Raw genomic sequence first — 71601 nt, 5'->3', positions numbered from 1 at the left:
TAAGAAATAAATAATAATAATATCTAACTGACTGTTTATCTATCTATCTTTCGTCAGTGATCAGATCTCAATCAAACTAAAATATCCCAGTATACTGTCTAGCTGTCTATCTATCTATCTCAATCAAAACTCACTCTTTCAATAGCAATCTCTACAGATTTTACCCATGATTTTCTCCCCAATTTAGCCTCTTTACACCCAGGAGCGCCACAGCAGATGTGAGCTACCACCCCCTGGAGGACAAAGGCCAGCCCTGCAGGTGTCTGCTTGAGCTCGTTTGGCCAGTAGGGGCCGCTGTAGCACGGTGAGTTGACTCTGTAGATTTAGTCTCCCTAGCACTATCTGAAAGCCTGGCTCGTGCAAACAGAGATTTCTCTAGCCCAGATACAATGAAAATCCATGTTTTGCTGGAACATCTTTCCAAACTGTGCATGGGAGAGCTGTGTAGTGAATGGAAATGCAGGACAGGTACTGGAATAAACGAGAAAATAATAGAATGTTATTGACTTACTTCATCTTCTTACATGCAAATTCCAGAGCGTCGTCATCTTTGGAACTAGAACTAGAAATGAGTCAGACCGAAAGGTTAAAAACATTGAAATGAAAAGACGTGATTACACAGATTCACAAATTCAGCTTTAAGGAGTCTTTACAGAAGCAGACCTCATAGTTTATTGTGTTCAGGAGCTGCTCTTCAGTTCTAGCCACACTGCCATAGTACTTTATTGTGAATCTTGGCTATGACTACAGCTCCCAACATGCCTCTGCCCCTGCAGCAATGGTGAGGGATGCTGGGAACTGTAGGTCTTTAACTCAGAGCCTTGCTGTGATCACAATACAAATCCTTTAAACACATCAATGCAGCTGCCTGCCGTAGACATGTGCAACACAGCCAGTGTCTTTATAGAAGAGCTAGCGCCCCCTAGTGATCTGAGACTTGAGATTGCTGCCAATACACTAGCTGTGCACTAGATGGTACTGGTGCTTACTAATTTCAAAAGGATGTAGCCTGCTTTACACCTGTCAATAGCAGGCAACTAAAACTGAAGAGCAGCTCCTGAACTCGAAACAACACAGACTTAGCAATTTAAAAAACTGTATTTGAGTCACTGCAATAGACTCAGAATGATTGCAAGCATCTTAAAAAAAACGGACAGCAAATATCTTGCACACCCTCTAGTGGTCATTTCTAAAACCACATCCCCACTTAAGAAATTAATTCAGGTTTTAACGTCCTTTTAGCTCCCTCTAGTGGTAGAAAGGAGACAATACTTTAGTAAGCCTGGTTAATAATGCTGTGAGCAGGAATCGTAATAGAGAATGAGAGCGGACACACACAATAGGACATTGAACAGTGGAGTCCAATATCTCTATCAAACATTGATTATAGTGTATTTACAAACACTACACAGAAACACACAATAGGACATTAAACAGAGTGGAGACCAATATCTCTATCAAACATTGATTAAAATGTATTCACAAACACTGACACACACAGAGACACTAACACATACACACAGGCTGACACACACACAGACACATACACACATACACAGACATACACACACATTGATGCAGCAGAAAGAACAGCAACAGAGACTGATGCAGATACTAAACAGTCAAATCTTGATATTAAGGCCAGTCAATGGACCAACAAAATGCAGCCTTATTCGAGTGGTGACCTTACTGCTGATGGGCCACAGTTGAAACATTCGTCAAATATTCATTTAATTTTCTTCTATGAAAACCGCTCTAGTTTAATATTGTATTTTCTAAATCAAATCGCTCTGTGTCCAAGTGTTCAGATGGTGTGGTTGTTTCCCAGCACGCCAATGGTCAATGCCTGTGGCCAAACACCCCTTTATAAGACAGACGGACGGACAGGCGGTCAGACGTACCTCAGGAGGACAGGGTAACGTCTCAGGATGAACAGAACGAGAAAGACCACCAAGCAGATGAGTATTAGAATCCCAAACAGAGAGCCGACGATGACACCTGCAAATAAATATGAAGTTACTGTCTGTCTGACTATCTATATATCTATCAATCAGTCTGTCTACCTATCTGTCTGTATCTATCTGTCTATCTATCTACCTATATATCTGTCTGTCTATCTATATATCTATGTATCTATCAATATATCTACCTATCTGTCTGTCTGTATCTATCTGTCTATCAGCCAATCGCTCAGTCAGTCTGTTAGTGATCATCTATCTATCTGTCTATCAATCAATCTACCTACCTATCTGTTTGTCTGTATTTATTTATCTGTCTAAATACCTATCAATCAATCTACCTATCTGTCTGTCAATCTATGTGTCTGTCTATTAGCTAATCTTTCAGTCTGTATCAGATCTCAATCAAACGGAAATATCCCACTACTAACACCAGTATACTATCAATCTATCTGTCTATATCTGTCTAGTTATCTTTTTCATCTATATATTTATCTTTCAATCAGTCTGTCAGGGAAAGGGGGGTCGACTGACACTTCTATTAGTTTAGCGAGGCGGCAGACAGTAGTCTTGCACTATAAGAGCAGTGAAAGGGGTTGATTAGCAGTCTTACCCGTCGTGTCAGTTTGGCACTGAATGGAAATGGCTTTGAAGCTCCTCTTCTCTCCAGACACGGTCGTCACCGCGAGGGTGTAATACCGAGCCGGGCTCAGCCCGTCGATTCTCGTCTCACACTGGACCGACCCGCACTCCTCTACCTTCTTTATGTCTCCGTTGGACACGTCCACTTCTATCTCCGTCCAGCGTCCAGCAGGGTTACCCCAGTCCAGGGACAGACTGTAACCCCCAGACACTGCAGAGCACTGGAGAGAGCTCACCTGAGCAGGAACTGGGGATAGACAAGGAGAGGGCCTAAAGGACTGAGCTACATTCATACTGAGAACTCCAGTATCCCAGCATGCCTCACTGTCTACCATCTCGGTCTAGTCTAACTCTCTCTCTATCGGGTTACTAGTCTTGTTGTTGATGCTGAATCACTGGGATCCTTTAAGAAACCACAAGGGACGTATCTAGATAGAAAAAGTGCATCGCTAACAAGGGGAGCAGAATTACTTCCCCTTTAAGAGGGGACTTGATAAAGAGAATTGTGGGATACTTGACCGAAGTCTTTAAAATCTTAAAAGGAGTTGACAGTTAACCCGAACCAATACTCTAGGCACAGAAAACAGGACCAGAGACACACAGTGAGGAAATTAAGTGATGATAAATTTATAACAGAGAGAAGGAGACATATTTGTTCCTAGGGGGAACGAACATTTGTTCCTGGGGGAGAGCATATATCGGGGGGGGGGGACGACATATATTCTCTGACACCAGAATAGACTAGTTGTTTTGTACATTATTTTTTCACATACAATGTAATGCATTACCACATGTTGTTACCTGTCTGAAAAATTTTACAGGAAAATGTAATCAGATTACAGTAATCGGATTACATGCAATGCGCTTCTTCCCAGTAGAAGTTTCTCTTTTATGCGGGGGTCACTCACCTGTTTGAAAGTTTCTTTTCTCTTCAGTGCTGTTTTTCCGGATGCTGGCTTCAGTTTTGAAGCTCCTCAAGCTGATGTTATAGAACTCTCCGGGAGTGAGGTTGGTCAGTTTGTATTGCCTCACATCCTGATTGACTGAGTTCATTGTCGTCGAGCTGTTTGTATCTGAGTAGAAGATCTGGAAGCCAGAAAATCCCCCACTTGCTGGATCTCCCCATTTCAGTACAGCCTCAGTCTCGCTCTCAGCAGAAACCAACAGGAGTGTCGGTGGGAGAGGATCTAAAACCAAACAGAGGAAAATCGTGTAAAGATGAGGGAACAAGAAGTCACTGCAGGGCTTCGAACTTGGTTTGAGGAGGGTTACCAAGGGTTACCAAGAGCTACCAAGAGTCACCAAGGGTTACCAAGAGTCACCAAGGGTTACCTAGCCACGTTGTTGAGATGGAATCACTTACATCATTCAAGACCCAACTTGGTAATACTAAAACAAACTCACGTTCAAAGTCGTCAAAAAGACTTTAGTAGAAACGTTTGTCAATGGATTTTTAGAATTTCTATATTCAACACTATTAGAACATAAGAAAGTTTACAAACGAGAGGAGGCCATTTGGCCCATCTTGCTCGTTTGGTTGTTAGTAGCTTATTGATCCCAGAATCTCATCAAGCAGCTTCTTGAAGGACACCAGCGTGTCGGCTTCAACAACATTACAGGGAGATGGCCTCCTAACTATTAGTACCGCTCTATTTTCCACAATGGCTCTCCTTACCTGTGAGAATGGGCTGTGACTCTCCCACACTCTGTGCGTCTCCGATCTGGGATCGCACGCTTACATTATACAGGGATCCTGGAATCAGGGCATTCAGAGAAGCAGAGGTCTCGTTGATAACCTTCGATCCACTCAGAAGATTACTGCTGGACCAGCTGAGCAGGTATGTGTAGTTCCGATAGTTCACATCACTGCTGGGTGCTGTCCAGCTCACATGAGCTGTCGTTGTGCCCTCGCTTGAAATCAGGTTCAATGGAGCATTGGGGTCTGTATTGGAGGCAGTCAACCTCACATTACACTTGTATTACATTTTAAACACATTCCATATAAAATAAATGTTAAAATAACAACAAAATCATAAAATGTCCCCTTCTTGTCCTGGACAGAGCAATCTTCAGCAGAAATATATTTCCAATCTTTTTTTTTTAATTCATGTATTTGTTGTATAATAACTCTAGAGAATGTGACAACACAATTTTTTCTGCTTTAATACATAGTATATTATATTTGGAAATATCTGTGGCATGTAAGACTTGCCCTGTCAAAGCGCTCTCTGATTTTATACATTAGCTGTAGTCTTAACTAAAAGGAACAGGTTTTTGCTAAATAAACGTTGCAGTTAAAAGTTACTGAAAAATGTAATCGGATTACAGTTACAAATTACAAATAAATGTAATCAGATTACAGTTACAAGTTAATGAAAAATGTAATTATATTACAATGTAATCAGATGACAGTAATCAGTAGTTAGTAGTTTCTGTAGGTATCCCATACACTTACTTGTGTAGTTTGAAAGACATGTAGAGGTGCTGCTAGTGTTCTCTGGGGTCACAGATTCTATGCACACAGTGTATTCCTCCCCTGGTTGTAATTCATTAGCAGTGTAGCTGTTGTTCTGGGTTGAATTGGGGGCAGCATTCATAAGAGTTACATTGTAGTAATATTGAGCAACTCTTGTGTTGTTTGGCACAGTCCAGTGGTAGTTGATCTCATTGGTGGATTTGCTCGTTACTGTAATATCACTGACGGGGGACGGGTCTAGAAAGAAAAAAGAATTATGACATTAAAAAATGATGTTGTGTTTTATTACACTTTGCTGTGCTTTTAATATGGGACACTTGTATAAGGGTTAGTTTGCCCTGTTTTTAATATGCTTTACCAGACCTCTCTGTGCTTTACAATGCTTCCTTATGCTTTACCAGACCTCTCTGTGCTTTACAATGCTTCCCTATGCTTTACCAGACCTCTCTGTGCTTTACAATGCTTCCTTATGCTTTACCAGACCTCTCTGTGCTTTACAATGCTTCCCTATGCTTTACCAGACCTCTCTGTGCTTTACAATGCTTCCCTATGCTTTACCAGACCTCTCTGTGCTTTACAATGCTTCCCTATGCTTTACCAGACCTCTCTGTGCTTTACAATGCTTCCCTATGCTTTACCAGACCTCTCTGTGCTTTACAATGCTTCCCTATGCTTTACCAGACCTCTCTGTGCTTTACAATGCTTCCCTATGCTTTACCAGACCTCTCTGTGCTTTACAATGCTTCCCTATGCTTTACCAGACCTCTCTGTGCTTTACAATGCTTCCCTATGCTTTACCAGACCTCTCTGTGCTTTACAATGCTTCCCTATGCTTTACCAGACCTCTCTGTGCTTTACAATGCTTCCCTATGCTTTACCAGACCTCTCTGTGCTTTACAATGCTTCCCTATGCTTTACCACACCTCTCTGTGCTTTACAATGCTTCCCTGTGCTTTACCAGACCTCTCTGTGCTTTACAATGCTTCCCTATGCTTTACCAGACGTCTCTGCACTTTACAATGCTTCCCTATGCTTTACCAGACCTCTCTGTGCTTTACAATGCTTCCCTATGCTTTACCAGACCTCTCTGTGCTTTACAATGCTTCCCTGTGCTTTACCACACCTCTCTGTGCTTTACAATGCTTCCCTATGCTTTACCAGACCTCTCTGTGCTTTACAATGCTTCCCTATGCTTTACCAGACCTCTCTGTGCTTTACAATGCTTCCCTATGCTTTACCACACCTCTCTGTGCTTTACAATGCTTCCATATGCTTTACCAGACCTCTCTGTGCTTTACAATGCTTCCCTATGCTTTACCACACCTCTCTGTGCTTTACAATGCTTCCCTATACTTTACCAGACCTCTCTGTGCTTTACAATGCTTCCCTATGCTTTACCAGACCTCTCTGTGCTTTACAATGCTTCCCTATGCTTTACCAGACCTCTCTGTGCTTTACAATGCTTCCCTATGCTTTACCACACCTCTCTGTGCTTTACAATGCTTCCCTATGCTTTACCAGACCTCTCTGTGCTTTACAATGCTTCCCTATGCTTTACCAGACCTCTCTGTGCTTTACAATGCTTCCCTATGCTTTATTATTTCTTATCAATGCTTGTTTCAGTCACCGTCCATTTCTGAGCCGTACTGAAAACGAACCACAGAAAAAAACCTTCTCATTAGCTTTATTATTATGAATGACCATCTTTGAAATCTCTGATCTCGCATTAGCTTTATTAACAAGATCACTGGCCCCTCCCTTTAAAGGAGCGCTGACCATCTTTAAAATCCATTCTCTCATCTCTCATTGTCACCAAACCCATTTCAATGTAACTCACATGTTATCCCTGTTGAAGACCCTGGGCTGGACTCTTTTCCATTGCTTTCTGTCTTCACTGTCACTTCATATACAGTCCCAGGAGTGAGATCAGTAAGGATCACAAAGGTTTGGTTTTCAGATATCTTCTTGGGTTCAGCATTCGTTTGGTTGTATGAGACGATGAATCCAGTGTTACAGCCAGAAGGAAGTTTCCAACTAACATGTAACTCCGTGGTGCTATTGGGAAGGACTGTAAGATCGGATACAGGCGAAGGAACTGAAAAATAAAGCACATGCAATTAGAAATGCCAGAAGAAAATTAATAAATTCAAGGACAAACAACTAAAAGTGTCTTCAGTGTGAATTCAATGACTAACGACTAGAAGTCTTTCTCAGTGTCTTCAGTGTGAATTCAATGACTAACGACTAGAAGTCTTTCTCAGGGTCTTCAGTGTGAATTCAATGACTGACGACTAGAAGTCTTTCTCAGTGTCTTCAGTGTGAATTCAATGACTGACGACTAGAAGTCTTTCTCAGTGTCTTCAGTGTGAATTCAATGACTAACGACTAGAAGTCTTTCTCAGTGTCTTCAGTGTGAATTCAATGACTGACGACTAGAAGTCTTTCTCAGTGTCTTCAGTGTGAATTCAATGACTAACGACTAGAAGTCTTTCTCAGGGTCTTCAGTGTGAATTCAATGACTAACGACTAGAAGTCTTTCTCAGCGTCTTCAGTGTGAATTCAATGACTAACGACTAGAAGTCTTTGATAAGGACACACATTCCTTATTCAGGTCTGATACATGGATGTTGTCAGTGTAATCTTCTGTAACAAAGTCTGTGTCCTGTAGTCTCTTCTAGTTAATAATTCTTAATCTGTGTCTATTAAATACATGGATTACACTGTGTAACAATTTTTTTTTTTTTTTTTGGTTCCTGGGTAGTAAGTGTTATTTCCTAATTGCTTATGCCTCAAAAGTATAGAAAATGGCTATTATTCCCCACAAACTTTGCTTTTGTGACCAGGACAGTGATATTTTGAAATGTACCTATTTCCAATGAGAAAACGGGCGAATTTGTGTCTTTTCGTTCACATAAAGTCAGAAAAAAAATATGAATCCAATTTAACATGTATTTATACTAAAGTAATACAAAAATGACTACAAAAGATTTAGAAGCGAGTAGTTTTTCGAGATTTACGATTATACTGTAAATCACTTTCACGAATCAGCCCCCAAATGTAGTCTCCCATCATGTTCTCGTTATACTGTCCTTCATTGACAGCTCATCCACGAGCCTCAAAGCCGTGCTGCTCCATAATGGTAACAAGTACCCGTCTCTTCCCCTGGCTCACTCGGTGCACCTCAAAGAGGATTACAACAGCATCAAGACCTTGCTGGACGCCTTGAAGTATGATGAGTACGGCTGGGACCCCCGGAAGGTGCTGTTGCCACCACTGCACATCAAATTGGGCCTTATGAAACAATTTGTCAGAACTCTAGATAAGGAGTCGGCAGCCTTCAAGTACCTTCAAGACTTCTTCCCTAAGCTGTCTGAGGCAAAGGTCAAAGCCGGTGTCTTCGTCGGACCACAGATAAAGAAGATCCTGGAGTGCAATGAATTCCCCAAGAAGCTCACTAGTAAGGAGAAAGCGGCTTGGAACAGCTTTGTCGCAGTGGTTCAGGGCTTCCTGGGCAATCACAAGGCCAAAAACTATGTGGAGCTGGTTCAGACTCTGGTGAAGAACTACAGCACAATGGGCTGTAGGATGTCCCTCAAAGTCCATATCCTTGATGCTCATCTTGATAAATTCAAGGAGAACATGGGAGCGTACTCGGAGGAGCAAGGCGAGCGCTTCCACCAGGATATACTGGACTTTGAATGCCGCTACCAAGGACAGTATAACGAGAACATGATGGGAGACTACATTTGGGGGCTGATTCATGAACGTGATTTACACTATAATCGTAAATCTCGAAAAACTACTCACTTCTAAATCTTTTGTAGTCATTTATGTATTACTTTAGTATAAATACATGTTAATTTGGATTCATATGTTGTTTTTTTCTGACTTTATGTGAACGAAAAGACACAAATTCGCCCGTTTTCTCATTGGAAATAGGTAAATTTCAAAATATCACTGTCCTGGTCACAAAAGCAAAGTTTGTGGGGAATAATAGCCATTTTCTATACTTTTGAGACATAAGCAATTAGGAAATAACACTTACTACCCAGGAACAAAAATTGTGTTACATAGTGTTATGAGTCTGTTTATCTAAAAATATCAGGAGAGAGAGAGAGTGAGAGAAAGAAAGAAAGAAAGAAAGAAAGAAAGAAAGAAAGAAAGAAAGAAAGAGAGGATAGAGAGAGAGAAAGAATTAGCACTAAAAACATTGTCACCAAACCCATTTCAATGTAACTCACATGTTATCCCAGTTGAAGACACTGGACTGGACTCTTTTCCATTGCTTTCTGTCTTCACTGTCACTTCATATATAGTCCCGGGAGTGAGATCAGTAAGGATCGCAAAGGTTTGGTTTTCAGTTATGTTCTTGGGTTCAGCATTCGTTTGGTTGTATGAGACGATGAATCCAGTGTTACAGCCAGTAGGAACAGTCCAATTAACATGTAACTCTGTGGTGCTTTTGGGAAGGACTGTAAGATCGGATACAGGCAAAGGAACTGAAAAATAAAACACATGCAATTAGAAATGCCAGAAGAAAATTAATAAATTCAAGGACAAACAACTAAAAGTGTCTTCAGTGTGAATTCAATGACTAACGACTAGAAGTCTTTGATAAGGATGCACATTCCTTATTCAGGTCTGATACATGGATGTTGTCAGTGTAATCTTCTGTAGCAAAGTCTGTGTCCTGTAATCTCTCGTAGTTAATAATTCTTAATGTGTGTCTATTAAATACATGGATTATGAGTCTGTTTATCTAAAAATATCAGGAGAGAGAGCGAGAGAGAGAATGAAAGAAAGAAAGAAAGAAAGAAAGAAAGAAAGAAAGAAAGAGAGGATAGAGAGAAAGAAGGAAAGAAAGAAACAAAGAAAGAGAGATAGAGAAGGAAAGAAGGAAAGAAAGAAAGAGAGAGGATAGAGAGAGAAGGAAAGAAAGAAAGACAGAAAGAAAGAAAGAAAGAAAGAACGAGAGAGAGAGACAGAGAGAGAGAAGATACGAAGCTGTAATGGAGAATGAATTGTTGTAGAATGATGTCACCACAGGGTAAATATAAAAAGTCTTATTCAGAGCTCTTTTGTTAGCCCAGAGGAAGAAGAGAAGACAGCTACACTCTGTGTCCGTGAGACTGGTAATTATGCACATTACTGTATTATTCAGACTGGATGCTGATATCGAAGTTTGATAAAGCATTAGTATTAATCTGATTCACTGGTTGTATTGAGCGAATCACTCTGGGTTGAAACTAAGACTCCCACCAGTGAGCCAGTTAACAGCAGATTTATTTTATATAGCGCCTTTCATAGTGGACCACCATCACAAAGCGCTTTGCAAGACAGTGAGGAACAACAACATATTGAATATGATACTTACTCAGAGATTGTGAAATACTGCATAGCTTATACTGGTCCTTCCAAACTGATATTTCATAGCTGCATCCTGGTGTTAAGTTTCTGATAACGGCTATACGATTTTCAATTGTAGCGGTGTGTGCTTCACCCTGCCTAGCTGCTGTTACGTTGTTAAATTCAGAAGTGACGTTCACCTCTATACTTGTCTCGTTCACTCTCCATTGTAGGGTGGTGCAATCTATTGGGGCAGCTGAGAAAGAAACATTGAAACAAAAGATTCTGTTAGTCTGTTCCACCATGAAACCAGTAAAGCTGATCTCGATTCCAATACTGGCCCTGGAGGAAATGAATACACAGTTTTGCATGTCAGTGTCTTTCTGGATGATTCCAGTGAAGACCAACCATCCCGGCTTAAAGGACTGAGCTACAGTCATGCTGAGACCTCCAGTGTCCCAGCATGCCCTCTATACCCTCCGAATTGTAGTGGATTGGAACACACCATTCATTTCAATAGGGATTGTAGAGGGGAGCACACCATTCATTTCAATAGGGATTGTAGAGGATTGGAGCACACCATTCATTTCAATAGGGATTGTAGAGGACTGGAGCACACCATTCATTTCAATAGGGATTGTAGAGGATTGGAGCACACCATTCATTTCAATAGGGATTGTAGAGGATTGGAGCACACCATTCATTTCAATAGGGATTGTAGAGGATTGGAGCACACCATTCATTTCAATAGGGATTGTAGAGGATTGGAGCACACCATTCATTTTAATAGGGATTGTAGAGGACTGGAGCACACCATTCATTTCAATAGGGATTGTAGAGGATTGGAGCACACCATTCATTTCAATAGGGATTGTAGAGGGGAGCACACTATTCATTTCAATAGGGATTGTAGAGGGTTGGATCACACCATTCATTTCAATAGGGATTGTAGAGGGGAGCACACCATTCATTTCAATAGGGATTGTAGAGGGGAGCACACCATTCATTTCAATAGGGATTGTAGAGGATTGGAGCACACCATTCATTTCAATAGGGATTGTAGAGGATTGGAGCACACCATTCATTTCAATAGGGATTGTAGAGGGGAGCACACCATTCATTTCAATAGGGATTGTAGAGGGAAGCACACCATTCATTTCAATAGGGATTGTAGAGGGGAGCACACCATTCATTTCAATAGGGATTGTAGAGGGGAGCACACCATTCATTTCAATAGGGATTGTAGAGGGGAGCACCCCATTCATTTCAATAGGGATTGTAGAGGGGAGCACACCATTCATTTCAATAGGGATTGTAGAGGATTGGAGCACACCATTCATTTCAATAGGGATTGTAGAGGGGAGCACACCATTCATTTCAATAGGGATTGTAGAGGGGAGCACACCATTCATTTCAATAGGGATTGTAGAGGGGAGCACACCATTCATTTCAATAGGGATTGTAGAGGATTGGAGCACACCATTCATTTCAATAGGGATTGTAGAGGGGAGCACACCATTCATTTCAATAGGGATTGTAGTGGATTGGAGCACACCATTCATTTCAATAGGGATTGTAGAGGGGAGCACACCATTCATTTCAATAGGGATTGTAGAGGATTGGAGCACACCATTCATTTCAATAGGGATTGTAGAGGGGAGCACACCATTCATTTCAATAGGGATTGTAGTGGATTGGAGCACACCATTCATTTCAATAGGGATTGTAGAGGGGAGCACACCATTCATTTCAATAGGGATTGTAGAGGATTGGAGCACACCATTCATTTCAATAGGGATTGTAGAGGGGTAGCACACCATTCATTTCAATAGGGATTGTAGAGGATTGGAGCACACCATTCATTTCAATAGGGATTGTAGAGGGTTGGAGCACACTATTCATTTCAATAGGGATTTGGTCAGGATCCAGACACTGAATTATGCAGAATGCTGGTTTGTAGAGGGGCTGGATTAGACAGGCTGTGCTTTGAGTTCAGGAGCTGCTCTTCAGTTCTATCTGCCTGCCATAGACTCATGTAGGCTCATCTTTATATCAGTGATAGCGCCATCTAGTGCACAGCTAGTGTATTGCCCGCAATACCAAGTGTCAGATCACTAGGTGGCACTGTCTCTTGTATAAAGACACTCTGGTGTGTTACACATGTCTATGGCAGGCAGCTAGCACCGAGGGCAGCTCTTGAACTCCTGTGATTTCTGTGCGTTTCTCAGTCAAAGAAAAAATATATATATAAAATAAAATATATAAAACTATTCAATTATCACAAACAACAAAAACGGTTCATAAAGAAAAAGAAGACATACTTTTGTTGTGGAATGTATAATTTTAGTTTATTTTATTAAACTGCGCGCCCCAAAACAATCCTTACTGTGTGTTATAAAATAGAATACTTACGAGTGGGGACTGGGGTCGTTGTAGTCGTGTGTGTAGTTGTGCTCTCTGTTGTAGTCGTGTGTGTAGTTGTGCTCTCTGTTGTAGTCGTGTGTGTAGTTGTGCTCTCTGTTGTAGTCATGTGTGTAGTTGTGTTATCTGCTGGAGGCGTTTGCTGATCCTAAAACAAAACATAACATTACCTGTTAAAGGAGCGCTGACCATCTTTAAAATCCATTCTCACACCTCTTATTAGCTTTATTAACAGGATCACTGGCCCCTCCCTTTAAAGGAGCGCTGACCATCTTTAAAATCCATTCTCTCACCTCTTATTAGCTTTATTAACAGGATCGCTGGCCCCTCCCTTTAAAGGAGCGCTGACCATCTTTAAAATCCATTCTCTCACCTCTTATTAGCTTTATTAACAGGATCGCTGACCCCTCCCTTTAAAGGAGCGCTGACCATCTTTAAAATCCATTCTCTCACCTCTTATTAGCTTTATTAACAGGATCACTGGCCCCTCCCTTTAAAGGAATGCTGACCTCTGTCTGTCTCTCTCTCTCTGTCTCTCTCTCTCTCTCTCTCTCTCTATCTCTCTCTCTCTCTCTCTCTCTCTCTCTATATATATATATATATATATATATATATATATATATATATATATATTCCAGTTCCCCTTTTCTTATCAATGCGGAACTAGATTACACATTCCATACGTTTGCTTCTATGAAAGTGTGTCATAAAAAACTCAAGCAAACATTCATATTTCAACCACTGTACGCAGACCCTTACACAATAAAAAGCACCTCATCACACTGCAGTTGTAATTCTATTTTGTCATGTTTGAAATTCAGCCGGCCGGTCTAGTGGAGGGGATGCAGTGCAGGCGGTCGCCCGCACGCCTGTCACACTGCACACATTACAACACATATCTGGAGAACAGATTCTCCCTTTGGCATGAAACTTGGTATTAACAAGATTTAGCACCAGCTGTTGAGAAGATGGGGATAAAGGGGATGGGGGGGGGGGGGTACAGGGGGTGTCTGTCTGTCTGAACATCCGTCCGTCTGTCTGTCACATTTTTGCATATATCTGCAGCTTAGCAATCTGTGATTAAACTCTTCCTCGCCATTTCTTGTCTCACGCTGTTGATCCACGTCACGCTCATCCACTCTGTCCCCTCACACTGACTGCTCTGATTGGGAATGTGCTGCCATGGCGACGGGCGGGGGGGGGGGGGGGTGGATTATGTTTATTAATGAAACGTCTTTTCAATAGTCATAAGAATTTGTACTTTCATTGGCTATACAGCTCTCAAACGTGCAGTTTGGAGAGAAACACATAGTTACATCCAAACATTTTTCTTTCAAAACGTCCGGTACTGCACTAGGTTCAAGAAATCTCCGTTTCCACGACTTTCAATAAACACCTCGGTCAGCAGTGTCTTCTGTCTGAAAGCGTGTCAGTCAACAGGGGAAGCAGCAGCTGATTGGTTCTTTGAAGGAGGTGAGAGGGTCACGTTATTATTATTATTATTAGTTTATTTAGCAGACGCCTTTACCCAAGGCGACTTACAGAGACTAGGGTGTGTGAACTATGCATCAGCTGCAGAGTCACTTACAACTACGTCTCACCCGAAAGACGGAGCACAAGGAGGTGAAGTGACTTGCTCAGGGTCACACAATGAGTCAGTGGCTGAGGTGGGATTTGAACCGGGGACCTCCTGGTTACAAGGCCGGTTTCTTTAACCACTGAACCACACTGCCTCCTTCACCCTCCAAGTTCACCCTCCTGGATGACCTCGGACAGCGTTTCCCAACAGGTGTGCCGCTGAATTATTTTTGAAAAAATACATGCGAGAAAAACACCATAGTTGTTATATATTTTGCTGCTGTGTTCACCGATTTCAGGGCAGCATTTCGGAGTTCCATTCTGGGTCAGAGAGTGACAGGCTGGGCTCTCGGAGTTGGAGTTTGTCATTTGAAGTTGCTCACGTCCAAAGCCATGAAGAAGAAGAAGAAGAAGAAGATGATGATGATGAAGATGAAGAAGATGAAGATGATGATGAAGATGAAGATGATGAAGATGATGAAGAAGATGAAGATGAAGATGAAGATGAAGATGAAGATGAAGAAGATGAAGAAGATGAAGAAGATGAAGAAGATGAAGAAGAAGAATGTTCTTATGTTAATTGTGAGGGTCTGGAACCAACTCCCCAGTAATGTTGTTGAAGCTGACACCCTGGGATCCCTCAAGAAGTTGCTTGATGAGATTCTGGGATCAATAAGCTACTAACAACCAAACGAGCAAGATGGGCTGAATGGCCTCCTCTCGTTTGTAAACTTTCTTATGTTCTTATGTTCTTAAGAAGGGCCTGTAAGATGAAGAGGATAAACTCCAAATGAATTCTACTACATTCAAAATGTGCTTTGAAGCAGGATTTAAATAGCTCAGATAAAGAATACATGTCAGTGTATTCTCTCCAAGTTACTCACAGTACAGAAAATGTGACCTTAATACCACATGCGTTTTAACAAAGCCATGACGCGTAATACCGGTAATACCGTTAGCTGATGTTTCTTGAATGTATTATTTGTTGTTCATAATACAAAGATAAATTCTATTATTTGGCATCTTGTTGGTGTGACTGTGTGACTAACAATGCTTTTCACAGTCTGTACAATAAAGTGAATGATGTTAGAGGAAACCGAGGCAACTGGAGGGTGACTTCATTAGGAGACAATATGGGGGTGTGCCTCAAAATATAATTCAAGGAATCAAGGTGTGCCGCGGCAGAGAATCCTGTAACGTCTTTCCGAGCTGCACACTGGAGAGCTGTGAGGCTGTGCAGGGGAGACTCAGGGAGTTATTTTGTTAAAACGACGTCACTTCGGTTATTGTAACCATGCTTCATATGAATCACGAGGGCTCCTGAGTGGCGCATCCAGTAAAGGCGTCTGGACGTCGCGAGTTCGAGTCCAGGCTATTCCTTTGCCGGGACGGGAGCTCCCAGGGGGCAGCGCTCAATTGGCCGAGCGCCGCCCGAGGGGAGGGAGGGTTAGGTCGGCCAGGGTGTCCTGGGCTCGCCGCGCACAAGCGACCCCTGGTGGTCAGGCCGGGCTCCTGCGGGCTTGCCTGTAAGCTGCCCAGAGCTGCGTTGTCCTTCGACGCTGTAGCTCTGAGGCGGCTGCACGGTGAGTCTGCAGCGTGTAAAGAAGCGGGCGGCTGACGGCACACGCTTCGGAGGACAGGGTGGGTTCATCTTCGCCCCTCCCGAGTCAGCGCAGGGGTGGTAGCGGTGAGCCTAAAAATAATTGAATATTACTAAATTCTGAGGAAAACAATTAAAATAATTGGAGACCACTACATTAAAAAATATATATGAATCACGTATCAGTCACACAAATAATTGCCACTTAATATCAATAAATAATAAGATCTGAAGGTTTCCTTGCCGGTGAGTTGCTGTGCTGTATTGAAACGCTTGCAAAGCATTGCAATCCTGCACACAGAACAATGCTACACTGTGCTGCACAGAGCGCTACACTGGATGTATAGAAAGCAGCATAACCACACGCTCAGTTGACCTTTACATCCACACGAGAAAGGAGAAGTTATTTTCTCAATATAATCTCGTGCATTATCTCTTAAGAGCAACGAGGAAACGATCTCTCTGCTCTCTGGTTAAATGTTAACTTGTGGTTTATACACACACACACACTCATGCACACTGAAACCCAGTCCAATTCCTCAAAACGCAACCTGCAATATACCAACGAAGTGCTTAGCCCTGGAAAAACAGGAAGTGCTTCTGAAGCTGTCTTTAAAATCCATTCGCTTTACTGACTGGCCCTCCCTTTAAACAGTATCACTGGGCCTCCACTAAATGGCCAAGCCCTGCCCTAGTATCGACATCTATCAGGAATAAAAAAATAAACATGTCTACTGGTGCCAGCATTTGATGTTGCTGTCACTATACGAGGTTCCCACTGTGCTTTACCATTCCTCTCTGTGCTTTACAATGCTTCCCTATGCTTTACCAGACCTCTCTGTGCTTTACAATGCTTCCCTATGCTTTACCAGACCTCTCTGTGCTTTACAATGCTTCCCTATGCTTTACCACACCTCTATGTGCTTTACAATGCTCCCCTATGCTTTACCAGACCTCTCTGTGCTTTACAATGCTTCCCTATGCTTTACCAGACCTCTCTGTGCTTTACAATGCTTCCCTATGCTTTACCAGACCTCTCTGTGCTTTACAATGCTTCCCTATGCTTTACCACACCTCTATGTGCTTTACAATGCTTCCCTATGCTTTACCAGACCTCTCTGTGCTTTACAATGCTTCCCTATGCTTTACCAGACCTCTCTGTGCTTTACAATGCTTCCCTATGCTTTACCACACCTCTATGTGCTTTACAATGCTTCCCTATGCTTTACCAGACCTCTCTGTGCTTTACAATGCTTCCCTATGCTTTACCAGACCTCTCTGTGCTTTACAATGCTTCCCTATGCTTTACCAGACCTCTCTGTGCTTTACAATGCTTCCCTATGCTTTACCAGACCTCTCTGTGCTTTACAATGCTACCCTATGCTTTACCAGACCTCTCTATGCTTTACAATGCTTCCCTATGCTTTACCAGGCCTCTCTGTGCTTTACAATGCTTCCCTGTGCTTTACCAGACCTCTCTGTGTTTTACAATGCTTCCATATGCTTTACCAGACCTCTCTGTGCTTTACAATGCTTCCCTATGCTTTACCAGACCTCTATATGCTTTACAATGCTTCCCTGTGCTTTACCAGACCTCTCTGTGCTTTACAATACTTCCATATGCTTTACCAGACCTCTCTGTGCTTTACAATGCTTCCCTATGCTTTACCAGACCTCTCTGTGCTTTACAATGCTTCCCTATGCTTTACCAGACCTCTATATGCTTTACAATGCTTCCCTGTGCTTTACCAGACCTCTCTGTGCTTTACAATGCTTCCATATGCTTTACCAGACCTCTCTGTGCTTTACAATGCTTCCATGTGCTTTACCAGACCTCTCTGTGCTTTACAATGCTTCCCTATGCTTTACCAGACCTCTCTGTGCTTTACAATGCTTCCCTATGCTTTACCAGACCTCTCTGTGCTTTACAATGCTTCCCTATGCTTTACCAGACCTCCCTGTGCTTTACAATGCTTCCCTATGCTTTACCAGACCTCTCTGTGCTTTACAATGCTTCCCTATGCTTTACCAGACCTCTCTGTGCTTTACAATGCTTCCCTATGCTTTACCAGACCTCTCTGTGCTTTACAATGCTTCCCTATGCTTTACCAGACCTCTCTGTGTTTTACAATGCTTCCCTATGCTTTACCAGACCTCTCTGTGCTTTACAATGCTTCCCTATGCTTTACCAGACCTCTCTGTGCTTTACAATGCTTCCCTATGCTTTACCAGACCTCTCTGTGCTTTACAATGCTTCCCTATGCTTTACCAGACCTCTCTGTGCTTTACAATGCTTCCCTATGCTTTACCAGACCTCTCTGTGCTTTACAATGCTTCCCTATGCTTTACCAGACCTCTCTGTGTTTTACAATGCTTCCCTATGCTTTACCAGACCTCTCTGTGCTTTACAATGCTTCCCTATGCTTTACCAGACCTCTCTGTGCTTTACAATGCTTCCCTATGCTTTACCAGACCTCTCTGTGCTTTACAATGCTTCCCTATGCTTTACCAGACCTCTCTATGCTTTACAATGCTTCCCTATGCTTTACCAGACCTCTCTGTGCTTTACAATGCTTCCCTATGCTTTACTAGACCTCTCTGTGCTTTACAATGCTTCCCTATGCTTTACCAGACCTCTCTGTGCTTTACAATGCTTCCCTATGCTTTACTAGACCTCTCTGTGCTTTACAATGCTTCCCTATGCTTTACCAGACCTCTCTGTGCTTTACAATGCTTCCCTATGCTTTACCAGACCTCTCTATGCTTTACAATGCTTCCCTATGCTTTACCAGACCTCTCTGTGCTTTACAATGCTTCCCTATGCTTTACTAGACCTCTCTGTGCTTTACAATGCTTCCCTATGCTTTACCAGACCTCTCTGTGCTTTACAATGCTTCCCTATGCTTTACCAGACCTCTCTGTGCTTTACAATGCTTCCCTATGCTTTACCAGACCTCTCTGTGTTTTACAATGCTTCCCTATGCTTTACCAGGCCTCTCTGTGCTTTACAATGCTTCCCTATGCTTTACCAGACCTCTCTGTGCTTTACAATGCTTCCCTATGCTTTACCATCCCTCTCTGTGCTTTACAATGCTTCCCTTTGCTTTACCAGACCTCTCTGCTTTACAATGCTTCCCTATGATTTACCAGACCTCTCTGTGCTTCACAATGCTTCCCTATGCTTTACCAGACCTCTCTGTGCTTTACAATGCTTCCCTATGCTTTACCAGACCTCTCTGTGCTTTACAATGCTTTATGATTTATTACACTGTACTGTGCTTTTACAGTGAGAGATTTTCATTTTTAGAGAGTTGTGAATTCTATACCAATCCAAAGTTTTGTTAACAGAAAGGAAGCAGTATTTACTCACTGAAACATGAAGCTGTGTGAACAGCAGAAACAGCCAGAGCAGGCAATCCATGGTTCCAATCCAGAGATCTTTTGTTTAAAATCCAATTTGCCAAAAATCCACAGGATATTAGAAATATATTGAGAAATGCGTTGGTCGGTCTGTCTGTCCTTAACAAATCATATACTTTAGTAATGTTTAGAGTTTTTTTTTCTTTTTTTACACCTAGATCATTTCTTTCTTTCTTTCACCCTTTCGTTTTCTTCCTCTCACTCCCTTTTGTAAAAAAAATAACTAAGAAATCCAAAACTACACCTGCCTCTTTCTCTCAGTCACTTTCTCTCCTCACTCTGTCACACCAAATACCCACAATTCAACAGCAACCCAAACATGACCAACACGTCTCTCTCCTCCCTCTCTCACTCTCCTCATATACTTTAGAATGGATATTAAACAAATGTCTTATAGTATAATCAGTCTTAATTATAAACCATGAAAAAATTAAATCTACTCTCTCTCTCTCTGTGTCTCTCTCACTCTCTCTCACTCTCTCTCTCTCTGTGTCTCACTCTCTCTCGTTCTCTCTCTGTATCTGTGTGTCTCTCTCTCTCTCTCCCTCTCTCTCTCTCTCTCTCTCTCTCTCTGTCTCTTCTTTCTCTCTTTCTCCAAACAGTCTTTCTACTCCTTGGTCTAATTTCTACTGAAAAGCAAACCCTCTAATTTCGATTCTGGTTTTTCATTATAAGGAAGTGTGACAGGGAGTGACAGATCGAGAGAACGGACTTTAACCTCTCTGATAAGCAATGAGAACGTTGATCATGTAACAAGCGATAAGACTGTCATAGAAAAGGAGGGAGAGAGAGGAGACAGGAGAGAGGAGACAGGAGGGAGAGAGGAGAGAGAGGCAGGGAGAGAGAGGAGAGAGACTTTTAGAAAAATGTTCTATGCATTTGCTTCGGTTTAGCAGACCTCTGTGTGCTTTACAATGCTTCCCTATGCTTTACCAGACCTCTGTGTGCTTTACAATGCTTCCCTATGCTTTACCACACCTCTGTGTGCTTTACAATACTTCCCTATGCTTTACCAGACCTCTGTTTATTATTATTATTATTTATTTCTTAGCAGACGCCCTTATCCAGGGCGACTTACAATCGTAAGCAAAAACATTTCAAGCGTTACAATACAAGTAATACAATAAGAGCAAGAAATACAACAATGCTTCCCTGTGCTTTACCAGACCTCTCTGTGCTTTACAATGCTTCCCTATGCTTTACCAGACCTCTCTGTGCTTTACAATGCTTCCCTATGCTTTACCAGACCTCTCTGTGCTTTACAATGCTTCCCTATGCTTTACCAGACCTCTGTGTGCTTTACAATACTTCCCTATGCTTTACCAGACCCCTCTGTGCTTTACAATGCTTCTCTATGCTTTACCAGACCTCTCTGTGCTTTACAATGCTTCCCTGTGCTTTACCAGACCTCTCTGTGCTTTACAATGCTTCCCTATGCTTTACCAGACCTCTCTGTGCTTTACAATGCTTCCCTATGCTTTACCAGACCTCTCTGTGCTTTACAATGCTTCCCTATGCTTCACCAGACCTCTCTGTGCTTTACAATGCTTCCCTATGCTTCACCAGACCTCTCTGTGCTTTACAATGCTTCCCTATGCTTTACCAGACCTCTCTGTGCTTTACAATGCTTCCCTATGCTTTACCAGACCTCTCTGTGCTTTACAATGCTTCCCTATGCTTCACCAGACCTCTCTGTGCTTTACAATGCTTCCCTATGCTTTACCAGACCTCTCTGTGCTTCACAGTGCAGCTCACAGAATAACTATCTTAATCTCCCGTCTGTCGAATAAACCGCAGTGATTTGTATGAAGGTTAATAAGTAAACGTGAACTACAAAATAAAAAGAAATATGCAAAACATATTTAAATCATATATTTTAAAGTATATTCTTCCTGGAATTCGTAACACCTATATATACACTTCGTAAAGAAGAGAGAGAGAGAGAGAGAGAGAGAGAGAGAGAGAGAGAGAGAGAGAGAGAGAGAGAGAGAGAGAGAGAGAGAGAGAATGTTTATTGACTGTTCAGTCTTATTTTCGCATATCTGTAACATACAAAGCCTTTAAATATTAAAACAACGACCTGCCGCATACAATTTGGAGAAATAAATAAAACCATGGCAACATGCCTTTATTTATGTTTATCTAGATATGGAAACAGCAACCAAAAAATATCTTGTAGAAATGCTCAGGCAGTTTAAAGAGACGACAAACCAGCAAAGAAAACAAAGGAGTCTCTTGTACTTTACCAGAATTTTTTACACGAGCATCAGCATTGATGATTAACAAACAGAAAAAAAACAGACCTCGGTGTCCTCACAGCTAGTTACAGCCCTGGTTGCACAATACAAAATTTAAGCAAAAGGCAAAAAATATTCACAAAAGAAAGAAGGCGGCGGCTATGTAAAAAAAATTAAAATAAAAATGACCGACCCCCTTTCATCCACAATTAAAGAAATTAAATCCTAGTTGTTTTTTGAAGAGCTACCAGATAGGGACATGAGGCTGGAAGAAATATTATTATTATTATTAATAATAATAATAATAATAATAATAATAATAATAATAATAATAATAATAATAATAATAATAATAATAATAATGGCAGTGTGGTGTAGTGGTCAGGGCTCTGGACTCTTGACCGGAGGGTCGTGGGTTCAATCCCAGGTGGGAGGGACACTGCTGCTGTACCCTTGAGCAAGGTACTTTACCTAGATTGCTCCAGTAAAAACCCAACTGTATAAATGGGGAATTGTATGTAAAAATAATGTGATATCTTGTAACAATTATAAGTCGCCCTGGATAAGGGCGTCTGCTAAGAAATAAATAATAATAATAATAATAATAATAATAATAATAATAATAATAATAATCAGCAGTGTGGAGTAGTGGTTAGGGCTCTCGACTCTTGACCGGAGGGTTGTGGGTTCAATCCCAGGTGGGGGACACTGCTGCTGTACCCTTGAGCAAGGTACTTTACCTAGATTGCTCCAGTAAAAACCCAACTGTATAAATGGGTAATTGAATGTAAAAATAATGTGATGTCTGGTGCTTCGCTAGGTTAAAGAAAGGTCAGTTTACATGATTTCAGATAGTGTTCTACTTCCTGGATCAACCTCCGGAGAATTCCAGTAATGGGGAAGTCCGAGTTTCAGTTTTCAACGTCAAGTTTTAATGGGAACAAAATGTATGACGAGAAAAGAATCGAACTTCCTCATTCCTTATGCATTCAGCACATTCTAGTGCCAGCCTGACTTTGTTAGAGCTACAGCGACACATCCATCCTCTCACCGGTTAGCTTTTGTGGTAACGTGATCTGGCGGTCAAGGCTTGGCTAGCGGCAGAAACGGCAAAAACTCACAGACAGTATTACGGTTCAGCGCACTTTTATCTATACACAAAAAAAAACCAAAAGAAAAACACAGGAACATAAAAATAAAGGTTTAAACCAAAAATACTGCAAACTCTTCAAACAAACCAAAAGCCTGGCTTCACTTCACTGCTGCCCCTTACTGGCTCCCACAGGACAGCTGAGCGGTTACCTGTACTCAACACACTTTGCAAACACTGCCACCTGGTGGACATCCTAAAGAACTACAAGTTTTTCATACCATGGGAACAGAACTCTCCTCAGCCTCAGACTGACATATATCACTGCACCACACTTTATTAACAGGATCACTGGCCCCTCCCTTTAAAGGAGCGCTGACCATCTTTAAAATCCATTCTCTCACCTCTTATTAGCTTTATTAACAGGATCACTGACCCCTCCCTTTAAAGGAGCGCTGACCTTCTTTAAAATCCATTCTCTCACCTCTTATTAGCTTTATTAACAGGATCTCTGGCCCCTCCCTTTAAAGGAGCGCTGACCATCTTTAAAATCCATTCTCTCACCTCTTATTAGCTTTATTAACAGGATCGCTGGCCCCTCCCTTTAAAGGAGCGCTGAACATCTTTAAAATCCATTCTCTCACTTCTTATTAGCTTTATTAACAGGATCACCGGCCCCTCCCTTTAAAGGAGCGCTGACCATCTTTAAAATCCATTCTCTCACCTCTTATTAGATTTATTAACAGTATCAATGGCACCTCCCTTTAAAGGAGCGCTGACCATCTTTAAAATCTATTCTCTCACCTCTTATTAGCTTTATTAACAGGATCGTTGGCCCCTCCCTTTAAAGGAGCGCTGACCATCTTTAAAATCCATTCTCTCACCTCTTATTAGCTTTATTAACAGGATCTCTGGCCCCTCCCTTTAAAGGAGCGCTGACCATCTTTAAAATCTATTCTCTCACCTCTTATTAGCTTTATTAACAGGATCATTGGCCCCTCCCTTTAAAGGAGCGCTGACCATCTTTAAAATCCATTCTCTCACCTCTTATTAGCTTCATTAACAGGATCACTGGCCCCACCATTTAAAGGAGCGCTGACCATCTTTAAAATCCATTCTCTCACCTCTTATTAGCTTTATTAACAGGATCACTGACCCCTCCCTTTAAAGGAGCGCTGACCATCTTTAAAATCCATTCTCTCACCTCTTATTAGCTTTATTAACAGGATCACTGGCCCCTCCCTTTAAAGGAGCGCTGACCATCTTTAAAATCCATTCTCTCACCTCTTACTAGCTTTATTAACAGGATCACTGGCCCCTCCCTTTAAAGGAGCGCTGACCATCTTTAAAATCCATTCTCTCACCTCTTATTAGCTTTATTAACAGGATCACTGGCCCCTCCCTTTAAAGGAGCGCTGACCATCTTTAAAATCCATTCTCTCGCCTATTATTATTATTATTATTATTATTATTATTATTATTATTATCTTATTGTCATTTTTACTATTTCTTCATATTGTTGATGTCTTTCCGTTTTAACCGACATGTTTTCTTAATATATAAATGTGGCTCTTTGTCTGCTTGAGGTGACCCAGTCTGTCCTCTAGAGGGCACTGTTCACCAAACAATTTCTTTAGAAAAAAATAAACCAATTATCCATAGGAATAACCAACGGCGAATTTATTAGGACGTGACTGTCTGTCTGTCTGCCTGTCTCTCCGATTTGGGTGTGGCATCGCCCTGGTGTGGGGTGTGTTATATATAAAACTCTCCAATAGTAACCCCTGTATTACACTTTTATAAGGGTTAGTTTGCTCTGTTTTGTAATATTATTATGTTATTTATTTCTTAGCAGACGACAGTCGTAAACAAAAATACACTTCAAGAATCACAGTACACTGCTTCCCTATGCTTTACCAGACCTCTCTGTTCTTTACAATGCTTCCCTATGCTTCACCAGACCTCTCTGTGCTTTACAATGCTTCCCTATGCTTTACCAGACCTCTCTGTGCTTTACAATGCTTCCCTATGCTTTACCAGACCTCTCTGTGCTTTACAATGCTTCCCTATGCTTTACCAGACCTCTCTGTGCTTTACAATGCTTCCCTATGCTTTACCAGACCTCTCTGTGCTTTACAATGCTTCCCCATGCTTTACCAGACCTCTCTGTGCTTTACAATGCTTCCCTATTGCTTTACCAGACCTCTCTGTGCTTTACAATGCTTCCCCATGCTTTACCAGACCTCTCTGTGCTTTACAATGCTTCCCTATGCTTTATGCTTCATTACACTGTGCTGTGCTTTTACTATGGGGCACTTTCAGGCGTTAGTTTACCGTGTTTATTTTATGTCGTGAAAACTACTAATTATCTGACAAAGTTAAAACGCACCCTTTGCGAAAACGGCTGGATAAACTGTTATCCGTGCAATGTTTCAACGAAAAAAAAAATCGCGGTAGAAGCCTAAGAAAACCGAGAGAAAAAACACCCTCAACACAGACAGTTTTGAAATGAAGAAAAGTCTGTAGTTACAGCCGAACAGTCCCTGCGAGCGGCCAGTCTGGTGCCCGGTCGATATCAGCCCTGACTCACCCCTGACCGGCACAGCCAAAAGCAGACGGAAGGCACACAGATTTAGCAAATGTCCCGTGTAGATTGAATTGCTTTCCAGGTCGATTCAAAACACGCAGCCCCCCAGCTGTCTGTGTATTCCCCTGACGCGTGCAGCACCGACGTCCCGCGCAAGCACGCCCTCTCTTGTGCGTGTCGAAATTAGTTCATTTTTCAATTCTACTATCAGTTAGTTTTTTTTTTTTAACATGATTTGGTTTTATATTAGTGTCATTTATTTTTATATTACGTATACTTTTAAAATGCTCTATGTACAGATGGTTCTCTGTGTTTTTTTGTGTTTGTACAGCGCTTTGAGATGCGTGCATTTAGGCGCTTTATAAAATATTATTATTATTATTATTATTATTATTATTATTACTAATTATGCTACCGTTTTTAGCTTAAATTGTGGGTGACACGATTACGTGGGACATACCCACCCATCTTTAAACCCCACGGCTGCACGGCTTGTGGCGTACAGATACAAAGAACGGTAAAGTTTCTGCAAGTCATTCATTCTGCAGCAGATTTGAGGTGAAATATACTTATATACACACACGCACAGACACACGCTCCTAGGAAACAAAGAGAACGCACATTTATTTTCAATCTAGGAACTTTGGAACCTCTTGGAACGAATGTTCTATTCCGACGTAAGCATGACATCATCCACTCACTTCGTCATCAATAACATGTTTAGATTTTCTTTCTACACAGATGAAAAGGGTTTCCCTCCCCAAAAAAACGTCCTGAAAAAACGTTTGTGCTACATCTCCCCCAAAAAATTTAACATGTTTCATTTAACATATTTATTTTTTATTAAAAAAAATAAAATAAAGCGCAAGACCACAAGGTTTCAGAGAACATAAATATACATTATATATTATATATATATATATATATATATAAACTGTATACCTTAATCTCCATTATCTAATAATACATGATTTAAGTAACTGCGATATTATTATTATTATTATTATTATTATTATTATTATGTAATAACAAAAATTAAACAAAACATAAAAGTACTAAATTAAAATGTTTCTTAGAAGAAGGAAACAAAAAAAGGAAAATAAGGAGAGAGAGAGAGAGAGAGAGAGAGAGAGAGAGAGAGAGAAAGAAGATGAAAAGCCACAGCAGAACCACATACAAGCACACGACGAATTATAAATATTTAAAATACACCACTAACTAATAAAATAACACGACCCTAACCGCCCCAGAAAAAGCCAGCGTCCTTTCCCAGGTATTCTTCCACGATCGCCGCACACGCTGTCGCTCACACCGGCAGGGAAGACGAGTCCGCAACAAGCCTTACTCGCAGGCAGGTGAAACAGGTGTGTGATGGACGCAGGTGAAGACAACAAACACCGAGAGAGAAAGAAAGAAAGAAAGAAAGAAAGAAAGAAAGAAAGAAAGAAAGAAAGAAAGAAAGAAAGAAAGAATTAGAATCAAAATATCGGGAAAGAACAAAATCCGTAATTAATCATTTATGCTTAAAAGAATGAATACAAACGTTTCGTTCAGGATGAAATCATTTTAAAATACCTTTTCAGGACTATAAAAGAGGGGGTTTTGTTTTGAGGTTGTGTTTTTTTTTTTTTTAGCGGATGAGATTCACCACAAGGCAAACCCGCTGAGATCGGCTTTATCAACACAGCGCAGGCGCGGGAGGTGCCGCTGATATCAAAGACCGGGCAACAGATTCATGGTGGCGGGACGCCTTCTGTAACACAAACTGAGATCCGCACACAAACACAAACACAGAGAGAGCGGCGAGGGAACAAGACTCCTGTCGCACAGCAGTGTGATCCAGTCCAGGTTTTACTACCAGCATGATCAGCCCCCAGTATGTCTAGCTAACAAACTCAGGTGTGTCTGATTATTAAACTCACAGTGGAACCAGAAACGGATCAAACTGATTTCAAGAAAGAATGAATGAATGAATGAATAAGAAAGTTTACAAACGAGAGGAGGCCATTCAGCCCATCTTGCTCGTTTGGTTGTTAGTAGCTTATTGATCCCAGAATCTCATCAAGCAGCTTCTTGAAGGATCCCAGGGTGTCAGCTTCAACAACATTACTGCGGAGTTGGTTCATATATATATATATATGAACCAACTCCCCAGTATATAAGTATGATAGCTACAAGTGTATATGAAATATCTGGCTAACGATGTTCCCAAAAAATCTTTCTATGCATTTATTTAATTGCCACCTGTCTTTTTTAAAATGTTATACAATTAAGATAGATTGACTTAGAAAGGAAGAGAGAAAAGGTATTCTGTTACGTTTACAACATTTCTTTAGAAATTGCCATACTAAGAGATTTAAAAACTGTAATGAATAATTTGTACAAGAAAGAAATTGCTAACGTATGTTGAAATATTTTGCAAATGCTGTTGCGCGTTACCCAGCCATCCCTGAAGCAATAACAACGGTAACCCCTGACCTTTCAACTCTGTGCCTGCAGAGCATCGCGAAGGTGAACACCTAACCACGTGACAGAGACCCAGAAAATACAATATAGAAAGAACAAGGAAAGGAACATTTTGGAAGTGTATATGAAAAGTTACAACAAAAAATAAACTTAAAAAACGAATCGAGCGTGCAAAAGAAAGCGCGCGTCGCACTGTCGTGACAATAGAAGTTTATCTTTGTGTGAAAGGAGAGGGGAGGGGGAGCGCGACTCGTTAACAAACTGAGCGTGCTGGAGGAAGATAGCGCGTTTTGTTTTGTCCTGATATAAGAGTATATTTGCGGGAGAGACAAAGAAAGTGAATCAGTCAATCAGCCAGGCTCTTCAGAAACAGTTTATAACTCGGTGCTTCAGCCAGCTGGTCCGGTTCCGTGTTTGTTTGAAGATGGACAAATCCCGGGTCAAGCAGAATTTTCACCAGGACAGCGAAGCCGGGCTAAACCTGCTTATCAACACGAAACTCCGGGCTTCTTACACATTCCTTTCGATGGTGAGATGATAGTAATAATAATAAAAATAATAATATTAAGTTTACTTTCATTTTTTTTTCTTCTTTTTTTAATACAACGTGACTGAACTGCTGTATAAAACTTCACAAAAACAACACAGGCGGTAGAGCATTCAGCTGTAAGTCCCCTCAACTAGGGGGACTGTCTGAATCGTGTTTGGTGTTGCTGTATAATATATAAAACTATGGCTATTGAAACTCAGGGGGACTGTCTGAATCATGTTTGGTGTTGCTGTATAATATATAAAACTATGGCTATTGAAACTCAGGGACTGTCTGAATCGTGTTTGGTGTTGCTGTATAATATATAAAACTATGGCTATTGAAACTCAGGGGGACTGTCTGAATCGTGTTTGGTGTTGCTGTATAATATATAAAACTATGGCTATTGAAACTCAGGGGGACTGTCTGAATCGTGTTTGGTGTTGCTGTATAATATATAAAACTATGGCTATTGAAACTCAGGGGGGCTGTCTGAATCGTGTTTGGTGTTGCTGTATAATATATAAAACTATGGCTATTGAAACTCGGGGACTGTCTGAATCGTGTTTGGTGTTGCTGTATAATATATAAAACTATGGCTATTGAAACTCAGGGACTGTCTGAATCGTGTTTGGTGTTGCTGTATAATATATAAAACTATGGCTATTGAAACTCAGGGGGACTGTCTGAATCGTGTTTGGTGTTGCTGTATAATATATAAAACTATGGCTATTGAAACTCAGGGGGACTGTCTGAATCGTGTTTGGTGTTGCTGTATAATATATAAAACTATGACTATTGAAACTCAGGGGGACTGTCTGAATCGTGTTTGGTGTTGCTGTATAATATATAAAACTATGGCTATTGAAACTCAGGGGGACTGTCTGAATCGTGTTTGGTGTTGCTGTATAATATATAAAACTATGGCTATTGAAACTCAGGGGGGCTGTCTGAATCGTGTTTGGTGTTGCTGTATAATATGTAAAACTATGGCTATTGAAACTCAGGGGGACTGTCTGAATCGTGTTTGGTGTTGCTGTATAATATATAAAACTATGGCTATTGAAACTCAGGGGGGCTGTCTGAATCATTAGTTTAGTTTACTTGACGTGTGCCTGTTTGAATTGAGTTTAAATACTATTTGGGCAGCAGTGTGGAGTAGTGGTTAGGGCTCTGGACTCTTGACCGGAGGGGCGTGGGTTCAATCCCAGGTGGGGGGACACTGCTGCTGTACCCTTGAGCAAGGTACTTTACCTAGATTGCTCCATTAAAAATTCAACTGTAGTGGGGAATTGTATGTAAAAATAATGTGATATCTTGTAACAATTGTAAGTCTTGGATAAGGGCGTCTGCTAAGAAATAAATATTATTATTATTATTATTATTATTATTATTATTATTATTATTATTATTATTTGCTTTACAATGCTTCCCTATGCTTTACCAGACCTCTCTGTGCTTTACAATGCTTCCCTATGCTTTACCAGACCTCTCTGTGCTTTACAATGCTTCCCTATGCTTTACCAGACCTCTCTGTGCTTTACAATGCTTCCCTATGCTTTACCAGACCTCTCTGTGCTTTACAATGCTTCCCTATGCTTTACCAGACCTCTCTGTGCTTTACAATGCTTCCCTATGCTTTACCAGACCTCTCCGTGCTTTACAATGCTTCCCTATGCTTTACCAGACCTCTCCGTGCTTTACAATGCTTCCCTATGCTTTACCAGACCTCTCTGTGCTTTACAATGCTTCCCTATGCTTTACCAGACCTCTCTGTGCTTTACAATGCTTCCCTATGCTTTACCAGACCTCTCTGTGCTTTACAATGCTTCCCTATGCTTTACCAGACCTCCCTATGCTTTACCAGACCTCTGTGTGCTTTACAATGCTTCCCTGGTTTTCTCATTGTTCTCCTCAGTCGTTCTTCTTCGACCAGGATGACGTTGCGTTGTCGAACTTCGCCAGATTTTTCCTGGAGCGTTCCCACGCCGAGCAGGAGCAGGCAGAAAGGCTGCTGGGATACCAGCTACAGCGAGGGGGTCGGGTCTTACTGCAAACCATCCAGGTGAGCTGTCAATCATGGTTGGCAAGAGCAACAGCGATGGGAATAAGACTCCCGTTTCAGAGCAGTGTGATCCATTCCTGGTTTTGCTATGAGTTTAATAATAAGAGACACCTGAGCTTGTTATCCTGTGTGTTTGGCAGTGAAGTTGCTGTGACTCTCTCTCTCTCTCTCTCTCTCTCTGTCTCTCTCCCTCTCAGAGCCCCTCTAAGGGGGAGTGGGAGGGGGGTCTGGATGCCATGGTCTTCGCTGTTAATTATCAGAAGGAGCTGAACCAGGCGGTGCTGGAGCTGCACAAGATCTCCGGACAAAACAACGACCCCCACGTGAGTCTGAGTGTCTGTCTGTGTGAGTCTGTGACTGTCTGTGTGAGTGTGTGTGAGTGTCTGTCTGTCTGTCTGTCTGTCTGTGTGAGTGTGTGTGTGTCTCTGCCTGTCTGTCTGTGTGTGAGTCTCTGTCTGTCTGTCTGTGTGTGAGTCTCTGTCTGTCTGTCTGTGTGTGAGTCTCTGTCTGTCTGTCTGTGTGTGAGTCTCTGTCTGTGTATCTGCGTGTCTGTCTGTCTGTCTGTCTGTGTCTGTCTGTCTGTGTGTGTGTCTGTCTGTCTGTGTGAGTCTGTGTCTGTCTGTGTGTGTGAGTCTGAGTCTGTCTGTCTGTCTCTGTGTGTGTGTCTCTGTGTGTGTCAGTCTGTCTGTGTGTGTGAGTCTCTGTCTGTGTGTGTGTCTCTGTGTGTGTGTGTGTGTGTGCATGAGTCTCTGTGTGTCTGTGTCTGTGTGTGTCTCTGTCTCTCTGTCTGTCTGTGTGTGTCTCTGTCTCTCTGTCTGTCTGTGTGTGTGTGTGTGTGTGTGTCCCCTCTCTCTCTCTCTCTCTCTCTCTCTCTCTCTCTCTCTCTCTCTCTCTCTCTCTCCACACTATTAATAAACCTGCCTGTGTAAAGAACTACACCTCCCATTGTCCTTCAGTTATTGCTGGTGCTGAGGCATGCTGGGAGCTGTAGTTTTGAATCTGATTCCACTTACAGATTGCTTGTTTCGGCACAGTCCTGATAATCTCAGTAATGCTCAGCATATTATTCCTATTTCTGAACCTGCCTGTATAAAGAACTACAGCTCCCATCGTCCTTCACTGCTCCTCCTAGTGCAGAGGCATGCTGGGAGTTGTATTTTTGTTTAGTTTTTGTCGCCACCTCTTTCTTCTGTGTCTCCAGCTCTGTGATTTTCTCGAGGGTCACTTCCTGTCTCGCAGCGTGGAGGAAATCAAGAGGCTGGGAGATCATGTGACCAGCCTGCGCAAGCTCACTTCCTGCGAGCAGCAGGGCATGATGGGAGAGTACCTGTTTGACAAGCACACTCTTAGCTAGACACTTCCAAACAAGAAGGCTGTTTTACAAAGGCTTGTAAAGTTAGTCGCATTCAATAAAGATACATTTAAAAAGAGAAATTCTCATATCGTGTTCATTAATTACTGCTGGTAATTGGTATTGGAATTATTGTTTATTTTAAAGCTCTCTATACTGAGCATCAAAAGAAACTTATCACTTATATTTGGATAAAATTCACTAGATGTGTTCGAAAAATGACAAACTCTGTTTTAGAGCAGGTGCAGTGACTTTTTATTGTGCTGATTAACAATTGACGAAGATGCTGCGGAATGATCTGTGGATCTCGGGCAGGTGTTGTGACTCTTGGTCTCCCAGTTTGCGGCTCTGTCATTGACAGAGTGTGTCTGGTTATACCATCTCGCCAGGTTCTCCCTTGGTAAAGGCACGGCCGCGTGGTGTGCAGGGGGAGTCACACAGTCAGGGGAGCGTGGGGGTCCCTGAGGGTCTCCCCTGGTAAAGGCACGGCCGCGTGGTGTGCAGGGGGGAGTCACACAGTCAGGGGAGCGCAGGGGTCCCCGAGGGTCTCCCTTGGTAAAGGCACGGCCGCGTGGTGTGCAGGGGGAGTCACACAGTCAGGGGAGCGTGGGGGTCCCTGAGGGTCTCCCCTGGTAAAGGCACGGCCGCGTGGTGTGCAGGGGGAGTCACACAGTCAGGGGAGCGCGGGGGTCCCCGAGGGTCTCCCCTGGTAAAGGCACGGCCGAGTGGTGCGCAGGGGGGGTCACACAGTCAGGGGTGCACAGGGGTCCCCCGAGGTAAAGGCACGGCCGCGTGGTGCGCAGAGGGGAGTCACACAGTCAGGGGAGCGCAGGTTCTTTGCTGGAGATTCCTCTGGCACTGGATTAGGGAGACAATCGCTGCTCTACAGTGGCCCCTACTGGCCAGCGGAATTCAAACACCTGCAGAGCTGGCCTTTGTCCTCCAGGGGGCGGTAGCTCACATCGGCTGTGGAGCTCCAGGGTGTGAAGAGGTGACTGGTTTGGGGATCGGAGCTGTGTGGGAGTTGCTGAGGTGTGGGAGCGGAATTGAACATTTTCAAAATGCCAGCCCCTTACCTTTTCATGAAGTTTGCTGCCAATCCAGAGAGTGACGCGGTCACTCAAACACTGTGTTTATTATTTCTGTGTCTCTGAGTCTGCGTTGCTTTGACTGTGAGTTCAGGAGCTGCTCTTCAGTTCTAGCTGTGCTGCCGTAGTTATTGTATTGTGAACCGGGACAGCCCTGGCTATAGGACTACAGCTCCCAGCATGCCTCTGCACCCGCGGCCATGGCGAGGGATGCTGGGAACTGTAGTTCTTTAACTCTAGCGCTCTGCTTGTGTTATTTAATTATGTGATATTTGTTGCTGAGTCTGCGTTGCTTTGACTGAGTTCAGGAGCTGCTCTTCAGTTTTAGCTACACTGCCGTAGTATAGATCAGACAAAGTGTATACCCGCTTTTAAATGAATTGGATATTTAAAACAAATAGATTTTAAAAATTAATTGCAATATTGAAACACTAGAGGGTGCTGACTGCAGTACATTTTCATGATAAGCAAGAGGCAAGATATTTCAAAGATGATCAGCACTCCTTTAAAAGGAGGGGCCAGTGATCCTGTTAATAAAGCTAATAAGAGGTGAGAGAATGGATTTTAAAGATGGTCAGCGCTCCTTTAAAGGGAGGGGCCAGTGATCCTGTTAATAAAGCTAATAAGAGGTGAGAGAATGGATTTTAAAGATGGTCAGCGCTCCTTTAAAGGGAGGGGCCGGTGATCCTGTTAATAAAGCTAATAAGAGGTGAGAGAATGGATTTTAAAGATGGTCAGCGCTCCTTTAAAGGGAGGGGCCGGTGATCCTGTTAATAAAGCTAATAAGAGGTGAGAGAATGGATTTTAAAGATGGTCAGCGCTCCTTTAAAGGGAGGGGCCGGTGATCCTGTTAATAAAGCTAATAAGAGGTGAGAGAATGGATTTTAAAGATGGTCAGCGCTCCTTTAAAGGGAGGGGCCGGTGATCCTGTTAATAAAGCTAATAAGAGGTGAGAGAATGGATTTTAAAGATGGTCAGCGCTCCTTTAAAGGGAGGGGGCAGTGATCCTGTTAATAAAGCTAATAAGAGGTGAGAGAATGGATTTTAAAGATGGTCAGCGCTCCTTTAAAGGGAGGGGGCAGTGATCCTGTTAATAAAGCTAATAAGAGGTGAGAGAATGGATTTTAAAGATGGTCAGCGCTCCTTTAAAGGGAGGGGGCAGTGATCCTGTTAATAAAGCTAATAAGAGGTGAGAGAATGGATTTTAAAGATGGTCAGCGCTCCTTTAAAATTGAAGTTATTAATTAACCAGATGTTTTTTTCCCCACAAAGTTCAAAGTCTGTATTGGTCTTACTGGCTTTTGTTTTCATTATCAGGGCAAATAAAACATTGACTTTGGACTTTTGACAACGTAATCACAGAGTCCTTCTCCATTATCCAACACATTAGATTCTTCCTTACAAGTGATCTGAATCTCCCCTGTCCTGGGCCTCCATTCGCTACACAGCTCTCAAACGCGCAGTTTGGAAAGACAACCATCCTCGACCAAAAACATGGATTTACATTTTCAAACGCATCTGCCCCGGGTTTTAAAATAAAAATGTGTGCTTTAACTATGTGCTTCTTTCCAAACTGCACATTTTGAGAGCTGTGTAGCGAATGGAGGAGAGATTCAGGGAGTTATTTTGTCAGCTGCAATTGCTTTGAGCAGCTTGAGTGATCTGCCTTGACAAAACAGAAGCAAGCTATTTTTTATCAGGTCACCGCGGCAACGCCCACAGCATCCCATCATATGACCATATGATCATAACAGAACTGAAAGCATAGGGAACTAAGTTTGGTGTTGATTGTGAAACTGCACGGAAGGTCGCTTATTTTCTTGAGATGTTATCAGAGTTTATTCAAAAAAAATCCTGGGAAATGATCAGTTTATTAAAGAGAAACAAAGCTGTGAAAATCACAACATTTCTCAGTTTTGCAGGGAAATATCAGGGTTAATACAGGGGTGGGAATCAGACTCCCGCTGCACAGCAGTGTGATCTACTCCTGGTTTCACTGTGAGTTTAATAATAAGACACACCTGAGCTTGTTAGCTGGACACACTGTGGGCTGATCAAGCTTGTAGCAGTAAAACCTGGACTGGATCACACTGCTGTGCAATAGGAGTCTGATTCCCATCCCTGTTGATCTCTGTATTGAAGCGCTCTCATAGAAAATCACAGGGCTGGGAATCAGACTCCCGTTGCACAGCAGCGTGATCCATTCCTGGTTTCACTCGGATCTTAATAAGGCAAATATTGGGTGAAACTCAGTCTGTGTGTCTGTGCATGTTTTGTTTTCTTTGCTTACATGCAAAATACATTGTATTGCATTGTAGATGAGGGTAGGGTTACATTCTGAGTGTATAGCAATCACTCAAGGCAGTGGGAGGTGAGTCCAGCCCAAAAACAAACAGGACACGGCACCCAAAACACAAGGTTTAAAGACCAGCTGGGCGTTCACCTTCAGCACTACGTTTCCAAACAATACAAAAACCGCAGCACAAACACTCACCCCTCAAACTCCTCCCCTTCCTTTTATACATGTGGCCACGCCCCAATTAGCACCAGTTACCTAACTGGGGAAGGGCCACACCTGCGATTGCTGGCGGGGGACAGATTTAACCCCATCCCTGCCAACCTGACATTCCCACACACACACGCTGCTGCCCTGCCACAGGATGTAATGCTTCGACTGTGAGCCTCAAACTCAAATCTGAATCAAAGATAAACCCCCACGTGAATCGCATCAGGTTTTATCAATCAATCAATCAATCTTTATTTTATATAGCGCTTTTCATAGTGGGCCACCATCACAAAGCGCTTTACAAGATGCAGTAACAACAAGAAAATCCATAATACTTTTAATACAGAGAAATGCATAATACATGAAACAGTAGCAGCAACACAGCAGCTACAAGCAGATATCAGGCTTAAAGAGCATGGAAGGCAAGAGAGAACAGGTGGGTCTTTAGAGTTGATTTGAAGCGAGCGACGGTGGGAGCATCACGCACCAAAGCTGGGAGAGAGCTCCAGAGAGGCGGAGCCATGAAGCTAAACGAGCGTTCTCTCCGAGTGTGGGGCACGTTTGCTTGGGGATAACAAGCAGGCCAGAGTCGGAGGACCTCAGCTTGCTGGCAGGGACATAGCGGGTCAGCAAGTTGAGGAGGTACTTGGGACCTGTGTGATGAAGGGCCTTGTAGGTGAGCAGGAGAGTTTTGAAAATAATCCTGAACTTTACAGGTAGCCAGTGCAGTTGGGCAAGACGAGGGGTGATGTGATCACGTTTTTTACATCTGGTAAGAATCCTGACAGCGGCATTCTGAACCAGCTGCAGTTGGTTTATGGCGCGTGCCGGGAGACCACCATATATAGAGTTGCAGTAGTCGAATCGAGAGGAGACGAAAGCATGACAGAGAATCTCCGCATCCGGGAGGGAAAGGTAGGGACGGACTTTGGAGATGTTTCGAAGAAGGTAGAAGGAAGATTTGACCACGGAGGAGATGTGGGCATCATTATGTTAGAGGTCAGGTTGCCCGAATCTATCTATAAGGAAGCTAACAGCAAAACTTCTGTCTCATCCGCATTCAATTGCAAGAAAACTTGAAACATCCAACTGGTCAGGCTGAGTTAGCACTGGCGTCACCGGCTTTCACAGAAATACAAAGTTGTGTGTCTTCAGCATGACAGTGAAAATGTACACTGTGTTTACGAATGCTCTCGCCCAGTGGAAAAAAAATAATATGGGACCGCGAATAGAGCCCTGCGGGACGCCACAAGCAATAGCTAGCGCCATCTACTGCACAGCTAGTGTATTGCCGCCAATCCCAAGTGTCAGACCACTAGGTGGCGCTGGCTCTTCTATAAAGACACATGTCTATGGCAGGTAGCTGAATTGACGTGTTTACATGATGTGTAGTCCATCCCTGCAATGGTAGCACAAGTATAGGGCAGCTGCAATGGGATGCCATTGGTAGATTGGGACCACAGTGTGCTAACTATACCCTCAATGATCTCACTATGTAACACATAGATATTTTGATATTTTGAAATTTACCTATTTCCAATGAGAAAACGGGCGAATTTGTGTCTTTTCATTCACATAAAGTCAGAAAAAAACAACTTATGAATCCAAATTAACATGTATTTATACTAAAGTAATACAAAAATGACTACAAAAGATTTAGAAGTGAGTAGTTTTTCGAGATTTACGATTATACTGTAAATCACTTTCACGAATCAGCCCCCAAATGTAGTCTCCCGTCATGTTCTCATTATACTGTCCTTGGTAGCGGCGTTCAAAGTCCAGTATATCCTGGTGGAAGCGCTCGCCTTGCTCCTCCGAGTACGCTCCCATGTTCTCCTTGAATTTATCAAGATGAGCATCAAGGATATGGACTTTGAGGTACATCCTACAGCCCATTGTGCCATAGTTCTTCACCAGAGTCTCAACCAGCTCCACATAGTTTTCGGCCTTGTGATTGCCCAGGAAGCCCCGAACCACTGCGACAAAGCTGTTCCAAGCCGCTTTCTCCTTACTAGTGAGCTTCTTGGGGAATTCATTGCACTCCAGGATCTTCTTTATCTGTGGTCCGACGAAGACACCGGCTTTGACCTTTGCCTCAGACAGCTTAGGGAAGAAGTCTTGAAGGTACTTGAAGGCTGCCGACTCCTTATCAGAGCTCTGACAAATTGTTTCATAAGGCCCAATTTGATGTGCAGTGGTGGCATCAGCACCTTCCGGGGGTCCACCAGTGGCTCCCACTTGACGTTGTTCCTCCCCACAGAGAACTCGGTCCGATGTGGCCAGTCCCGCCTGTGGTAGTGCGCCTTGGTGTCCCTGCTGTCCCAAAGGCAAAGATAGCAGGGAAACTTGGTAAAACCGCCTTGGAGACCCATCAGGAATGCCACCATTTTGAAGTCTCCTATGACCTTGATGCCATCTCAGAAAAATGCAGATATGTATCCACTTAGGCAGCTGGAACTAAACTGAACTGGTGGGCTTAAGGCCCCTGTATTTATACTACTATTTATATTACTGGAAAGTTCTAGAAAGTTCTAGAAGTTACTCCAAGTTTGCTCAGCACTGAATCTATCTGGAATGTTCTGGAAAATAGGTAAATTTCAAAATATCACTGTCCTGGTCACAAAAGCAAAGTTTGTGGGGAATAATAGACATTTTCTATACTTTTGAGGCATAAGCAATTAGGAAATAACACTTACTACCCAGGAACAAAAAAAAAAAAAAAAAATTGTTACACGGTGTCTTCAATGGCAATGCAGACAGGCAGACAGACAGACAGTGGCACTCCAATGGCAAAATATTATTATGAATTCACTCAGGCAGCTAGCACTGCAGACTCCTGAACTCCGAGTCCTTGACCGGGAGGATCTGCACGTCTCGTGGTCTATACTTCCTCTTTCTCACAGTTTCTAGTTTCCTGTCAGCACATTTCCATCCTCGTGATCACAGCTTCAGTAATCTGAGCAGAACAGATCTGCACAGTGACGAAGCACAAATACTGAATCTCAGCTGTGTCAGCAAACCCAGTCCTGCCACAGAGTGATAAAACGTCTCGAGGTCAATTTGCCAAAGCAACCATAAAACCTAAATTATGAAAATAAAATGCCAATCATTTATATCAATAGTTGTCTTTTTAAATGTGCTGCTTTCGGCATTATCTGTATGCTTACAAATCCATTCTCTCACCTCTTATTAGCTTTATTATCAGGATCACTGGCCCCTCCCTTTAAAGGAGCGCTGACCATCTTTAAAATCCATTCTCTCACCTCTTATTAGCTTTATTATCAGGATCACTGGCCCCTCCCTTTAAAGGAGCGCTGACCATCTTTAAAATCCATTCTCTCGCCTCTTATTAGCTTTATTAACAGGATCACTGACCCCTCCCTTTAAAGGAGCGCTGACCATCTTTAAAATCCATTCTCTCACCTCTTATTAGCTTTATTATCAGGATCACTGGCCCCTCCCTTTAAAGGAGCGCTGACCATCTTTAAAATCCATTTTCTCGCCTCTTATTAGCTTTATTAACAGGATCACCGACCCCTCCCTTTAAAGGAGCGCTGACCATCTTTAAAATCCATTCTCTCACCTCTTATTAGCTTTATTAACAGGATCACTGACCCCTCCTTTTAAAGGAGCGCTGACCATCTTTAAAATCCATTCTCTCGCCTCTTATTAGCTTTATCACTGGCTAATAAGAGGTTGGCAAATGTGTTTTAAAATATTAGGGATTACACCTTTAAATATCTGGTGACGTGGGTTGCATTGGAAACAGTTGCTAAGGAACCAGACATTAAAAACCTGTTTGCTATCTTCCTAACTGGGGATGTAACTGGATAGACTATGTGTGTGTTTCATTTGCTGACATATTAAGTTCCATTTGAAATGTGCTGAGTCAGGGTGAGGTGATGACATTGCATTGTTTTCAGGTATCACTAACATTCCCTGTGCAGTTCTCAAAGGTGCTGTTTTTGAAAGAAACCAGCAGTTTACCTGATTATAGCGAAACACAATCGAGGACATTTAGAGGATGTTAGGGAGTGTGTGAAGATTGATCCAAATTCAAGGCAGTTATCTTGTTCACCATATAGTAAAACAGACAGACGGACAATAACTTAACCTGAGTTGTCCAGTGTACTGCCAGAATATGCCTCCCTGCCAGAATTTGCTGTCGGTAGTAATTTGTGGCAGATATAATCGCCGAAATGTGCAACCTTGCCAGAAATTGCACCCTTGTATATTTTATAGGAAAGGAAGGTAGTAAATTATTCACGCTGCAGTGTCAGAAAATACCACCCCTGCATATTCTGTAGGAAACATTAGGTATTAAATTGTGGCAAGTTGTATTTTGAGGTCAGAAAATGCCACTTGTATATTATTATTATTATTATTATTATTATTATTATTATTATTTATTTCTTAGCAGACGCCCTTATCCAGGGCGACTTACAATCGTAAGCAAATACATTTCAAGTGTTTACAATACAAGTAATACAATAAGAGCAAGAAATACAATAACTTTTGTTCAAGCAAAGTACAAGTGTGACAAACCACAATTCAATAATACAGCAGATAATAGCGATAGTGACATCAGGATACGATTAAATAGTGATAGTTACATCAGGATATGATTAAATACAAAGTACTACAGGTTAAAAACTTGGCAGATTACAGTATTCTGAAGTACAGGATTAAATGCAGTAAAATAGGGGGCAGACCACACACGTTTATAAAAAAAACTTATTTTTCAAACTTAATTTAGCGATCTGAGCTGCTTAGTTTGAGTGTAGTTTTTTTTAGGAATGTTTTTAATGCTTTGTTTTGAAATTATAACCCGTCAAAAACGTTAAGCTCCGCTATGACATTTCACTCGAATTTGAAACATACTGTACTGCCCAAATAAAATAAAAAACAGTACTAAATCTAGTATTAAATCAATATACTAAACGCCCTCCATAAAATAAACACTGATCCATTCTAACATGTTTTTAATGTTTAGTTTTTATAGTTTAAAAACACAAAACAAATACCTTAAAGTTGCTCTAGAAAAACCGGGACTTTTTTTTTTTCAATCCATTGAAGCCGTTAAAATAAGTATATAATAACGCACTGGTCATTTAAAAAATGGTGTATTTTTAATGAGTTGTAAAAATGGCTGTGTTAATCAAAACACAAACAGGGACTAACTTAAAAAGCTAATTTCTGTATAAAGTTATACTGAATATTAAACGGAATATGGATTATTAAACACAATCAATATGATTACAAATTATACAACTTGCTGCTACAGTTTTGTACTATATATATATATATATATATATATATATATATATATATATATATATATATATATATATATATATATATATATATATATATATATATATAATGCAAAATAGCAAAAACGAGATGATTGACAGTTTTATTGTTTCTGCCTGGGACAAAAAACAAAGGCTGAAAACTGTGACGATTCAAGCTTTACTGGCTCCTCTGGCAGCCCCAGTCTAACAATAGGCCACCTCGTCTGTGTGCGCCATTAGTGCATACGCAGCGTCCCAACTTTAATGGAAACAAATATATATTTTAACAACACATTTTCTAAATTATATATAGCAGTGTGGAGTAGTGGTCAGGGCTCTGGACTCTTGACCGGAGGGTTGTGGGTTCAATCCCAGGTGGGGGGGACACTGCTGCTGTACCCTTGAGCAAGGTACTTTACCTAGATTGCTCCAGTAAAAACCCAACTGTATAAATGGGGAATTGTATGTAAAAATAATGTGATATCTTGTAACAATTGTAAGTCGCCCTGGGTAAGGGCGTCTGCTAAGAAATAAATAATAGTTATATATATATATATATATATATATATATATATATATATAACGCAACAAAACAGCACACACACACACACACAAAAGAAGCGGTCAATTTATTAAGAGTCTGGATTAAACCGGCTCGAAGCTCTACAATCTTGTTTGAGTCAGGGAGCGTTTTTGCTTTGTCATGCTTCGTCGTGTTTTTTTTTTTTGTTTTTTTTTTTTAAAGGCTTGCTTTCCGCTGAGTCACGGTGTCATTGCGTCTCTTCAGCGCCCCTCAGAAACAATGACAAGGTGAAAATGTTTCCGAAAACAACAACCAGCATTGAGGTGCATATTGTTATGCATACAAAACGATGCTCTTCCACCAAAACGACCCCCCCCCCCCTCCGTACAGCCTAAACAAAGCCGTTTTCAATGCATTATTACTATTATGACATTATTACATGATTTTAATTGAAGTGTCTTAAACGTGTCAAACTAATGTGTACTATATATATATATATATATATATATATATATATATATATTTATATGTGTGTGTGTGACTGACTGACAGAAAAATGGTTAAAAGCTGTACTAATTCGAGACAAGTGCGTATAATTATATAAATTATATATGTTAAATAAAAACTGGGTTTTGAGTCGAGTGAGATAAGCCTTTAAAATTGCATTTTTAACAAGTATTTAATTGGGAGGCGCGGGGGGGGGGGGGGGGGGGGGGGGGGGGGGGGGTTGAATTAATTTCTTGAATCCGCCATTTCAGTTCCTGTTGACAGTTCACTTGAGCCAAAGATAGAACACCGTTGCCTGGCAACCCCAGAGAGCCAACCCGCACCCTTCTCAGAGTCCTCCCTCCTCCCTCGTCTGCGATTGGACCGAGCGCCTCACAAGCAGCCGTGTGACTGGCTAGCCGCGCCCTCGGGACACGCCCACCGATCCAGGCTATAAATACCAGAGCGCAGACACCAGCCATTTCAGAGAGCTGGAGATTTTAGGTGGCTTGCTTCAACAGTGTTTGAACGGAACCTTAAGTCTACGCTTCCCCGTCTTCGACACTACAGCAAATTTGAATTTTGTTTTGTTCACGTCTTGTCTGACTTCAAACTACGACCCGACCACCTACAATGGAGTCCCAGATTCGCCAGAACTACCACCGTGACTGCGAGGCAGCCGTCAATCGCATGGTGAACATGGAGCTGTTTGCGTCCTACACGTACCAGTCCATGGTAAGTTCGTAATAACATTTGAAACGTCTAGCTGTGTCGTGTTGTCTGTCTGTTCAGCTTTGTTAAACTGCGTTTGAACCATGTAGCTTAAAAAAGACAGACACTTTCTGCAACGTTGATGGAGACAATAAAACAAATTAAATAAATAAATCCGTGAACAAACGTCACCGACGAGCGTGACGTAGCTTGAAATCCGAAGCTGGCTTTGTTGTATTTTAATATATATATAATTTATATTTTAGTTCAGAGCCAGCTGCCCTAACGTTTCGATATGTTGTACATATCTTTCTCAAGGGAGCGTGTGTTTTGAATCAAAACATTGGAGGTATTTAGTGTGTGTGTATATATATTATATAAAACCACAAATGTGTGATTGTGTGCGTTTTTAATCGATTTGTGAGAATAATCCGTTTTTTAACGATGCTGTTAAGTTATTTTGCTAGCGAGACCCGAATCGTTTTAGAAGTGATCGAGCCGTTTAGCAATTCTGGGTTAGTTCGATACATTTCTGTGTTCTGCGAGGGTGGGGGAAACGATTTTTCAATTTGAATTTCGGTGGGGGGGTACTACGCAGTGAAATGCGTGTTATCGACAACAGGACGGACATTGTACTCTCCTTGAAATAAACACAACCACACTGACAGGTCCGTGGTAAGGTGTAAAAGTACATCCTATTAACATAACGTGACCAGCTGACATTAAAGTATTTGAAAACAAAACACTTTAAAACTGGCAAAACTTCTAATGTCGTCACTAATCTTAAATACGTCACCGTTTTAAGTTTTAGCGACGTTTGTCATTTTAACCCGCAGTGGTAGGTATTTTAAGGCGAGTACTTTTGCCATTTACGTAACCATTTTTCCGCCAAAGTGAAAATATCGTTAAGAATATGTATATAATGCATTTGTATACAAGGATGTATTGAAGCTGAAATATACGCCATTCGTAGCAATATAATGTTTCAATATAATTGTAGTAAACCCGCCAGTTTCACAAGTCTCATGTAACTCGGACTTGCATTTCCGAGGTTGAATGCCTAGACCTAATCACTAAATACATGGAGGCTGTGTGATCCAGTGGTTAAAGAAAAGGGCTTGTAACCAGGAGATCCCCGGTTCAAATCCCACCTCAGCCACTGACTCACTGTGTGACCCTGAGCAAGTCACTTCACATCCTTGTGCTCTGTCTTTCGGGTGAGACGTAGTTGTAAGTGACTCTGCAGCTGATGCATAGTTCACACACCCTAGTCTCTGTAAGTCACCTTGGATAAAGGCGTCTGATAAATAAACTTAAATCTCCATGGCTACCAAGTTGATATGCCATATTGGAGGTAAAAAAAATATTTATATACATTATCCAGAAGAAACTAAATTAATTTACTAAGGAAGCATCTGTCACCCTAGTTCTGAACAAGACCTCCAGTTGAAGCATTTGTAATTGATGTATTTGTTTCTCTTGCTGTTATTATTAAATGCATAGAACTATTAGAGTAAACTGTACAGAAATGAAACCCTGGATGTGTAAACTGACTTTTTTCTCTCCGCAGGCTCACTATTTCTCCCGCGATGATGTCGCTCTGAAGGGCTTCTCCAAGTTCTTCAAGGAGCAGAGCGAGGAGGAGCGGGAGCACGCGGACAAGCTCCTGTCCTTCCAGAACAAGAGAGGAGGCCGCATCTTCCTGCAGGACATCAAGGTGAGAGCAGAGTCACAGACCAACCCAGAGCCATGAACAAGACTGAGTCGGAGCTCAAACCCCGCCCCCGGCTGTGAGGCTGGCTGTGGGACCCCGCCCCCGGCTGTGAGGCTGGCTGTGGGACCCCCTAGCCTCAGTCAAACTGAAAACCAGTAGTCCTGTTTTAATTGACAGACTACTGGCTTTGGGGTTCTGATTTTGAGTGAAGTTCTGGAAGATGATCTCATTAGAACTGTTGTCTTTTAGCTTGGTTTCTTGTAGCTTTGTGTAAAAGTGGTGGTAGAGAATTGAAGAGACACTGTGAATTTGTTTTAGTATTCCAGTTTTTTTACTATCGGCTTGATTAGCCCCAGTGTGTATCGCTAACAACCTGAGATGTCTTATTAAACTCTCAGTGAAACCAGGAATGGATCACACCGCTGTGCAGCGGGAGTCTCATTCCCATTGCTGCTGTGTGAGCCTCCATCGCGGACTCGGACCACAGTGCCTCTGTTGCGATGCTTGTCTGACTGTCTTGTGTCTTATTTTCTTCAGAAACCTGAGAAGGACGAGTGGGGCTCTGGGCTGGAGGCTCTGCAGTCGGCTCTGGTGCTGGAGAGGAACGTGAACCAGGCTCTGCTGGACCTGCACAAGATCGCCTCCGAGAAAACCGACCCACACGTACGTACACCCTGTGGTACACTGCCCCCTTCAGTTAGAAAGCAGACCAGCACTGTCCCCTTGCAATATAACCATTCCTACGTTGCCTCTGTCTGCATTGCCATTGAAGATCATTGAGGGTATAGTTGGCACACTGTGGTCCCATTCTCCCAATGGCATCCCATTGCAGCTGCCCTATACTTGTGCTACCATTGCCCCTCAGTGTAATACAGAACCATTATTGCATTGCCACTGTCTGTCTGCATTGCCATTGAAGATCATTTAGGATCTAGTTAGCACACTGGTCTACCGATGGCATCCCATTGCAGTGATAATGTTAATAAAGCTATTAAGAGGAAAGAGTGGCTTTTTAAAGCCTTTTTGTAACTCATGTTTATTAATATTCCAGATGTGTGATTTCCTGGAGACTCATTACCTCAACGAGCAGGTCGAAGCCATCAAGAAACTGGGAGACCACATCACCAACCTCAAGAAGATGGGAGCACCCAGCAACGGCATGGCCGAGTACCTGTTCGACAAGCACACCTTGGAGGGCAGCAGCTAAATCCAGCCTGGGGATCCACCCACAACAGCAGGCCGCGACAACAGGCTGCAAGCCAAATAATTCAAATTTTGTTGGTGTTTTACATTTCAAAATCTGTCTTGTGAACCTGCTGTTTTTACAAGTGCCAAGATAATTTATCATGAGTTTAAATAAGAACAAAGTGGAGCAAAATAAAACTTAAGCATTAACAGAGTTGTGTGGTGTGTTTTTTAAATCAATGCTTTTGTAAACTAGATGGCTTATTCAACTCAATAAAAGCCAATGAGAGGCAAGAGATTGTACAGACCATTAGGAGTGCCAGTGATCCTGTTTAATAAAGCTAATAAGAGGTGAGAGAATGGATTTTAAAGATGGTCAGCGCTCCTTTAAAGGGAGGGGCCAGTGATCCTGTTAATAAAGCTAATAAGAGGTGAGAGAATGGATTTTAAAGATGGTCAGCGCTCCTTTAAAGGGAGGGGCCAGTGATCCTGTTAATAAAGCTAATAAGAGGTGAGAGAATGGATTTTAAAGGGGAATGTAAGTTATTAATTTATCGGTTGAGCTTGGAGGTTTTTCCACATAGTATAAAATCTTCCCCCCCAACACTATCAGAAAATAAAAAGCTTGATTTTTGGAATGGACAAACATCTGATTTCAAGCTGGGTTACGTTTTCAGTGTTTAATAGCAAATTGAAATATATTTTAAAACGTTTGTCTGCAGAATGCCTGGGTTAAAGAAATCTGTTTGCACGAGCCGTGCTTTCAGATAGTGTTTCATTTCCTAGAGCGTTTTACTGTGAAGTCCTACATTATCCTAACCCGTTAGACTTCATTAAAAGTACAGAAACCAGCACCGCGTAGAGACATCGCAAAGTAACTCGTATATATTCTGTACGAAATCTGAGACAGCCGCCTATAATATTGATTATAAACCCGATATTCTTACAACCCCAGAATCTGATATTTGATTTAACTCAAATGATATTAATATTGTAGGGTGCACGGGGGTAGGTGATGTAATCACACACGAAGACATAAGCCCGATATACGCTCCTTGCAAAAGGACCCGATTCTTTTGTACAGCGGTATCGGCGCTAAAGTTCCCGGGTTCGAGCCCGCCCTCTGCCTGTGTGATGCGCCTGCCTGCGTTAACCGAGATCGCTATAATATATTGGGTTTAACTCAAATTCCAAACTGCCCTCTGTGTTTGTAACAACATAAGAAAGTTCACAAAACAGAGGCCATTCAGCCCATCTTGCTCGTTTGGTTGTTAGTAGCTTATTGATCCCAGAATCTCATCAAGCAGCTTCTTGAAGGATCCCAGGGTGTCAGCTTCAACAACATTACTGGGGAGTTGGTTCCAGACCCTCACAATTCTCTGTGTAAAAAAGCGCCTCCTATTTTCTGTTCTGAATGCCCCTTTATCTAATCTCCATTTGTGACCCCTGGTCCTTGTTTCTTTTTTCAGGTCAAAGTCGTCCCCTGGGTCGACATTGTCTATACCTTTTAGGATTTTGAATGCTTGAATCAGATCACCGTGTAGTCTTCTTTGTTCAAGACTGAATAGATTCAATTATTTTAGCCTGTCTACCTGAGTTCTCTACCCACAAATTGCAGACATTCTTTGAAGATATCACATCTTTAAAAGGCTGCAAGACTTCATTGGATTTAAAAAAAAATAAAAAAAATGCAGATTTGTATTGTAACTGACTGGACAATAACGGTTAGCTGTCTCTCTGATCTGTTCCCAACCTGTTAAAAATAGACAGTGCCATCTTGTGGAGAATGAAGGTAAAGTCGAACTGAATTGAGCAGCAAAAACAGACACACAGGAGAAAGGTAGCCATACATATTTGCGAGCCTTTTAATATGAGTATGAAAAAAAAATACTTTTCCACTAACAATACTTACTTCGTATATCGCAACAGGTCGCCAATATTTTTTGGAGCAAAATAGGTTTTATGGATGTGATTCGCCAAGTATTTTGCAAATATAAAACTACCAATTCAATCAAATTCTAACCATTGTAGGAAATTCTCAGCAGAGGCTGCCATACCAGTAGTAGGTGCAGCAGTGTGGAGTAGTGGTTAGGGGCTCTGGACTCTTGACCGGAGGGTCGTGGGTTCAATCCCAGGTGGGCGACACTGGTGCTGTACCCTTGAGCAAGGAACTTTACCTAGATTGCTCCAGTAAAAACCCAACTGTATAAATGGGTAATTGTATGTAAATAATAGTGTGTATAATGTGATGGTCTTACCTATTTGATTTCATTAAACTGAATTCCATATTTTTCACCTTGCATAAAGGACAGCTGGAATCGAATCCACCGGGTTTGTAATATATTTCATAGAGATGTTGAGCAGCTCAGCACTAAGATTAAGTCTGTGAACTCTTTGAATTGAGAGACACTCTGCTGGTCTCCCTCCATTAGTCAAAGACTAAACTTAATCATTGAATTGCTTCCGCTGTATTTCCTTAAAGACCCGGCAATGAAGGTGTTAAACACTTCACTTTGGCAGCATTGAAAACATCTGATTTGTTTGGGCTAGTTTACTGATGCATAGAGATTTGAATGGTTCCCTAGCAGCCAGGTTGAAGCAGGGCTAGCAGCAGAGCTATGCAAAGTGTGCTGGGCAGAGGTGAAAGTAACTATGTTTCATGTTGAATGATTAATTTTGAACTTTAAATACTAACAGTTACAACAACACTTAATTGAAAAAAAAAAAACTATTTGATTTAGATTTGACTATTTTTGTAAGTTTTGTCCAGCTGTTCGGCTTGGATTTTGGTTTTCTGACCACATTTCTATGAGAGCTTTAGTTTCTCGCACTGTCCGTGTAATATGGGTTTCCAGATGCGCAGAGTGAAAACCTGACACCTTTTTAATCAAGTCACTAGCGCCAGAGCCACTGGTCCTTTTGGTCTCCTTGACCGTTTAAATAATAATGCTGGTGCGGGGGCTCGCGAGTGGCGCATCCGGTAAAGGCGCTCCACGTGGAGTGCAGGATGCCTCCTATAGTCAGGACGTCGTCGGTTCGAGTCCAGGCTAGTCCACAGCTGACCGTGGAGGGGAAGTCTTTTTGCATGATATAAGTTAGTACATCGGTTACAGATAATGGATGGATGGATAAGTTAGTACACAACTGTGTTAAGGTTTAGGGGGGTTAGAGTTAGGATTAGTTAGGGTTAGGTTTATATGGTGTAAAAACATTACCACATGAAGTCCATTGTAACTATGTATAATAACACTAATGATGTGTAAGCACACAGGTATTTACTAAGTAACCTGATTGCCCTGATTTATCACACTTGTCATGTCAAAATAAATGCCTCCACCCCTCCACCTCTCCATCATATTTTTCCACCATTAAGGAAATAGTATGTGAATATTTCTCCTATGCAATATATTGGGTCTGTAACTCTTTTTTGCTTCTGCAACTTGGCGGTGGATTTCTCATTTTGTCTTGCTCGTCGTGAATTGTTTTTTTCTTTTTAGAGACATTGATTGTCTGTTTCCAGTTTAAGTGCACCCCCCAGCCCCCCCCCCCCCCCCCCCCCAAAAAAAAATAAAAATAAAATGAACTTAGCATTTGTTTTGTGTTTTTTTTTTTTTTTACTACAAACCTTATGGCTCTACAGCTTCGTGTGGAGGAGGACGCTAAATCAGACGATTTAAACTAATCTCGGGATAGAAATAAAACGTGGCTACTGTACGGTGTGCAAAGAAGATCTAACAATATTTAAACTCCCGCAGACAATTACATTTATCAACTTTTTCCAACAGTGTTTGTGAATCATGTTGGAAAATTTCATGTTATCAGGTATATATTTCTTACTACTGATAATAATGGAATGAATAACTATTATTTTATTTATAAATATTTATTTTGAGAAAATAATCGAGAGTAGTGTCCATTATTGCTTTTAAATTCCTTGAGAATAAACGTGTATGATGTCATCGTAATCACTCAGGTGAAACAATGTCTTGTAATTTGCTCAAACATCAATATTTTTCAACAAAGCTTTCAGGAAGTATTGTAACGTCGGTCGGGTCATATAATAACATGTTTTTATCCATGTATATCTAAGCAGAACACGCAATAAAAAATACTTTACATTTAAAAAAAAAATAAAAAATCTAAATATTGTGTTGGGGGAAAAAAGGCGAAAAGTTTGTATGGCTTCTGAAGTATAATGTTCCCCATAGTGTTCTGGAAAAAAGGACACCATTTCCAAGATGCTACTGTAAAAAATTGTAGTGAATTTTTATAGGAAGAGAGTCAAATACAGCCAGAAAATGCCTGGTCCTGGGGGAGCATCCCACTGAAAAATGCTTAATCCTGAAAGGGTTCGATAAGCATGTAACACTTCTGCACAGCTGCAAAACACTCATTAGAAAGTGAACAGTCTACCTCCTTTTCACATTAGCGAAACGCCCGTCAGATCGCAATTGATTGCACATGTAGTAAAATCTGATAAAAAAGTACTACTTTCTGACATTACACGGGTCATATTTTGGTACCTGTACCACTTTCTAACACTACACCGGCACTACAGTAGTAGTACAGTATTTAATGTTAGATTTCGAAATATCACATTTGTCATCATTTTTTTTTTTTTTTACGTTTTTAAGTATATGTAAAACTACAAAGCGGAATGTAATTCAATATCTTAAGGTAACATTATTCAGCAGGTTTCATTCGACTTTATGAAGCAACATTATTTAATTCTGAAGGGTGACGGAAAACGTTTGGCCGTAGCTGTACTTAAACAAACGAGAGGAGAATCTGTGTTAATCAAAACTAAATAAAGAAAGTTACCGGTCAAGGCAGGCGTGGATCTGCCGAATAATAATATTGAGCTGAACGCCCGTGTTTACCTTCTCCGACTGCAGCTCGCGCTCAGCACCAGCTCGCGCTCGGCTCTTCAGACTCAGAGCTCGAGAGCGCCAACGGCGGGTTTTTTCCTGAGGTAAAGAAAATAATCTCTGATCTGACTGAGGTAAAGAAAGCCATTTCTGATCTGATTGAGGTAAAGAAAGACATCTCTGATCTGACTGAGGTAAAGAAAGACATCTCTCATCTGACTGAGGTAAGTCATTTATTTTTTTTCGCTTTAAAAAAAAAATATATTTAATAATTAAGCGATAGTGCCCGTCGATGACGAGCCGAAGCGAGGGCGCAAACGAAAGTCAAGGTCAACTAGTATCACACGGTAGAGCCATCATCGAGAGGGCACTGTCGCAATTAGAAAACGATTTTTTAAATCATTGTTTTCTTTAAAATAAACACCTTAAAACCTAGACTTACCTTGAGAACTTGTACTGATTCTTCGGGTACCTTTCCGCTGAGTAAAGACGCTCTAAGATTTTTTTTTTAAATAAAGAACACGGATGAAATACATAAAATGAGAAAAACACAATGACTTTTTATTTAGTAAATCGATTTTAATTGTGTATGTTAGGGGTTTAAACCCCTATTTATAATTCCGGACATTGCCTGAGGAATGAACGGAGCAATAACTGAACAGTCCGTGTACGATGGAGTCTGAACTACCAATACAATCTCTCATTAAAAATCACTTTAAAACGCGTCCTAACTCACCATGTTTCTACCTTCAGACAAATCCTTTCCCTCCTGAATCTATATATGAATGGAGCGGTATTACTGAACTGACCGCGTCTCGCTTTGTTGCTGTTGAAACAAGCTGCGTCTGCGCGCCAGTCTCAATGACAGGCTGTGATTGGCTCGCCGCAGTTGCAGGTACAGGATTGGTCGCCTTCATCAATGCAAAGTATTGATTGGCTGGTTTGGGTGAATAAATACAATCAATTTGAACCAATTGTGTCTTTGCTTAGTATTTACTGTCCAATAGAGATGAACTACGCTTAAAAATACATCAAGTCAAAAAGTAAAAGGGAGCACTTGTGCGGATTGAATTTGAATTTGATTCCCAGTTGGTGCTGAGACGTTCCAACGGGCATCTACCGTCTATTATGAGTCCGCTAGAACTGGAAGCTGATTGGCTGACGGTACTGAATCGTTTTCTAATAAAAAAAAAAAAAATAACATAGCGGTCTTATGGTCGTGCAGAGTTGACCGACTGAGTTTTAGTTGTTGGCACCACAAGAAAATTAAATTTAGAAACACTTATAGGTTAATTCACTATAATTCACATATATAATATGTCAAATGTATGACTTGCATACACAAAGATTTGATAATGACAGGCTTGGTTGTATACTAGTTAGCCTCTTTTGTCAAGAGCTGTGCTGTGTTTGTATTCAAATTCACTAGATGGCGCTGTATTCTAAGAACAAACATGGTGTAATTCATTAACAATATAAATAGGGCTGTTTTCTGTTTTTATTTATTCGGTGCTTATTTTTTTTTAGCTATTTTCTAGTTTTATGCAATTTTTTTTTTTTTTTGGTTTTATTTTCCTTGGCTTTCGTTTTTTGTCTTTCGTGGTTACTTTGTAAAATGCTTGGGCGTTTTTTTCTGTCACGATATGTACAGTGGTAACCCGACAGTACTTACACACTTAAGTTGTCCCTTCTTTCCTTTGCTGTGTTCCGCAATGAAATCCTTATGGTCACGGGCACATTCTTCTGGGGTTTTTGTGTGTGGGCATTTTTTTTACATTTCGCCACAATTTGCAGTTATAGAATCTGTTTTCCTTATACCACAGTTGATCATAGAAGATTGGTGCTCATGTGTGATATGGTATAGATTGTATGTGCCGTTTAGAAGACTCTTAAAGTAAAGGGAAATTTAAATATAGGCCTATACATTATTTACAGAATATGTACAAATGAATACATGGCAAAATCACAGACAGAGAGCTTTACCTAGTTGAGCACAAGGTGGTTTCAATAAATGCTTTATGATTTAAATATACTATGTGATAGTTTGGGATATTTAGCCCATTTAAAAGAGTAGGTCATTATTATTATTTATTATAATTAGTTGAATAAAGCACGACTGAATAATTTTGCTACCTACTTTCCATGCAGGTAGCGAACCCTCACTGCTCCCTTAAAAAATGAACTTCTAGCCCTGCCTGTGCTGTGATTTAAAAAACCTGCTTATAATAAATACAAATACTATATATATATATATATATATATATATATATATATATATATATATATACACAGTACTGTGCAAAAGTTTTAGGCAGGTGTGAAAAAATGCTGTAAAGTAAGAATGCTTTCAAAAATAGACATGTTAATAGTTTATATTTATCAATTAACAAAATGCAAAGTGAGTGAACAGAAGAAAAATATACATCAAATCAATATTTCGTGTGACCACCCTTTGCCTTCAAAACAGCATCAATTCTTCTAGGTACACTTGCACACAGTTTTTGAAGGAACTCGGCAGGTAGGTTGGCCCAAACTTCTTGGACAACTAACCACAGTTCTTCTGTGGATTTAGGCAGCCTCAGTTGCTTCTCTCTCTTCATGTAATCCCAGACAGACTCGATGATGTTGAGATCAGGGCTCTGTGGGGGCCATACCATCACTTCCAGAAATGCAGCCCCAGACTTGCAAGGAACCTCCACCATGCTTCACTGTTGCCTGCAGACACTCATTCGTGTACCGCTCTCCAGCCCTTCGGCGAACAAACTGCCTTCTGCTACAGCCAAATATTTCAAATTTTGACTCATCAGTCCAGAGCACCTGCTGCCATTTTTCTGCACCCCAGTTCCTGTGTTTTCGTGCATAGTTGAGTCGCTTGGCCTTGTTTCCATGTCGGAGGTATGGCTTTTTGGCCGCAAGTCTTCCATGAAGGCCACTTCTGACCAGACTTCTCCGGACAGTAGATGGGTGTACCAGGGTCCCACTGTTTTCTGCCAATTCTGAGCTGATGGCACTGCTGGACATCTTCCGATTGCGAAGGGAAGTAAGCATGATGTGTCTTTCATCTGCTGCAGTAAGTTTCCTTGGCCGACCACTGCGTCTACGGTCCTCAACGTTGCCCGTTTCTTTGTGCTTCTTCAAAAGAGCTGGGACAGCACATCTGGAAACCCCTGTCTGCCTTGAAATTTCTGCCTGGGAGAGACCTTGCTGATGCAGTATAACTACCTTGTGTCTTGTTGCTGTGCTCAGTCTTGCCATGGTGTATGACTTTTGACAGTAAACTGTCTTCAGCAACCTCACCTTGTTAGCTGAGTTTGGCTGTTCCTCACCCAGTTTTATTCCTCCTACACAGCTGTTTCTGTTTCAGTTAATGATTGTGTTTTAACCTACATATTGAATTGATGATCATTAGCACCTGTTTGGTATAATTGTTTAATCATACACCTGACTATATGCCTACAAAATCCCTGACTTTGTGCAAGTGTACCTAGAAGAATTGATGCTGTTTTGAAGGCAAAGGGTGGTCACACCAAATATGGATTTGATTTAGATTTTTCTTCTGTTCACTCACTTTGCATTTAGTTAATTGATAAATATAATCTATTAACATGTCTATTTTTGAAAGCATTCTTACTTTACAGCATTTTTTCACACCTGCCTAAAACTTTTGCACAGTACTATATATATATATATATATATATATATATATATATATATATATATATATATATATATATAATGTGTGTGTGTGTGTGTGTGTATTTAGCTCAGGTAATCGCTATTCAATCAGATAAATAGACTAAAGTATTCGGAGTACAATGCTGAATTGAAAAAGTATTGCGCAATCAGAAGGACGAGCCTTTATCACTTTCGATTCAATATTCGCAAATAATTCTGATTCTAACTGGATCATTAAGAAAAAAAACATGTGGGGAAAAACGCACAGAAACAAGTTTTCTGATCAAACTTGTTTATTGTTTTTTATAATAAACCACTAATAACAGAATATAACTAACAGCAGGTCCAAAAAAAACATAAGTGAACACAAATTATTATTACTATTAATAATAATAATTTGGATCCCATTAATTTAATAAATACAAGACGTCATACAGGTATATTTCTACCCCATTACCAGAAGTGTTCCTCTACATTTTGCGTAGAGAAATACAAACAGACAGAATTTCTTTGGAAAGTTTTGCCTTTTAAACTGTATGTCTTGTAAACCTCTCCAACATGTGATGGAAACTTACCATTTTAAATAATTGTCGTTCTAATAAACATTTCCCTTATTATATTAATTTCTATAATAAACCATTAATAACAGAATATAACTAAAAGCACGTCCAAAAAAACATAAATGAACACAAATAAACAATTATTATTATTATTATTATTATTATTATTATTATTATTATTATTATTATAGCAGTAATTGAAATACAGAACGGTAGAGAACACTAAAGTCATATTAAACAGCTATAAGAAATGAATCACTCAGACAATGCAGATGTAAAATATCCCTTTAAAAGCAAGGTTAATAATCTAAAAGCAGGTCAGTGAATTTCGGGTGCTGGCCAGGCTGTGCTATCTCAGGGTTTGGAGCACGTCTCCGTCTCCTTCTCCTCCTCTTCCTCTTCCTGCTTGTGGAAAATCTTCCCGTCTTTCTTTATCCAGCGCAGCGTCGTGCCTTCCATCGGGGTGTTCTTGAAGAAGTGCTCTTGAAGCTGAAACAAGCACCAGACTCCATGTTACAAAAACACAGGAACAGGAGGAGAGCTGGGAACCACAAGAAGCCGTTCAGAGCAGCCAGGCTCTCAGCCCTTCATAGCAAACCCAGTAAAGCTCATCTCAGGAGAGCTGCACGCATTTTAGAGCTGGGAAAACCATGTCTTGTTCTGTTTAATGATGCTGAAAATGACACCTGGCATGCCTGCTAATGAAAAATGAAAGAGCTTGATGGCGAGGAATTTGAATAATATGGTCATTGCTCTGTCTACTGGATATGCATGGTAAAGTGCAGGCCAGATCGTATTTCAATTTGTTCTCAAGATAAAAACTGCTTTTTAATGGAGCACCTGTCCAGCGAGCGTGTGGGAACTGTCAAAGTGAATAGACACACACAAAAGCAGCATGGAAGCCCCAGTGTACACTACCTGAGCTAAAATGGCATCTCTGATCTTTGGTTCTTCAGGGTCCATTCCTTCTGGTGCCTTTATCTCAATCCTTATCACCTGCCTGCGTTTTTCTGTGCGGAGAAACAGAACCATTCACACAGCATGGGTTAGAAAGGGTGCAGACAGGCTACCGTGACTCTGCATACAAACAGAAGCATTCACTCTGATTATAAACTATAATCTACAGTCTACAGACTGACCACATCCTATTCCAATGTGGCTGGTTTGAAACTGAAATGTTCTGGGCAAAAGCATACGTGGTTCTGGAGGTCTTGGATTCAAAAGGATAGTTTTGTAATTTCTGTGATTTCCAGCACAATCACATCCAATCATGCCTTCACGTCTATGTCAGCTTGGTCCTTTTTTAAAATGTCACTTCTCTTCTATATCTCTCAGGACTATGTCTAACCCTTAACGGTCCATTCATTCAGCGCGTGTCAGGCACGTCAGGTCCAATTTATTTTCACACGCGCAGTTTATTTTAGACGCGCTGTTTAAAAGTATTTTTTTTCACAGTAAAACAGGTTTAAAAGGCACTGCATATCAACAGGACACTCAGTACTGCATCTCCAGCCTCAATAAACTCCAAGTCGTTATTTTATTACTATAACATCTAAAAAAAGCTCTGCATATGTCTGTGATGTTCTTTGAGCGCTGGATGCAGAAGCAGCTATCTTGTTTGTTTATGTCCGTGTTATCTATGTGGTGTCGGGTCTATCAGTATTCATGAGATATGCCCTTTTTTCGGGCTTCTCTCAGCTCCTATCAGTCTCACTTGGCCATTGAATGGTTTTCTCGGTTTTTTGTGTCTTTTTGATGATGTCGGACTGGGTCCGACATTGGACCGGAAAGGGAAAATTGCGATGTCGGACCAGGTCGGACATAGGACCACAAAGGGCTAATCGACGTGCTGTCTCTGGCATTCTTTGTATGCAAGACCCACCAAGTTAAAAGATGCAGAGAGACCGAAGTCTTCAAATGGTAAGTGGAAGCCCAGCGACAGCTTTAAAAGATTAGAAGCCACGTTATTACAAAAGAACGCTGCGTGTAAAGAGACTGCTTGAAAAGCCTTTGAAAATCTTCTTTCTCACTGTGCAATATCTACGACTTGGCCTTTTAGTTTGATTAATTTTGAAAACAGGATTCTCCCATCTGTATTTACAGTATGTTACCAGTAAGGTCAGGCACTGTATGTTAAGAATCTTATTCACGGTGTGTATTTCTGAACAAGACGACACTCAACAGATTTCTAAGTGTAGCTGCTACTGGTCTAGTGGGGACATGACTCAGAGAACCCAATTCTGATGGAGGCTACGTTGGTGAAAACGGGAGCATTACACTTTGCCCTGTGAAGTGAGTTCAGTGCCACGTGTAATGGATCTCCTCCTAGCGGCTGCTAAGTTAATAGTGACATCAGCATAACACCTGTGCTTCCTCTCGAGTACAGAGCTGGCTCTTTAGTTGAATGGTATGAAGTTTGAACCTTCTGGTTTGCAGTTTGCGATCAACTCTTACCTTTCCATTGATTTCAGTGGGCTGAGATAGCAATTCATTTTTGCGGTATGCAAGTTATTACATATATTTTCTTTGCCTTTATCAAAATGGGACACATGAAGCTATAGAAAGGTATAAAGACATGATACCTTGTCCTGGAGAAGTCTGGGTTTCAGTTGATCGTTCTGTGGTTTCAGTTGGTCGTTCTGTGGTTTCAGTTGGTCGTTCTGTGGTTTCAGTGGATCGTTCTGTAGTTTCAGTTGGTCGTTCTGTGGTTTCAGTTGGTCGTTCTGTGGTTCCAGTGGATCGTTCTGTGGTTTCAGTGGATCGTTCTGTGGTTTCAGTGGATCGTTCTGTGGTTTCAGCTGGTCGTTCTGTGGTTTCAGTTGATCGTTCTGTGGTTTCAGTTGGTCGTTCTGTGGTTTCAGTTGGTCGTTCTGTGGTTTCAGTTGGTCGTTCTGTGGTTTCAGTTGGTCGTTCTGTGGTTTCAGTTGGTCGTTCTGTGGTTTCAGTTGGTCGTTCTGTGGTTTCAGTTGGTCGTTCTGTGGTTTCAGTTGATCGTTCTGTGGTTTCAGTTGATCGTTCTGTAGTTTCAGTTGGTCGTTCTGTGGTTTCAGTTGATCGTTCTGTAGTTTCAGTTGGTCGTTCTGTGGTTTCAGTTGATTGTTTCGCAGTAGTTTCCGATGCTTTGGTTGTGGGATTTGATTCTGCAAGAAAACAAGTACTTTTCAGTAATGGTAATACAAACCTTACACCCAAGAGGCATATTTAGTAACTGAAAAAAAAATCAGAGGGAGAATTAATCAGCAAACACAGATTGTGGTCACGTTGAAACTGATCAAACTGAGCCGACTCTTTCCTAACACACCCAGAACGTGCGTTTGAGAGGGCTGTGCTAAGTTGGGCTGCTAATAGGGGCGTGTGACGCAGTATATAGACTCTACCCTCCAACAACACCTGTTGGAACCAGGGAACCCTGTGTGAAAGGTTTCTAAAGCCCGGATCTGTTCCCAGATTATGAGCGAGGCACTGGAAGCTTCACAGCTGTGGCCAGTGTGTGAGAGAAAGCAGCTGCCAGGTATTCATGGTGAATATAAAAATCATTACCAGCCCTGTTTAGAGCGATGGTGCGAGGGAAGCTGCGAGGTGCCTTTTCAAAATGTCTCAACTGAAAGGGACAACACACCCTTTATAAAACTGCACACCACAAGAACTACAAATGACTTGGTCTGGATATTCCCATTTCTGATCAATATCCTGACCTTTGACAGAGATGTGATGTTTATATGAGCAGCAGATTCATTGATGCCCCCCATTGGACATGCAAATATTCTTTCCGATCGGCCAAATAAATGATCAGACACAAAGATGTGTTACCAAAATTCAAGTTGGGTCTTAAAGGATCGAGAATTTTGTCTGAACAACATGACTAGGTTTCCACTACTTATTTGTTAAGCATTTTTTTCCACTGTAGTGAATATTTTTTTAAATAATGCATTGTTAAATTCACGTCCGCACATTTGTTTTCTCAAGCATTATCTATAATGATGTATCCTACTATGCTGTATATTAAACTGGAACTCAACACTGAGTTCAAAGAGAAGCCAGAATGAACAGAGATCCTTACCTTCATAGCAAAAGAAGTAGGCCTCATGGCTGCAAGGCCAATCCTCCCATTTACTTTGGTAAATGGAAGACATTAAAACACATTTCTCACTGGCACCATTTGGTTCCTTAATATCCCAATTTTGAAATGTTGAGTTCCCCCCATCAGTCCACTTCCACGGGTTATTGAACAGGCCGATCCAGAAGGGACTGGCCGGAGCTTTCTTCTTTAGGTCTTCATTTTCACTGGCGTTCTTTATACTGACCAGGTCAGTGTGGTGTTGTCTACAGTACTGATGAGCGTCAGGCCAGGTTTTCAGTGTGCTTATCAGGGTGTATCTCTCAGTGATGTTGCTGGTTTCTGTAAAGATGGAAGAGGCTGTGAGCTGTGGAGGAGAGGAGAAGCAGGATAGCTACACGGTGACCTCTCTCACTGGAGTGGCTGGTTTCTGTACTGATCAAAGAGGCTGTGAGCTGTGGAGGAGAGGAGAAGCAGGATAGCTACACTGTGATCTCTCTCTCTCTGGAGTGGCTGGTTTCTTTAAAGAAGGAAGAGGCTGTGAGCTGTGGAGGTATGGTAGCTCGTGTCTCTCCTGCTGAATTGTGGACAGGGAGTCTGCTCTGAAACACTTGTTAATTTAGCTACTGTAACTACTAAAGGAGAAATAGCAGCGCACAGCCTAGTCCTGCAGTTATTTTAAATATCATAATAATAATATTTCTAATAATATGCATTATGCTCATTCAGATTTGCCCTTGCTGTCATCACAGAAATGAAATCGCACTTTACCGTTGTAGCACATGAAAGGTTTCTGATCACGACAGACTGACTGGCCCCAGCTGCCTCCTGCATCAGCTGTAGCGCAGAAGAGTCCGCCAGTGCCAGCTGTCCAGTTAGTGTAGCTGACCGCATCTCCATTGGACCACTGCCAGTTATCACTGTCCCGATACAGCCCGATCCAAAAATCTGGATTTTTTGCAACATTCTGAATCTGCTGCTGTTCTTCCAGGCTGCGCACAGTCACCAGGTCTGTGTGCTTCTCTCTACAGTAGCTATGAGCTTCAGTCCAGTTCTTGCTAGTTTGCACTGCAAAGTATTTTCTGGTCTGGCAGGAAGCGTCTTCACAGAGTCCTGAAAAACAGTGTTGATAAACAGTACAGAGGCAGTCACTCTTCAAGTTAAATTAACTGTATTTATGCTGTGATAGCGGGAGGTGTGGGTTATGCGCTCGACATGAGAGACACAGAGGCGGAACTGGCGTTGTCACGCCACACAGGCACCCAAGATGTCTTTTGTTGCAGCACACAGGAACAAAACACGGGCTGGTACCGACGATGGTGTCACCCGGGTGACAATACACTGCTGTCTTCACAAGGTGCCGTGAAAACGTCGCTGTGCTGCTCTTACTGCTGTACAAAGGAGGTCCCGCGGACACACCCCTGCTCACTGTACTTCGAATCGGATTTGAAAATCCCTAAACTAATCCCTGAGCTATTTCTGCAATTAAAGTGTCAAACCCTAATCCTGGTTCCACACTGACTCAGAGATCTTTTAGTTGGTGTTTGTTACCATGAAGCTTCAACAAGACCCGCCTGTTCTCTCTTGCCTTCCATGCTCTTTCAGCCTGATATCTGCTGTTAGCTGCTGTGTTGTTGCTACTATTTCATGTATTATGCATTTTCTCACTGTATTTAATGTATTATGCTTTTTTTTTTACTGTATAGCATGTATTATGAACTTTCCTCTGTATTTAAAGTATTATGGATTTTCTTGTTGTTACTGCATCTTGTAAAGCGCTTTGTGATGGTGGTCCACTATGAAAGGCGCTATATAAAATAAAGACTGAGTGATTGATTGATTAATTGATTGATTGATCATGGTAGCCGTGACCTGGGAACCATGGGAACCGCTTCATCCTTTTACAGGGAGCCAGACACGGCGCAAGGCGGGATGGCTCTGAATCAGAACATTTGAAATATTTGTAACAGTAATGTATGTATTTTACGATATTATGAGCTAATAATCATTTTTACAATGTTACAAATAGGCAGACATTTATACATAAATATGAATTCGTCTCTAACATATATTTATATGTGTGCACGTAATAATTTGTTTTATTTTATTTAAGATATATATGCATGGTTAAATACTGCATATCAGGGCACACGGACTGCCTATAAAATACTCAACCAAGTGCAACACCATGAAATAAACTAGCAAAGCTGGTTTTTGACACTCAACACACACGGGCTGTTTCGACACCGTTCTCATTGGACCACAACAGGGAAGGAGTGGTATTTCGAAGAAGTATCATAGATAATCACTTCTAGAAACACCCTGAGAAGAGCACTGTTTATTTTATTTGTCAATGTGCCCCCAGGTCCTACTATGTAAAATAACACTTAACTCACATTCTACCCACTGTGTCCCTACTCCTCAATATCCCTGCTCGCCCCTAAGAACCACCAGTGTCGAGTCCCCTCAAATTAAAGGGAATGAAGAGACTTTTCTGCCCCCCCCCCAAAAAAAACGTCACTATCACATACTACAGGCTCTACATACATGACTGTAATGCTGCTGACACTTTCCTTCCTTATTAGTAGTTAACAGTATTGTAGTTGTAACGTGATTTTATTATTACAATATCCGTACAGGCAGCAGATGCTTCAAATATAGTGACAATATATATATATATATATATATATATATATATATATATATATATATATATATATATATATATATATATATATATATATATATATATATATATATACTGTATATATACATATATTGTAACGACGGGGGCTGCCAGGACTTTCCAGGATCCCTGGGCTGGGGAGTTTCCCATCACCATCTGCCTGTACTTTCCCTCACCAACTGTCAGGCAGGGTATTTCCAGCCATGTGCGGACTGGCTGGGGCGGGCACTGCCTCCCTCCAGCTCCCCTATAAAAGGGGTTAGCCTGGAGAAAGAGGAACTGTTACAAGAACCTGGATTGTTGAAAACAGGTTATTTTGTTTGAGTTATTTGTGTGAGAATAAACCAAGTGTTTACTTTAAGAAACTCTGTTTAGGTTCCTTCTTGACATCGCTACAATATTTATATATATATATATGTGTGTGTGTGTGTGTGTATATTTTATATGAACACATTATTATTTCAGCAAAAAAAACTACCAGTACATTCTGGGACTTTCACATGTCTTCCACTATTCCACTTAGTACGATACTAAAATTCTTAGTCCATAGCAAGAGTTAGACTAAGTTAGTCCCGTACTTAGTATCCTCTAGAGGGCAGCAGCAGTTATATTTGGGTTCGTTTGACTGGATTTTGTATGAACAGAGAAAGGAGTCAGACTTAATTCAGTAAAATAATATTAGCAACTGTTATATTGAAGTAACTGAATTAGAAATACATGATATAAAATCATTTAAAGTTAAACTGTTATACAAATAACAGTATTATTGTTGAAGGAACATATTACAGTTAAAAACGAAAGAAGTTCAGTACTAACTGACACTGTCAGAATATTGTAATAACTGTACTGTGTTTTAAAGAATATAAATAATATTACAGCAAATTATGAACAGGTTACAATGATTTGAACTAAGAAAACTGAACAAGTGGTCATGTTAGAAAACAGCTTGTCTATGTGCCTTTGTTATTAGTGCACATACACTCGTGGAAGTCTGTAACCCAGAAAGAAGCAGGCATCTGGGGGGAACTAAACATGGAGGCTAGGTATTGCAAATTAGCAAAAACAAAAGGGTAACCCTTTTTAGACAGAACAATATTTGAAACTAAAAAGACCTATTTGATTTTATTTGATTGTGTTGTTACTAAGCATAGAGTTTTTATTAAAAAGTATTCTGATCTAATAATAGAGTGACAAAACTCTCTGAAGAGAAATAATATGTTTTAAGTATTTTGATCTAATAAGAAACATAATATTTAAACTAAAAAGTGTTTTTGTTTGGTTAAGGCTCTGCTGTAATACAAATAGACTGTAAAAGCAGGAGCGAGCATTTAATTTAATCAATTGAAGAATTAGTTCAGTTTCTCCAGCTAGACAACAATTTTTTTAGACATTACACTATCCATTAAATTAAAGAATATAAATGTTTAGTTTATATAAAGGTTTTACTGCAATAAAAAACATGAACTGCTAGTTTGGAATATTAGACAAATAAAGTGTAAACTGTATTCAATCATTTTAGTACACAAAAAACCTACAGAAAAATAGCCGCGCCCTTATCTGCTTGCAAGCAGAGCGGTGCTAGATATGGAAGGTTATTTTTGGCAGTCAAAGTGAGATTTACTTGTCCCATACTCAGCTTAATATAATCAAATAGAGCTGGATTTACATATTAAAAACATCTCTCATATATACAAATATACTTGTGTTTTATTATAGCAAGGATTCTGTGAACCTTGCTATAATAAAAGGAGGAGTTGGAAAAAGAGAGCGATGAAATCATGTTCCAATGTTTTTTGGCAAGAAGTTATATCCAATCAGTTTTGAAAAATGAGTTGACCAGATACTTCTAGAATGTATCATTAACTTAAAGATAAGAACTGTCTTGGGACTCCTGATGTATTCAATGGAGGGAAAAACCTATAAAAACCAAGGCAAAACTCCAGTCAAGTATCGCTCAACTTGCTAACAACACATTGATGTGATCCATGCTCTGAAGATCTCTGAAAAACTGATTGCTGTTTGGTCGTATTCACAAGTCTCTGCCTTTTGAAGACAGTTCTTATTTTTCATATATCCTACACTACACTTCCATATACTGGAATGTAAGCATATATTTGAATTTAATATCTATTTTATATTGGATGCATTTCTATAAGGTATAGGATTTATATTTTAGTCTGAAGAGAGTGATATATTGAATGTTCTAGAATTTAGTGTTGGGCATTTTATAGCCTAAGAGCTAAATATATAATATATGATAACCAGATTTGTATTACTGTATTGAAGTATTAATGCTGTTAAACCTGTAAAGCACTGGATCGCCCAGACTGCTTTTTAGTTGGGATTTACGGTGGTCTGCGGAAGCAACCAATCCAAGCATTTAATAAACCAAAAAGAGCACTACTACTGCTCTGATTCGTTAAAACTTCAAATCGAATGAGTCTGGGTGAGCTTCTTGATTATTAAAAGTCATCTGGATACGTTGCAAGCCCAGTGCAGGAACGATCCACTTACAGGAGTCCGAAACATCTCTATGTCCTCCTGAACGTCTCCCTTGAGTTTAAGAGTGTGCTCAGAGTATATATATATATATATATATATATATAAAAAGAGTAAGTTGCGAAAATTCTTGACAGCATATATTATTGTGTGATAATATATTCTAATATATATATATATGCTGTTCTTCTCACAGTCTAGCACGACAGAGTGATTTCCCATAGAAGAGAGAGGTCTACCATGTGAGGAGGGTCCTACCTGCGAGCAGAAGGATGACCACCAGGCTCTTCTCCATCCCAGAGAGCGAGCGGTCAAGCAGAGTGACCAGCAGACAGACAGACAGACTCCTTGGTGCTGAGATGGTCTGGGTGATGCTCCTTGGTAGAAGTAGTTGCAGTTTACGACAGATTATCCTTAACCTATAAGGTTGGTCACCTTTGTGTTAACATAATAACATATTAACAGCTTTTTCAAATGAAATTACATTCAGGAATCTATAGCATGTGAAACCCCAAAGTAACAACCCCTATCAATACACAATAACTGCAGAGAGAAATCTGGGGTGCTTACAAATGATGGGAGCAGCTGTCCTCTCTCAGGCTCTCTCAGTCTGTCTGAAGAGCTACAGTGTTAACCTGTAGCTTAAAGAGAAGGGCGGTACACCTATCACACACACACACACACACAGAGACACACACACACACACAGCATGCAAATCACACTGCCCAGAGCTAAGCAAAATAACTGACCAAAACATTAGGGACACCTGCCATATAGAGCACACACTTTCCCAGGGTATAAACAGACTGTCCCTGACGTCACTCTACACCAGGGTGCTGCCTCAGGGTGGCGCTACACCCTCCCGCAAGCTTTCTGGCCAATCTGTAATACATTACAAGTTAACAAAACGAAAGTGTTTCTTTGTGTATAAAGATGCTGGTTTGAATTGAACCTGTTTCTTCGAACCTACTGTGGAGCACAGAAAGGATGCAAATTGAGATTCTATTCTCTGCTTTGTTGTGATGTTTCTCATCACTGCCACACAAAGGAAGACAGTCCACAGCTAGATTCATTTCATGATAGAGAGGCACAGAGAAGTGGTATCATGGTTGAAATTTGCATATTTCCCGATTAGCATTACAAGAGCCAATCCAATCGCGTGAAAGCACAAAGAGGGTGGAGCTCATCTGCAAACAAACTCCAGATTTAGCTGGCCAGTTAAATATTTAGCTAAATGTTAAATCTAGTTAAGAGATTTAAGATTTAGCTAAATGTTAAATCTAGTTAAGAGATTTAAGATTTACTTAAATATTTAAATATTGTAACTAGATTTATAAATCTAATCTGAATGTACACATTTAAAAATATATTTATTATTTTCACGACAGTTATAAATTTGGGGGAAAAAATACAAGATTTAAGTTAAATCTGAGGAAAAATGACATGTTAAAATATTAACGCTTTTAAAAAAAATGGCACCCCATAGCATTTTCTGTCAAATTTCTGTCAAATATTTACGATTAAGATTGTCGTCGTTAGGCAGTGTTTTAGCTGATGGACAGACAGTACTGTCTCACCGATACATACCTCCGCAATAAACAGCGGCTGTCCAGGAAAGCACAGCGCTCTGATAAACTCATTAACACAGTCATTGTGCGCGCTCTCTATTAAGGGCGTGTAAAAGCCGCATAAATGGATTGCTCGTCTCTCATTCTCTCATCTGACCGCTTCTGCTATTTTTTTGCTTTCTGTATACTTCGAAACATTTGTTTTCTTTTGAATATTCATAATCTTATTTACATTTCCTCCCTGTCACAAAGGGCACTCAGCTGCTCAGAGTGAGACGGCTCAGAAAGCACTCCGAGCTGAATTGAAATGACTATTTTTTAGCGATTGAATTCCTAAAAATCAGGAATGTTGATATTAGTATATATTGTTTTGTTAATGTGTTTATTTTTGCTGGCATTGTACGCTAGTGATGTTTGTGTTTTGTAAATAAATACTGCGCCCCGTGTTGAACCCGCATCTCTGTCTCCGTGCCTCCATTCCAGCTCTCCCCTGCCAGCTTCAGCCGCGGTAACAACCCGAATCCATCACAAGCAGCCTTTTCAGAAGTGACTTTAATAAAATATTTATTACATGCCTACGTCATTGCTTTTGTTTACAGCTAGACTACTGTAGTATAATGTATTTCTACGTTGATTTCTCAGCTACTTGTGGCCTCCGCGACCTGTTTTCTACATAACTATACAGGTCGCTATCCAAACTACCCCATCTATAGTTTAACGAGGAATAGAACCTCGCATAACCTTATCTATCTAGCAGCAATATTTGGGTACCCCACATAGAGCCCCTCTCAAAATATTATTAGTTTATTTAGCAGACGCCTTTATCCAAGGTGACTTACACAGACTAGGGTGTGTGAACTATGCATCAGCTGCAGAATCACTTACAATTACATCTTACCCAAAAGACGGAGCACAAGGAGGTTAAGTGACTTGCTCAGGGTCATACAATGAGTCAGTGGCTGAGGTGGGATTTTAAATGGGGATCTCCTGGTTACAAGCCCTTTTCTTTAACCTCCTTGTGCTCCGTCTTTCGGGTGAGACGTAATTGTAAGTGACTCTGCAGTTGCTAAATAAACTAATACATAACACAAATAAATAGTAATAGTGTACAATTCATTGGTTCTCATTTTCAGCTGTGTGATTGGCTAAATGAATACGCGTAATAATTAGAATGACAACACGTGCTAAAGTCAGATTAGGACGTGTACTAAATCATGTGTTTTTGAACCGGATGGCCTTCCACACACTGTCCCCCGTTTCACATGTGTCATGATCAGGTCAACACATTTAACACATTAATTTCACCACTTAGATATTCAGCTTTTTTAGAATTCTTCAGTAAGATAACACAGTCAGAAAGTAAACAGAATCGCATCACATTAAAATGTCTTTTCTTTGGATGTGGCTATCCGCCCGCCTGCCTGCCTGCCTGCCTGCCTGCCTGCTCCTCTGGGTTCAAATGCTGTGCTGAGCCTGAAAGTCAGGAGGACTGGCGGTGGTGCTACATACTTGTATTTAAAATGTTTTGTCTAAGAATATAAGTAAACAAAGACAGAAATGCAAGTTGTTTTTTTTTTTATTATCAACATATATTACGTCTTTAAAATGCTTGGTTCCAAAATGTCACTCTTGGACAAAAAAAAAAATTGTACAGGGCTTGAGGGGCATTGTAATTTATTATTACTATTATTATTATAAAATAAAACCACGGAGCATTATAATTTATTGCTATTATTATTATTATTATAAAGTAAAACCACAACACACACTCGTTTCTTAATGTTATCCTTCAACATTTGGGTAAATTCGCTCAGCAAATTTCTATCATTTAACATATCCAATGGTTTATTACCTATTTCTATTCATTTATTATATTTTTTTGGTCACTGTCCTCTTTTCTTTCTACTCTGTGATGCTCTACTTTTAGATTTTGAGGGGGTGGGTGACACTGATGTACCCGGAGCAGTGCGGAGTAGTGGGTACTCTTGACCGGAGGGTCGTGGGTTCAATCCCAGGTGGGGGACACTGCTGCTGTACCCTTGAGCAAGGTACTTTACCTAGATTGCTCCAGTAAAAACCCAACTGTATAAATGGGCAATTGTATGTAAAAAATAATGTGTTAAAAAATAATGTAATTGTATGTAAAAATAATGTGCTATCTTGTAACAATTGTAAGTCGCCCTGGATAAGGGCGTCTATTAAGAAATAAATAATAATAATAATAATATCCAAGGCGACTTACGGTGTGTGAACTATGCATCAGCTGCAGAGTCACTTACAACTACGTCTCACCCGAAAGACGGAGCACAAGGAGGTGAAGTGACTTGCTCAGGGTCACACAATGAGTCAGTGGGTGAGGTGGGATTTGAACCAGGGACCTCCTGGTTACAAGCCCTTTTCTTTAATCACTGGACCACACAGCCTCCTTAATAAATGAAAAGACAAAAGAATTGAAATTGGTTGTGCTCTTTTCAACAAAATCTTTATAGACAAGAAAACTAAAATCAACAGTCACTGTAGTGCAATAAAACAAACACAATCTTTACCATATATCTTGCACACAAAAAAAATTGTTTATTTATCGTCCCTAGCGACACCTAGAGGAGAAATAAAGAAACGTCCATCCAATTAACCAGTAAAAACCCAACTCTATAAATGGGTAATTGTATGTAAAAATAATGTGATGTCTTGTAAGTCGCCCTGGATAAGGGCATCTGCTAAGAAATAAATAATAGTTATTTATGTATGATTATTGTTTTCATTTGTATTATTATTATTATTATTATTATTATTATTATTATTATTATTATTATTATTATGTATAAGAGTATTTAATGTTAGTTTGTTTATAGCACTGCTCACTCTCCGCAGTGCTTACTAGCTGCTGCAGGTTTGCACTGCATTGTATTGTATGGTTTGGCTTTAAATTGTTTTATATAAAACACCACCCCTTGCTATACTATGTGCGACTGTCCTTTGTATTTAACTGTGATGTATCCAGACGCTGTGTATTTATTGTGGATATTGTGCAAGAGATATTAAACTTTAAAAGATAAAAAGCTAAATAAAATCTTGCCCTGCATGTGAAGTTACTGTGCCCCGCTCCCGGTACCTCACTGAGCTCGGTGCTGTGTTTGGACTGAGCATAATTTCTGTGTTTAATACCGACATTGCATAGGATTGATCTTAAAACATAATACTACATTAATAACTAAAACACAGAGCTGTATAAATAACTATAAAACAGCGCTAAATATAGAAACATTCAATTAAACGATACAAATTCTTAGACAGTAATTTTTACTATCTTATGTATCAATGTATGCGTCCATTCCGTCTGTCACCTCCACTTGTTTCCTGCAGGTGGCGATCTCCGTCCGCTCCGTCTGATCACTGATGAAAAATGCTCAGGAGGAGCGGAACTGAGCAAGCCGTTAAAATGATTCTTTTACTGAGCGGATCACTGAACGCACGCAAAGATGGGCTTGAGTGGCGTGTGAGATGACGTCACGGACCAGGAAAAAGTGCAAAAACAAAAACGGTACGGAACTAAACTGACGTAGCAGTACTTTAATAACAAACAAGAAAACACTGTTATAAAAAAAAAGAAAAGCCGAGCACCGCACAAAACGGTATAATCAAATATATATATATATATATATATATATATATATATATATATATATATATATATATATATATATATATATATATATATATTACTGTAGAAATTGCTTTATCTCGGTTTATCACGTCTCACGTCTCACGTCTCACCCACTCACCCACTCACCACGAGATTTCCCAGGATGCGGATTTAACCCCATCCACGCCAACGACACCTTATAAGACGGGCTTTTTCCTCGGTCTCATATAATAATAATAGGATACACGGCTTCGTCCGCCCGCATATACATACACAGCACAATAATAATAATAATAATAATAATAATAATAATAATAATAATAATAATAATAATAATAATAATAATACATACATACATACATACATACATACATATACACAAGGGTTGGCACTTTGCCACACTCCCCAATCCTCATCCACTAAAAATATTATATTTTCGTGCAAGTATTTTAATTTAGTTTTTTGATCAGGCTACTAGTTACTATGCCCAGCAATTGCCACAATAATCAGACTTTGATTGGTCAACATAATCAGGTGATAATGTGTTTGTGAAGTGACAGAGAACCACGTTTGAACGTTATTTGATACTCTGACGTCTAAACGTCTTCTGTATCCTAGGATACAGTGTAGGGCTGCTTATCACAATGTCGGAGTCAAAATAAAACAGCATTTATTTTATCAAAATATTGTGTATTTCCTAGAAAAAAAATACTAGACAAAAATCGGGTTGAATCAGTAAAAACCGACGTCCAGCGAGACGGTGCTAATGTAGTGAGACCTGCAGAGTCGAGAGAGATATTATGAGGGGTCTGTTTTTTATTTGATGTAAACCTCATTAATAAACGAAATATTCTTTACAAATAACATCAATAAACGTGCCTTGGGTCTCTATATGGAGCGGCTTACTGGATTGTATTAGACTCCTTATAATCCTTCTGTTTGACCATCAAAGAGATCACTGAGTTAGTAAACTGCTCTGAATACAACAGAGGGCTGCTGCTAATGGAGGGAGCCCAGCAGAGTGTCTCTCAATTCAAAGAGCTCACAGACGGGCAGAGTGGTCTTAGGAAACCCTAATTACACGGACAGTGCGTGAAACTAAAGCTCTCATAGAAATTTGGTCAGAAAACCAAAATCCAAGCCGAACAGCTGGACAAAACTTACAAAAATAGTCAAATTTAAATCAAATAGCGTTTTTTTTTCAATTAAGTGTTGTTGTAACTGTTAGTATTTAAAGTTCAAAATTAATCAGCAGTGTGGAGTAGTGATTAGGGGATCTGGACTCCAGATCGGAGGGTCCTGGGTTCAATCCCAGGTGGGTGACACTGCTGTTGTACCCTTGAGCAAGGTACTTTACCTAAAATTGCTCCAGTAAAAACCCAACTGTATAAATGGGTAATTGTATGTAAAAAATAATGTGTAAAAAAATAATGTGTTATCTTGTAACAATTGTAAGTCATCCTGGATAAGGGCGTCTGCTAAGAAATAAATAATAATAATAATCATTCAACATGAAACATAGTTACTTTCACCTCTGCCCAGCACACTTTGCATAGCCCTGCTGCTAGCCCTGCTTCAACCTGGCTGCTAGGGAACCATTCAAATCTCTATGCATCAGTAAACTGGCCCAAACAAATCAGATGTTTTCAATGCTGCTAAAGTGAAGTGTTTAACACGTCCATTGCCGGGTCTTTAAGCAAATACAGCGGAAGCAATTAATATAAATCTTGCAAGGTTTTCAGGCCGGGAATCTATAGTACAAATGCCTAGTACATTCCTTTGTCAATCTACATGCCAAATACCGGCAAGTACCCATCAACCTATAAGGTACATAAACTCAGTCCTGCGCAGCACGCAGGAATATCCCCTAGAAAGAGTCCTGAGGGCATCAGATGATTCTTAAGGGTTAGGTTTAGGTTTAGGTATTGGGTTAGGGTTAGGTTTGAGGGCTGGGGTTTTTTATATATAAATTTAGTCGTTCCCAATTATTTTTTTATTATTTTCTCCCCAATTTGAAATGCCCAATTATTTTTAGGCTCAGCTCACCGCTATCACCCCTGCGCTGACTCGGGAGGGGTGAAGATGAACCCACGCTGTCCTCCGAAGCGTGTGCCGTCAGCCGCCCGCTTCTTTACACTCTGCAGACTCACCGTGCAGCCGCCTCAGAGCTACAGCGTCGAGGGACAACGCAGCTCTGGGCAGCTTACAGGCAAGCCCGCAGGCGCCCGGCCAGACTACAGGGGTCGCTGGTGCGCGGTGAGCCGAGGACACCCTGGCCGACCTAACCCTCCCTGCCCCCGGGCGACGCTCGGCCAATTGAGCGCCGCCCCCTGGGAGCTCCCGTCCACGGTCGGCTGTGGAATAGCCTGGATTCGAACTCGCGACGTCCAGGCTATAGAGCGCATCCTGCATTCTAGTGAGTGCTTTTACTGGATGCGCCACTCGGGAGCTCCAGGGCTGGGGTTGCTTAAGGTTGGGGTCGGGGTTGGGTTAGGGTCAGGGTGGGTTGATTTCATAGAGTTGCCGAGCTCTGGAAGTGAAAGGGGGGAGCGCTTGGCAAATGCCCTCGAATCATCTGATGCCCTTAAGACCACTTCCTCCCCAACCAGCAGCACCACCACCTCACTCCCAGCCTTGTCCAGGGAGGAAGGGGGGGTGGAGTGTACGATGCTCCTGTGCCTAATATCCTGTGTTCAGCGGGATCAACACGTCACATAGATTTTATTGTTTGTTTTTTAGCAGGCAGCACTGGAATGCTATGAAGGACGAGGC

General features: G+C 41.0%; 4 protein-coding genes across 5 annotated transcripts in view; 2 read left to right on the top strand and 2 right to left on the bottom strand.

The window, feature by feature from the left end:
* LOC117967234 (receptor-type tyrosine-protein phosphatase H-like) overlaps positions 1–20195 on the bottom strand; it is a 30838-nt gene extending 10643 nt beyond the window's left edge. Inside the window, exons 1-11 of one of the 2 annotated variants that reach the window (XM_059018166.1) lie at positions 19392–20195; positions 12835–12991; positions 10451–10678; positions 9318–9575; positions 6914–7171; positions 5056–5313; positions 4276–4542; positions 3509–3787; positions 2572–2847; positions 1902–1998; positions 512–562 (exon numbers count right to left, since the gene is read on the bottom strand). In XM_059018166.1, the coding sequence (XP_058874149.1) occupies positions 512–562; positions 1902–1998; positions 2572–2847; positions 3509–3787; positions 4276–4542; positions 5056–5313; positions 6914–7171; positions 9318–9575; positions 10451–10678; positions 12835–12991; positions 19392–19442 (2180 nt within the window). In that variant the 5' untranslated portion in view covers positions 19443–20195. The remainder of the gene's footprint in view (positions 1–511; positions 563–1901; positions 1999–2571; positions 2848–3508; positions 3788–4275; positions 4543–5055; positions 5314–6913; positions 7172–9317; positions 9576–10450; positions 10679–12834; positions 12992–19391) is intronic. The other variant, XM_059018167.1, reaches the window with a different exon arrangement.
* A 7628-nt stretch (positions 20196–27823) lies between these two features.
* Positions 27824–31849, top strand: LOC117962354 (ferritin heavy chain-like). The gene is made up of 4 exons (XM_034915864.2): positions 27824–28350; positions 30269–30415; positions 30613–30738; positions 31617–31849. The coding sequence occupies exons 1-4, from the start codon at positions 28246–28248 to the stop codon at positions 31767–31769; spliced, it is 531 nt and encodes a 176-aa protein (XP_034771755.2). The 5' UTR covers positions 27824–28245; the 3' UTR covers positions 31770–31849.
* A 10286-nt stretch (positions 31850–42135) lies between these two features.
* On the top strand, positions 42136–45483 carry LOC117407586 (ferritin, middle subunit-like). Its single transcript, XM_034012717.3, has 4 exons — positions 42136–42398; positions 43945–44091; positions 44626–44751; positions 45140–45483. The coding sequence occupies exons 1-4, from the start codon at positions 42297–42299 to the stop codon at positions 45293–45295; spliced, it is 531 nt and encodes a 176-aa protein (XP_033868608.3). The 5' UTR covers positions 42136–42296; the 3' UTR covers positions 45296–45483.
* Positions 45484–54573: 9090 nt separating this feature from the next.
* On the bottom strand, positions 54574–63913 carry LOC131724889 (putative C-type lectin domain family 20 member A). The gene is made up of 6 exons (XM_059017879.1): positions 63877–63913; positions 59205–59546; positions 58437–58775; positions 56959–57516; positions 55295–55386; positions 54574–54865 (listed from the first exon to the last, which is right to left on the bottom strand). The coding sequence occupies exons 1-6, from the start codon at positions 63911–63913 to the stop codon at positions 54731–54733; spliced, it is 1503 nt and encodes a 500-aa protein (XP_058873862.1). The 3' UTR covers positions 54574–54730.
* Between the last annotated feature and the right edge of the window lie 7688 nt (positions 63914–71601).

The sequence above is a fragment of the Acipenser ruthenus genome, chromosome 58 (genome assembly GCF_902713425.1).
Source record: "Acipenser ruthenus chromosome 58, fAciRut3.2 maternal haplotype, whole genome shotgun sequence".
Taxonomy (NCBI): domain Eukaryota; kingdom Metazoa; phylum Chordata; class Actinopteri; order Acipenseriformes; family Acipenseridae; genus Acipenser; species Acipenser ruthenus.
The sequence above is the reverse complement of the archived record's forward strand: the minus strand, read 5'-3'. Positions and strand labels throughout refer to the sequence as shown.

What these genes read in the sequence shown, in the direction of transcription:
- LOC117407586 (XM_034012717.3), top strand. Translation starts at nt 42,297, where the DNA reads ATGGAGTCCCAGATTCGCCAGAACTACCACCGTGACTGCGAGGCAGCC. An exon ending in CCTACACGTACCAGTCCATG is followed by an intron (nt 42,399 to 43,944) that starts GTAAGTTCGTAA and finishes TTCTCTCCGCAG; the next exon opens with GCTCACTATTTCTCCCGCGA. An exon ending in CCGAGAAAACCGACCCACAC is followed by an intron (nt 44,752 to 45,139) that starts GTACGTACACCC and finishes TTAATATTCCAG; the next exon opens with ATGTGTGATTTCCTGGAGAC.
- LOC131724889 (XM_059017879.1), bottom strand. Translation starts at nt 63,913, where the DNA reads ATGGAGAAGAGCCTGGTGGTCATCCTTCTGCTCGCAG. An exon ending in CTACTTCTTTTGCTATGAAG is followed by an intron (nt 57,517 to 58,436) that starts GTAAGGATCTCT and finishes GTTTTCTTGCAG; the next exon opens with AATCAAATCCCACAACCAAA. An exon ending in CCAGACTTCTCCAGGACAAG is followed by an intron (nt 55,387 to 56,958) that starts GTATCATGTCTT and finishes TTCTCCGCACAG; the next exon opens with AAAAACGCAGGCAGGTGATA.
- LOC117962354 (XM_034915864.2), top strand. Translation starts at nt 28,246, where the DNA reads ATGGACAAATCCCGGGTCAAGCAGAATTTTCACCAGGACAGCGAAGCC. An exon ending in TCTTACTGCAAACCATCCAG is followed by an intron (nt 30,416 to 30,612) that starts GTGAGCTGTCAA and finishes TCTCCCTCTCAG; the next exon opens with AGCCCCTCTAAGGGGGAGTG. An exon ending in GACAAAACAACGACCCCCAC is followed by an intron (nt 30,739 to 31,616) that starts GTGAGTCTGAGT and finishes CTGTGTCTCCAG; the next exon opens with CTCTGTGATTTTCTCGAGGG.